A 72,089-nucleotide genomic window follows, 5' to 3' on the forward strand; every position below is an offset into this window, starting at 1 on the left:
AGACGAGCTGTGACGTCACTCATGAATTCTGAGTTAGTCAACCGCCCTGTCTGCTGACCCTCGGACAATACCTTTAAATCATCGTCCGGCGGGGGGTGCACACATGACAAGACAACAGCCGGAACAACTCCCGAGCTCCCAGACTGCCCCTCCTGCGTACCCCCACCTGTTCGGGTGAGATATTTTTTTAACATGTTTATATGACATAACCGCTTCTTTCTGCGCCTCTCGGGCGTACATATCACATAATTGGTGTCTGATATTTTTTTCTCCACTCTATAGGGCCCCGAAAACCGGGCAGAGAGCGCTGACCCAGGCGTGGGCAGCAACACCAGTACCTCATCGCCAGCCTCGAACCGCCGCGCCACCGCCTTCCTGTCAAACCTCACCTTCATCTCCCCCTGGGCAGAGGCAAGGGCCACCCTAGCCAACGAGGACGCACCGTGGAGCCGCTCCTTACAGCGGGAGACAAAATCACACAAGTTCGACGTGGGAACGGAAACAGACAACATTTTCTCCTTGAGCATCTTCAATGGCCCACGGACACTGCGACCAAACACCAGCTCGGCAGGACTAAACCCAAGCGACTCCTGCTTAGCGTCCCTAATGGCAAACAGCACGAATGGCACTCCCTCGTCCCAGCCACAACCTGTATCAATACAGTATTTTTTTAGCATCGCCTTTAGCGTCTGGTGCCAGCGCTCTAGCGCCCCCTGCGATTCAGGATGATATGCACTTGAAACTGTGTGACTGATACCCAAAGCCTGTAATGACTGATTAAATGTTTTAGCCATGAAATTGGTGCCTTGATCGCTTTGTACAGTTTTTGGCAGCCCGAAAGTAGCAAAAAATCTGTTTAATGCTTTAGTAATTACAGGGGCTGTAATCGTCCTCAAAGGTATGGCCTCAGGAAAACGGGTGGCAAGACACATAATAGTTAACATATACTGGTTTCCCGACTTTGTTCTAGGTAAAGGGCCCACACAGTCTATGATCACATGCTCAAAAGGTTCCCCAATTGCTGGAACAGGGTGTAGAGGAGCTGGAGGAACCCCCTGATTTGGTTTCCCCACTATTTGATATGTACTGCATGTACCACAAAAGTCTACCACATCTACTCAACTTGCAAGATGACTCCTCACTTAATGGCAACACATCGGCCAGGATAAAAGACTGCGAAGCACCCGTATCACAAAGGATTTTCACCTTCCGTTGATCACAGACTTCACCCGACACTGACACAAAACCAGAAAAAATAAAAGGTTCAAAACAACCGTCTGGTTTCTCCTGCTCCTCTGGGCATGATACAGGGCCAATCAACCCCACCCCCTTCGGTTTCTGAGCTGGTCCCCTAGCATCTTGCAGATTTTGATATGCATAACAGTCCGACACCAAATGACCCTTCTTTTTACAATAATCACACACAGGGACCCTCCTAGACGGCGGTGTGCGAGGTCGAAATGATCGCTCGTCGCCTCCTACATACACATCATTTCGCACAGAAACACGATTTCTGTGGATCATTGCCAACTCGTCACACAACACCGCAGCTTCCTGGAGGGTAGAAACCTTTCGCTCCTCCAACTGTATTATCATGTGTTCGGGCACAAATTTTTTTAATTGTTCCATGAGGATTAACTCGCTCAAAGCCTCGAGTCCATCCACCTTACACGCTTCACACCAACGATTGAACACCATCCGTTGTTCATGGGAAAATGCGACATGTGTTTGCGAGGGGGCTTTACTTAGTCCCCTAAACCGCTGCCTATAAGCCTCCGGCACCAGTTCATACACGCGCAAGACAGCACCCTTCACTTTCTCATATACCATGCTGTCCTCCTTTGATAAAAACTGGCATGCGTCTTGAGCCCTACCCGTGAGCCTATATTGCACTAATAGTGCCCACTGATCCTCCGGCCAATTCGCAGCCCCCGCTACCCGCTCAAAATTCAAAAAAAATTTCTCCACCTCAGATTCTCGAAAAACAGGAACCATAGCAATATGTTGCCCAACATTAAAACTGCCATGGCCATCTTCAGATGAGGGTGAAGAAGAGCCAACACTCCCCAGCTCCATCCTCTTCAGTGTAATCTGGAGCTCTCTATCTCTCTCCTTCTCTTCCCTGTTTCTCTCAGCTGCTCTCTCCTCTCTGTCAGCTGCTCTGTCCTCCCTCTCTCGTACAGCTTCCCTGTCTCTCTCAGCTGCTCTGTCCTGTCTATCTCTCTCAGCTGCTTTGTCCTCTCTGTCAGCTCTGTCCCGTCTATCTCTCTCAGCTGCTCTGTCCTCTCTGTCAGCTGCTCTGTCCTCCCTGTCTCTGTCCTCTCTGCGCAACAGCGCTCTCTCCTCCATCTGGAGACGGGCCAAACGCAGACTAGAGCGCGCATGGCCAGAAGACGTGGAGTCTTTATCCGAATCGCCCGCGGCCTCACTTTCAGCTCCGGCCGTACTACCATCCTTCCTAATAGCACCACCATCCATGTTAAGATCACGTAAGGGAGAGTTAACCCATTCGCCAGTGTGTGCAACCTCCTGATCACTATTCACTACTCCCTGAGCCGGGCTAAACACCTGTTGCTCCACCAACCCGCTATAACAGCTGCCTTCATATCCGCCTTGGATTGGGAATTTTGTACAGCAATAGCATAATGCCTAGCAATAAGGCCTAATTCCGCCTTAGTGCAACCTTCCACTTGACCCTCTGTCGGATCCGCTATAAAGGCTTCAAAAACAAATGCCGACACAGCCATATTATGTTTTTATGTGTGTGTGAGAAAGAAAAAAAATATATATACATATATATCACGTCCTCACTTAATTAACCATGACCGTGCACAATAATAATAGACACATTCTGCTTTCATACCTCTTAACCAAAACAATCCAACTGACCACATCTACTAAATTAAAATAATAACAAATGGTCCTAACCACTCAACTAGGAGTCACCTGTGTCACTCTAGCCTATCCCAGATAAACTACTCCACTAGATGGATGAAAGGCTACAAATATCTTCAGTCGCTTACCGATTTCATTGCGCACTCTACCGGAATCACGACTCGTGCCCCCCACCCTCTAGCCAAGCAGGCGACCCCCCCATTACCTATGTGGCAGAAAAATAGAATGGTTAAGAGCATCACAACAATAATGACTTACATCAATCAACTGTGCACGGACAATGGACCCCTACCAATACCAATTTAGAAAACGCTATCTTATTACACCTGACATGCTTCAATCGACAAGTCACCCCGTTATTTTACCAACAAGGAACCATACAATTGCGCAAACTTAACGAGCCCCCATGTCATGTACAGAGGTCTATTGACCATACAAGATAGTAATCTGGGCAGGTGTTACATGAGCAAAAAACAACCCCCTCAGTAGAAAAATGCTTCTCAAACAGTCCCGGGTAGGCAGATAGTAAACAGAGACGTTTTCAAATGGTAAATCAGGGTTTTATTATATAGTGGGGGTTTCAACCCACGGCCCTTTTCCCAAGGGAAAAGGGGATGTCATCGGTGGGGATTTCAACCCACACACACAAAGGGGAAAAAGGGATGGGAGGACAGACAAGACATACATATGAGAACTCAACAAACACTTAGTAGTCACAATACTACCTTAGGCCCATCTCTGGCCACCACAGCTGTGGAGTCTAACCCACACTCCATGCAAACAAGACAGCACCGTGCCACACAGTATTGTGCTCAGGCCATAGGTAAGCTAGACAGCAGCCTCCCCACTGTACCACAAGGCAGGTCACTCCAGCCACGAGACTCTCGTGTGTGTGTCATCTTTCCGCTTATATTCACTCATCCAACTAACTGCCCACAGGTGTACTCAAGCAGGTGCAATCAGCTCAATCAGGAGGATGAGTGGTCTCTGGGAAAAAGAAGAAACAGCATTAGAAGATGACACATTACACCACCAATAACAACATAGCCCACTCAGGATACCAATCTGATGTTCATATGGCCTCCTAATACAGTAACAATGATAATGTCCAACCCACATACATCACACCTCCCGCTCCCTCCATAAACTGCAAATGGTCCAAAATTTTGCCGCCCGCCTCCTCACTAACATCCGGTCCCGCGAACACATCACTCCTGTCCTCCACTCCCTCCACTGGCTCCCGATCAAACACTGCATACACTTTAAAACACTACTCCTCACCTTCAAAGCCCTCCACAGCCTGGCCCCCCCCTACCTGACTGATCTCCTTCTTCCCTACCGCCCCACCCGTTCCCTCCGGTCCTCCTCCACTGCCTCCCTCACTGTCCCGACATCCAAGCTTAAAAACTTTGGAGATCGGGCCTTCTCTCGTACTGCACCCCGACTCTGGAACTCCCTCCCCCAGTCCATCAGAGACTCCCCTACACTCTCCACCTTCAAAGCTCGCCTCAAAACCCACCTGTTCTCCCTTGCCTTCAACCCCCCCCACCCATACCCCCCCCCCTCCAACCTGATTGATGTCTGTCTCCAGTCTTTTTTGTGCTATCATGCTGTCTTCCCTGTTCCCCCTATGGTCTCATGTTCCTTTTGTTTTGGTTTCTTTGTTGTTTCTTTGTTTTTGTTTCTTTGCTTTTGTTTCTTTGTTTGTACTCTTGCTCCCGACTATTGTCAGCGACTTCGGGCTATTGAGAAGCGCTATATAAATTAAATGAATTATTATTATTATTATTATTATTATTATTATTATTATTATTATTATTATTATTATTATTATTATTATTATTATTATTATTATTATTATTATTATTATTATTATACCGTGCGCCTCCTGCTGGCACTCAATGTGTTAAGCTTTCTCTGCATATTTTAACACCGCCAATAAAGTAGCCTACTGGTCCATTGTCTCGAAATGGATTTGGTAGCTGTCATTTTTGCGCGTGTGTCTTCGACACCTGAGACTGAAAATACTCAGCCCCTCCCCTACGACACAACTGTAGTTCTTTAGACAGCAAGGTAGATTATACAACCGGACAAGTTAACAATAATTAACACATTTACAAGTTGTATTAAATTTAGCAAAAAAGGAAACCGATAGAGAACATTTAAAAGCACTAGAAATTTCGAATATCCGGCGGCTGGGTGGCGCAGCGGACAAGGCGCTTGTCACCAGCGAGGGAAGGATCTAAGAGAGGTAGTGTGACTTTCCATACATTACACTCTCTCAGTGAGAGTCTGCGCTGCCAGGTGAAAAGAAGTGGTGGGCTGTCGGAGGAAGCATGTGATAGTCTCCGCCCTCTCAGACCGAGGGTAGGGGGTAGTGTGCGCAACGACCAGGAAGGAGATTGGGAATTGGCATAACAACTAACATTGGTGTAATATTCATGAATGAATGAATGAATGAATGAATGAATGAATGAATGAATGAATGAATGAATGAAAACTTTATTTAACAGATTGCAGAATGGGTACAATACAGTACGGCTCAATACACACAATTGTTAAGGGGATGCAGACCTGAGAAAGACGTTTGTCTTGTTTCCATCAGGGTCCCCCATTTTCAATTCATATAGACATTTATGACATACACAACATACATGACATTTATGGCATAGGGACATATAGGTATTTAGTACTGATACCTTTGTGACGGTATTCAAATATACAGTACTGTTACCCCTAGATCCTGACAGAGTATATACATATGATGGGGAGGGGACTGTACATTAGGAGAGGTTGGGTGGGTGAGAGAGAAATATACATATGGCGGGGAGGGAATATATACATGCGGTGGGGAGGAGACTGTCTATTAGGAGGTGGTGGGGGTTTTGGGCATTTACGGTGGCCAGTTTCGAATTGCAGCCTCCCGTAGGTGCTCTTTAAGAGCGGTTTTGAATGTGGGTAGGGATTCACATTCCTTTACAGCTTTGGGTAGGGCGTTCCACATTGATAATTGCGAAACGTGTTTAGTCCCTTGTTTGAGCCGAATCTGGGTTTAACATGATTTGTTGAGCTTCCTCTGGTGTAGTGGTTGTGGTATTCACTGACCTTTGGGAAGTATTTTGACATGTACATGGGTACCTTAGTTGTATAGTGTATCTTGTAGACCAGGCCCATTGCAAGTTGCTGTACTCTGTCGTCTACTCTAAGCCATCCTAGGTTGTCAAAGTGGGCAGGGGTGAGGTGGGTTCTGGGGGTAAGGTCAAGTAGTAGTCTGACCAGTTTGTTTTGTGATGTTTGTAATCTTGTTTTAAGCGCCTTTGAGGTGCTTTGGTACCATGAGGTGCACGCATAGTTGTTGTGAAGGGCCAGATTAAACCGAATATATATATTTATTTATATATATATATTTAATTGTATTTGTATATTCTCTAATATTCCCTGATATCCCTTGTATATTCCTTGTACAATATGCATTGAATATCCATTCTAGCCTACTGAACATCCCATAATAGTCTCCATTCTACTATTGGTCGAGACCTTGGTGCCAGGCTGCCATACCCCTCAGACCCAGTTCAAACGTACCGCTCCACATGTACGAACAAGTCCTAGTTCCGCGTAGGAATCTGGCTACCGCACCACTAATGGGACTATTTGTTCATAGTGCGTATATATACTGCGCTACTAAAGTAGGACTTCCTTTTCAGTCCAGTTTCTTACCCTCCAATAGAGTCACAGACGTAAAGCCTCCCCGCGACGCCACGTGTGGGAGTAAGGCCAAGTTCGCCTACCATCGGTATTGAGACATCGTGTATATTAATATTTGAATAGTCATATTTGGCACTATATCGTCGAGTTGGACGTAGTCTATTAAGCTAATAATAGTCTGTTAATATATAGTGCTTTGTGCGGTGAGAATACTACCGTAGTCAGTACCCCATCGTTTCGGGCAGAGAACTGGCTGCTTGCCCGGGGTGGTTGACCCCACGTGAAGCTGCACCCGAGGAGCCCCAGAGCCGACGAGCGAGTGGACCTGTATACCGGATTATTCTACCGACGACAGCCCGCCTTCCCAGGCACGGATTATGCTTTGTATACATTGATTATTCCATGGATAAAGACCCCCGACACTGCCGTGTGTTGGAACCCCCCCCCCTGGAGAGGACGCAAGGTGAGGAGACGCTCTGCAAGACGAGGTCGCTTCACGTCTCTCCTCCGTGGACCGGATGACGCCGGCCCACAAAGAGTCCACCTGCTTTCATCTGTGGTCCAAGGATCGCCGGCGCATTGAACGGCACTACAGTGGGTTCACCTGGGATACCCTTGGCCGGATGAGGCAGCCGGATTCTACCCCCCCCCCTTCCTACTCCTGTCGGCTTACAAGCGACCGGATTAACCCCCTCTAGTGTATCCAGTATATAATCATTAAAGTATCATTGCTGTTATTCCTTAAACTATTCCAGGTCGTATATGTACCACCTGCGCCTTCAGAGATTGGACATTCTCTATTGATATACCGACGAATACTCTTGCCATAAAAGTGCATACTAATTCCATTCATAAATGTGATTGATTTGATTAAGTGCTTGCTCTACACACCATCGCTGTGTAGAAATAAAGACCTATTTCTAATTCGTACATTTGTGTTGGATCCGTTTCATCTACGTGACAGTGTTCATCATAATATATTTATGCCGTGTACTGGGTGGCCGAATATTAAGTACAAAGGTAGTGGTAGTAAGTATCATATCTAGTAATACAGTCAGGGAATTGTACCCCTCAGTTACAATTGGTCCTTCGAGCCGGATGGTAATTAGTGTAATATTAATATAGTGTTATTAATATTGAAATGGCCTATGATGAACACTCCACGAAACGATCCTCCTAACCAACGCCCGCAGCGCGAACGACGGCTCCCTCAGTACTTAGAGGCTTACGCTGTCAGTCAACAACCTAGTCTTCTACTAACAGTAAACGCGGTAAAACTAGAAAGTAAAAGTATGTCTAACCCCAACGCCCAGACTACCCCGACCATAGAGGCCCCTACGGGCTCTAATGTAACTGACCAAGTTCACGGTGGGGACCAGTGGGAACCAGACATGACTTCACACCCCGCCAGTACTGAAGAAGTAGTCCCCGATGAGTCCCGGGAGGAATACAACGCTACCGAGAGAGAACTCGGCACGGAAGAAGACGGGGAGAGCACCGTGGAGATAGAGCTCCAAGGCTCCGCAAGGAGTACCCCGAGGGAAGGCTCCCCTATACAACCGCCTTCTCCCAGCGAGGCAGAGAGGACCCTACAGCAGGCCTTCCTCATCAGCCTGAACGCCGCTGCTGAACGCGACCGACTGCAGATCCAGCAGCGAAGCGAACACGAGCAGATACGTCTAGAAATAAGACGCATTCAGATGGAAGAGAATGTGGCCCGAGAACGAGCCGGTGCTCAACGGGGCGCAGCGCGCGACAGACAGCAGTCGCAACTAATAGAACAGCTGATCAGACGGACAACACCCTCTCCCTCCGCCAGAGGCTCCAGGAACTCGTCTAGACACACCTCCAGGGCGGCATCCCCTAGCCGAGTAAACAACCCTGAACTTGACCAACAGACGAGGTCTATACCCCCCACAGACCACCTCCCCCCACCGGTCCAAGCGAGACCTAGCAACCGGGAAGGAGCAGCATATCCTGTGGAGAGGCTAAACCAGAGACTACAAGCACTGGATGACCTAACTGAAGACGAAGAGGAAGAGGAGGAGAACCACGCCCGAAGACAGCACAGTACTCTACCGGACCAGGAGGTCCGGTACAGCCCAGGCTATACTCCCGCGGAGCTGCGCTACAGACCCCCGACTCTATACACGGGTGAGCACGACGCACGACCCGCACCGAGGAACAGCACCTGGACAAGCGGGCCATGGTACACTGCCGGTACCAGCCCATACCAAGGAGCGGGAGGAGACTCGCCTAGGAGGCCTCTCCCCCAACGCTCGCCGATGTATCCACAGTCAGCGTCATACATTGGCACGCCTATGGTACCCGACTTCACCCAAGAGAACCGGGCCCAGTATACAGAACTCTGCATGTGTCTGGAGACCATGTTGGTGGATGTATTGGATGAACGCCACAAATACGCCATCCTACTGAAGCACTTAAAGGTACCCCGCGCACATAATATAGCGCTCGCCTACGCGACTTCCACCACCCCATACACAGCAGCGCTGGTAGCATTGGACCAGAGGTATGGGCGCATATGGGATTACGTGATCCAGGAGATCCGACACATCGACCGCTTACCCCCAGCAATAGACAATCGAGCACTGGACGACCTGTCCATCAGAGTGCAGTCCCTGGTAGGGATGTTGGGAGCGCAAAGAGAGAAGGGGAGGCATGAACTTTACGCCAACTCAAATGTGGAAAGGATTCTGGAGAAGCTGCCGCCCGCTCGTCAGGAGCGCTTTAGGCGGCAGAGGGACCACAGAGACCCGAATGGCCCCGAACCGAACCTCCTCGATCTAGCAGACTTCCTGGCGAGAGAAGTCAGCAGCCTACGGCTAGATACATTCGGACGGAGCACCCCTGGCTCCAGAGAAGGAACCAGACGACTAAATGATGGAAGAAGATCGGTGACTGTGATGCACCAATCGGAGTCAGTACCGAGCAGCAGGAGCCACAGTACCCCCTCCAGAACGGAGAAGTGGAAGATAGTGTGCCCCTACTGTGAGAAAGAACACTGGCTAGCGCAATGTGACTCCTTCCCCAAGCTGAACGCGGAGGAAGCAGGTCAATGGATAAAGTCCAACAAGCGCTGTTTTCGCTGTGCGCGCTCACACATGGCAGCCGAATGCCGCTTAAAGAAAAGGTGCACCAAGTGCGATGGAGCCCATCTGGACATACTTCACGACAGTAACAGACGGCGCCCTTCACCCGCACCATCCAGCCGCAAAGCGAGCGTCATGTACATCGATCCCGCCAGCAGCAGTGGAGCCCGAGTACTCCTAAAAGTAGTGCGTGTGACACTAAGCTACCAGAATAAAGTCCTGGACACTTACGCCGTCCTCGATGACGGGTCAGAGAAGACCCTGCTGCTCGCCTCCGCTGCGGCCCAGCTAGGGCTGCGGGGAAGCGAAACCCAAATGACAATTCGGACAATAAGACGAGATTTGAAGACGATAAAGGGCGAGAATGCCTCATTCTCTATCGCAGCAAGCGGCCAGCCTGAGCGACGGTACCAGATTACAGACGCTTTCACCAGCCAAGAAATAGGACTGTCGCGGTACACATACCCCGTCGCCAAGCTGATGGAGAAATATGTACATCTGCGCAAGTTACCAATCCCGCTCATAGACAATGCTATGCCGACCCTGTTGATAGGCTCCGACCATGCAGACCTCATTGTCCCGATAGACCGGGTTCATACCGGACCCCGAGGCTGTCCTGCAGCAGTCGAGACCCGTTTGGGATGGACTCTCCAAGGCCCGCTCGCCAAATCTCTCAACCGAAGTACAGCCACTAGATGTCTCCACTCCCGAGTCACAGAGGGAGAAACCGCACTCCTGCAACACGTAGAGCGGCTATGGACCTTGGAACAAATGCCCTTTAAGAACGGAAAGAAAGACATTCGCTCTAAAGATGACATTTACGCCATTCACCTCCTCGAGACAGGGACCACGAGAGTCCCGGTCAACGGCGTGGTGAGATACGCCACGCCACTCCTGCGGCGAGAAGGAATGCCTACTTTCCACGCCAAGACAGACGCCACAGAACGGTACCTGCTGAACACGGAGCGGCGCTTAGCCAAGAACCCCGCCCAAGAGAGTGTATACCGCGCTGAGATTGAGAAGCTCATCACAGCGGGACACGTCACAAAGATGGACATTAAAGAGGCTGACCAGACCACTGAATCGTGGTACGTGCCCCACCACAAGGTCCATCACAACGGTAAAGACCGCATATTTAACTGCAGCTACCAGATCGGATCCCAAAATCTGAATAAAGAGTTACTGCCCGGTCCCACACTCGGCCCCTCCCTACTCGGCGTTCTACTCCGCTTCCGCCAGGAAAAGGTGGCCATCAGCGGGGACATTAAAGGAATGTTCCTGCAGGTGAGATTAGTAGAGGCGGACAAGCCCCTGTTACGGTTCCTATGGAGAGAGAAGCCAGGAGATGAGCACCCAGCCATCTACCAATGGGAAGTCCTCCCCTTCGGAACGACGTGCAGCCCCTGCTGTGCTACATTTGCACTACAGAAACATGTAGCAGAGGACCCAGCAGCGGACGAAGAGGTCCGACACAGCGTAAAGAACAGCTTCTACGTAGACAACTGTCTACAAAGCCTTTCAACCCAAGAAGAAGCCGAGGCTCTCCTGATTAAACTCCGCGCCTCATTGATCAAAGGCGGCTTTGATCTCAGGCAGTGGGCCAGCAGCGATCCGCAAGTACTGCGCAGCCTCTCCTCCGAGGACAAGGCAGCCAGCAGCGAGACCTGGATGGCTACAATCCCGGGAGAAGCCCAGGAGATGACCCTGGGATTGGTGTGGCGATTCAAAACAGATTCGCTTCACTACAGACACAAGCCCCTGACTACGGAGCAGGGAAGGCCGGCGGCGGCGCCGACCACCAGACGGAGTGTGTACACAACACTCGCCCGACAATATGACCCGCTAGGATGTATTCTACCGTACACCACCAGGGCAAAAATGATTGTACGAGCATTGTGGGACAAGGACCAGGGCTGGGACGACCCCATTCCCGCACACCTTGCATCCACCTGGAGAGAGTGGGAGATGGAGCTCCACTCACTCCCAGGCGTTAATATGCGCCGAAGCTACATCCCACCCACGGTGAGGCCAGAGACATGTAAAATGGACTTACACGTCTTCAGTGACGCCTCAGAGGTCGCATACGGATCAGTAGCCTACTTGCGGGCCCAAGAAAGGGGGGGAGAGATCTACACAGCATTTGTCCTCGCCCGCTCGAGAATAGCCTCACGCAAGCAACAATCTATCCCACGTCTAGAGCTCTGCGCAGCCCTAGCCGGAGCGCACCTAGCCACGCTCATCCAACGTGAGCTCACCATACCGGTGTCTAGAACAATCCTGTGGTCAGATTCCACGACGGTACTCGCCTGGATCAAATCGGACTCATGCAAGTACAAAGTCTTCGTGGGAGTCAGAGTCACCGAGATTCAAGACTTAACCGAAGAGTTAACCGGAGAAACAGAGTGGCGCTACGTTGATACAAAACAGAACCCAGCTGACGTCATCACCCGGGGGATGCCCCTGGATGACCTCACCCGTCGCAATGTCTACAGTGACGGCCCCGCATTCCTAAGACTACCGGAAGGACAGTGGCCCATGCCGATCCCGAGGGAAGCAAGTCCAGAGGAGGTGGAAAATAAGAAGTCTGTGTTCTGTGGATTGAGCACCGTAGCCTCCACCGACCCTAACATAGACGATTGCACGTCCATAGAGAGTGCACAACGAAGAACATTCCTGCGGTACCACCCGGAGTGCAAGTCCCCCGCTGATATGTCAGCAGCTAACTACGAGGAAGCAGAATTGCTTCTACTGCAGCGAGCCCAGAGAGACTCGTTCCCCGATGAATTGGCCTGTCTACAGGGAGGAAAGCCCGTCCCATCCGACAGCAGATTAATTCATCTGGCCCCCGAGAGCGACGCTCATACCCTCATCAGAGTGGGTGGTCGCCTACGCAGAGCCCCCAATCTACCGGATGACATTAAATACCCGATAGTACTTAACTCGAAGCCCCTCGGATATGTCTCCAGTGATGTGGCGGATATCGACCCAGTTACCCCCAACACACTCCTGATGGGGCGGCTAGATCCTGCATTACCACAGACAATGTACCGGCCTGAAGAAGCGAACGGCCGACGAATGTGGAGGTACAGCCAAGTATTAGCCGACAAGTTTTGGAACAGTTTCCTACTGCACTACCTACCGTCTCTACAGACCCGCCAGAAGTGGGTAAAGGAGAGAGACAATTTGACAGAAGGAACAGTCGTCATGATTATTGATCAATCACTGCCCAGAGCTATGTGGCCGGCCGGCCGCGTAAGCAAAGTGATCACCGGTGCCGACGGCAAGGTCCGAGCAGCTGAAGTGCTCGTCCAGGGTCGCACTTACACCCGTCCCGTGGCGAGGCTCATAGAACTGCCTCGACTCCCAGACACAATCGATGATGACCATGACCCTACAACCCTATGACTTTGTGAAGTTGACTGACCCCTACAGCAAACCCTTATGTGTAAATAGACAACGCGATTAATCTGTCTCTGTTTAACTGATTAGGTCTGGGACCTATTCAGGGGGTGGCTGTTGTGAAGGGCCAGATTAAACCGAATATATATATTTATTTATATATATATATTTAATTGTATTTGTATATTCTCTAATATTCCCTGATATCCCTTGTATATTCCTTGTACAATATGCATTGAATATCCATTCTAGCCTACTGAACATCCCATAATAGTCTCCATTCTACTATTGGTCGAGACCTTGGTGCCAGGCTGCCATACCCCTCAGACCCAGTTCAAACGTACCGCTCCACATGTACGAACAAGTCCTAGTTCCGCATAGGAATCTGGCTACCGCACCACTAATGGGACTATTTGTTCATAGTGCGTATATATACTGCGCTACTAAAGTAGGACTTCCTTTTCAGTCCAGTTTCTTACCCTCCAATAGAGTCACAGACGTAAAGCCTCCCCGCGACGCCACGTGTGGGAGTAAGGCCAAGTTCGCCTACCATCGGTATTGAGACATCGTGTATATTAATATTTGAATAGTCATATTTGGCACTATATCGTCGAGTTGGACGTAGTCTATTAAGCTAATAATAGTCTGTTAATATATAGTGCTTCGTGCGGTGAGAATACTACCGTAGTCAGTACCCCATCGTTTCGGGCAGAGAACTGGCTGCTTGCCCGGGGTGGTTGACCCCACGTGAAGCTGCACCCGAGGAGCCCCAGAGCCGACGAGCGAGTGGACCTGTATACCGGATTATTCTACCGACGACAGCCCGCCTTCCCAGGCACGGATTATGCTTTGTATACATTGATTATTCCATGGATAAAGACCCCCGACACTGCCGTGTGTTGGAACCCCCCCCCCCTGGAGAGGACGCAAGGTGAGGAGACGCTCTGCAAGACGAGGTCGCTTCACGTCTCTCCTCCGTGGACCGGATGACGCCGGCCCACAAAGAGTCCACCTGCTTTCATCTGTGGTCCAAGGATCGCCGGCGCATTGAACGGCACTACAGTGGGTTCAACTGGGATACCCTTGGCCGGATGAGGCAGCCGGATTCTACCCCCCCCCCTTCCTACTCCTGTCGGCTTACAAGCGACCGGATTAACCCCCTCTAGTGTATCCAGTATATAATCATTAAAGTATCATTGCTGTTATTCCTTAAACTATTCCAGGTCGTATATGTACCACCTGCGCCTTCAGAGATTGGACATTCTCTATTGATATACCGACGAATACTCTTGCCATAAAAGTGCATACTAATTCCATTCATAAATGTGATTGATTTGATTAAGTGCTTGCTCTACACACCATCGCTGTGTAGAAATAAAGACCTATTTCTAATTCGTACATTTGTGTTGGATCCGTTTCATCTACGTGACAGTGTTCATCATAATATATTTATGCCGTGTACTGGGTGGCCGAATATTAAGTACAAAGGTAGTGGTAGTAAGTATCATATCTAGTAATACAGTCAGGGAATTGTACCCCTCAGTTACAATAGTCGTAGTACCCTTGAATGAGTGCTCCTGCCAGAGTCTTCAGGGTATTCTTGTTTACCAGAGAGGAGATCCGGTACAAGAATCTAGTTCGTTGGTTGACTTTTTGTATTACATTGGATGCCATTTTGTCACAGGAAAGATTTGCCTCTAGGATGGAACCCAGGTAGGTCATGCCTTGAATATGTCATTTACGACAGGCGCGCTAGGCGCACCTTTCTGTTTAAGTACCTGCACACGGGGTCCTGATGGCCAGTCGGCTGTTAGCCTAGGATAGAGTCACACTCATGTTGCTGACGTTGCTATAAAGAAGCTAACATACTCTCCTTGTCCCGAATGATTATTTATCTAAAGCATAAATACGACATGGTGTCAGAGTAGAGGATTCAACATGGACTTCAACGGAGTTCCATCGCCACGGATGAATTGGGACTCTCTGGACTTGCCGGGAGAATGGAAGAAGTTCAGACAGCACGCGGAGTTAATGTTTTCGGGCCCGTTAAAAAAGAAAGGAGATGATGAAAAATGTAGCTACCTGTTACTGTGGAGTGGAGAAAAAGGGAGAGACATTTTCAACACATGGACTCTCAGTACAGAGCAAGCAAAGGTATTGAAAAGCTACTATGACAATTTCGAAGCATACGTAGTTCCAAAAAGGAACACGATTTTCGCTAGGTACAAATTCCATGAAAAAACCCAGCAACCTAGCGAGTCGTTTGAACAATTTGTCACTGCATTGAAACTGCTTGTGAAGGACTGTGCATATGTGAACAATGATGAGATGGTTAGAGACCGTATAGTGTTTGGCATACACTCAGCAAAAGTAAGAGAGAAACTTTTAAATGTCGGATCAGAGTTGTCGTTAGACAAAGCAATAGATGTAGCTAGAGCTCACGAGCTGGTACAATCTCAGATAAAAAGTTTTACTGGCGCCACGAGCAGCGCACATGAGCAGCTTGTGCATGAGGTGCACAGACATGAGCAGAAGAATGCCGCTCAGAGGTATCGCCCCAGAACAGAGTGGACAGAGAGAGCTCACAGAGCAAGTGACACAGACACAGGAAGAAACTGTGGATACTGTGGGAACAGAGCACACAAAGAAGGAGAGAACTGTTCGGCAAGAGGAAAACAATGCACGAAATGCGGAAAATGGAACCACTTTGCTAAAGTTTGCAGGGCAGATAGCTTCCAGAAAAAGTCAGTGCACGAGGTGAGCATGCGCCCTGAGTCAGGCGAAGAGTCAGACGAACTGTATGTAGACACCGTAACAGACAGACGGTTTGATGAAACAGAACAAGCTTTTGCAGACATACAAATAGGCAAACAGGGCACAGAGCTTAAATTTAAACTAGACACAGGTGCACAGGTAAATGTAATTCCCTTGAGAGAGTATCACAGCTTGCAAGATAAATGCAAAATCCAGCCTACTTCATGCAGACTGACAGGATATGGTGGAGAGAAGCTCGCAGTAAAGGGCACATGCACGTTGAATTGTAAATACAAAGAGTGTGACATGTTATTGGACTTTTACATTGTAGACACTCAGGCACCCCCAGTTCTAGGCTTACAAGCATGCCTGAATATGGACCTTATTAAACTAGTGTTGTCAGTCACTGCATACACAGACAAACAAACCATCATGGAAGAATACCACGATGTATTTAAAGGAATTGGACTGTTCCCGGGAGAGTGTCACATCCATATAGACCCAGATGCCATGCCAGTGGTCTGCCCACTGAGAAGGACACCGATCGCCCTGCGTAGCCACCTGAAAAAGGAGCTACAACATATGGAAGACACACAGATCATCACCAGAGTCATTGAACCAACGGAGTGGATCAGTGCACTAGTCATCGTTGAGAAACCACGCACAGGCAAGCTCAGAATATGCTTGGACCCAAGGGAGCTAAACAAGGCTATCAAGCGCCCGCATTACCCTTTGCCGACACTAGAGGACATCACACCCAGACTGTGTGCAGGTGCACGTTATTTCAGCGTACTGGATGCAAGATCAGGATACTGGTCCATCAAGCTCTCTCAAGAATCATCAAAGCTGACGACGTTCAACACACCATTTGGACGGTACAGGTTCCTACGCTTACCGTTTGGACTGAATTCCAACGGAAAATCGACGAGACATACAAGGGTTTAAATGGAGTAGCAGCTATAGTAGATGACATCCTCGTCTATGGCGCGACCAGAGAGGAGCACGACAAGAATCTCCATGCAATGCTAGAGAGATCACGGGAGAGAGGCGTCCGGCTCAATGCAGACAAATGCACCATCGGAGCTACCGAAGTGAGTTACTTTGGGCACGTTCTTTCAGCTGACGGCGTGAAGCCGGACTCAGGCAAGATAGCTGCCATCAAGGAGATGGAGGCGCCAAAGAGCCGTGCAGAGCTGGAGACCGTGCTAGGTATGGTCGACTACCTGGCCAAGTTCGCCCCGAGCCTCTCCGAGATCAACGCACCCATGAGACAGCTGCTGAAACAATCGAATGAGTTCCTGTGGGACGCACAGCACAACGCTGCATTCCAGAAAAATTAAAGACATACTCACCAGTGAACCGGGGCCAGTTCTCATCTATTTTGACCCTGAAAAGGAGCTCAGCTTACAGGTAGATGCATCGAAGTATGGGCTGGGTGCTGTGCTGATTCAGGAAGGAAGGCCCATTAGCTACGCATCCAGATCACTCACAGACAGCGAGGTCAACTACGCACAAATCGAGAAGGAGATGTACGCAGTCCTTTATGGATTCAAACGTTTCCATCAATATGCCTACGATCGCCATGTTATGGTGCAATCTGACCACAAGCCCCTTGAGTTGATCATGAAGAAGCCTATCGCTGCAGCCCCACCAAGGCTACAGAGAATGATACTACAGCTACACAAGTACAACTTCACAATCGTGCATCGCCCTGGGAAGGATATCCCAGTTGCCGACACGCTATCCAGGAAATCACTCGCCTCTCACGACGACAGACTCAGTGAAGGGATGGACCTTCAGGTACACATGGTGTACAACAGCCTACCTGTACATGACGACAGACTACAGGAGATCAGAGAAACAACAGACAATGACACACAGCTCAAGCTGCTTAGCCAGGCTATCAGGGAGGGATGGCCTGAGGAAAGAAAACAATGCCCCCAGAACATCACTGAATACTGGAACCACGAGATGAACTATCCAAAACGAATGGAATCATCTTCAAAGGGGAGAAAATAGTCATCCCTACCATCCTCAGAGGAGAGATGCTGATCAAGATCCATGCAGGCCACATGGGCATTGAAAAATGCAAACTGAGAGCACGAGACATCATGTTCTGGCCTGGAATGGGTAAGCATATAGAGCAAATCGTGGAAAAGTGCTCAATATGTCAGGAGCGCTGCCCATCAAACACCAAGGAGCCCATGATGCCTCATCGCATCCCAGACCGTCCCTGGCAGGTTCTAGGGACAGACCTCTTCAACTGGAACAACCAGGACTACATTGTGACCGTCGACTACTACAGCAGGTTCTTCGAACTAGACAGACTCCACAGCACCACATCGCTGCTGTAGTCCACGAGCTAAAGGCAGCCTGTGCCAGGCATGGTGTCCCGGAGACCATTGTCTCAGACAATGGACCACAATATAAGTAAGGAGTTCGAGGCATTCGCCAAGTCGTGGGAGTTTACACACGTCACGTCAAGCCCACATTATCCTCAGAGCAACGGACTAGCGGAGAGAACCGTAAAGACAGCAAAATCACTCATGGACAAGGCTAAAGCAGACGGAAGAGACCCCTACCTAAGTCTCCTTGAATATCGTAACACCCCAGTCGACAACTTCAAATCGCCGGCACAGCTGTTGATGAGCCGCAGGATGCGCTCAACCCTCCCAAGCACCAACCAACAGCTGCAGCCAGGGGTAGTCAGCCCCAAAGATGGACATGACAAGCGAGTGCAGAGACAACAGCACCAAAAGAGATACTATGACAAGTCAGCTAGACCACTGCCCCCACTACACAGTGGAGAGTCTGTCAGACTCCAAGAGTATGGACGCTGGAGGCCAGCAGTAGTCATCCAGCCAGCCGACACTGCGCGTTCATACCACGTTCGCACCCAAGATGGACACGAGTACCGCCGTAACCGCAAGCACCTAAGGGACACAAAAGAAGAACACTTTCTGGCAAGCGACGGTCTGCCAAGCACAGAAGGCATCGATCAATCACCCGATACCAACACCCCTGAACTGTCAAATGACTCAGAAGCTAACTCAGCTTCATACTACACCAGGTCAGGCCGAGCAGTAAAGCCTCGGGACATACTAGACCTGTGAATGTACAGGGTGTAGGCGGATCGCTGCCCTATTGAAAAAAAAAGAGAGAAATGTAACTTGAATACTAATGTTTACCCTGTTGAATATTGAAAAAAAAAGAGAAACTAATGTCTACTGAAATGGATGACTTACGAATGTCTACTGAAATGGCTGACTTACTTACCTTGTTTACCTTGTCGAATATGTTCCAATATTTAAGCAGATTGTTCTGTGAATAAGATTTGCATACGGTAAGAACTGTGAGACAGAGTATACTTTAAGCTTTGATTACATACCTTATTCACTTGTTGAAATGTTCAAATGTTCAAGCAGGCTGTTCCATAAGTTTCAAGTTCAAGTTTATTTAATAGTTGTCATACAGAAGTACAGAATACTTTTATACAAAATGCTTCTTACTGTTACGCTCCAGAGACTGTGCAAGACAAGATAAGTATGAAATAAAATAACATAGTATAGCATGTAAATTAGAAGTAAAAAATGAGGTCACAGTGTTCAGTATAGATTATGTACAATGTTCGATGCAGAATAGACGTAACTGAGTTACCATATAATATACAATATACTATGCAGTGTACTAATATACAATACTATATAGTGCAAGGCAGAAATGGGATGAGGTGCAATTTAGGTACAATTTACAGTAGGTGTACGAGTTGTAGTGCAAATCCTTTATCAATAAATATAAAGTGTGTTTGTGTGATCTAAAGTGTGGAGAGTGGGTGCTGCAGTGTGTTGTTTGTTTAAGTGAGTATGTGCGTGTGGGTGTGTGTGCTGTGTGCATTTGATGGTTGTTGCATAGTGTTTATTATTCGTTTAGCAGCCTGATGGCCTGGGGATAGAAGCTTCTTCTGAGTCTTTCTGTGCTCGCCTTAAGACTCCGGTATCGCTTGCCTGACCGCAGCAGTTCAAAGAGACGTTGTTCGGGTGGCTGGAGTCCTTGATGATTCTCTTAGCCTTCCCCCTGCACCGCTTGTTGTAAATGTTCTGGAGGGTGGGAAGCCCCCCTCCAATTGTGCGTTCGGCTGAACGTGTCACTCTTTGTAGTCTGCTACGGTCTTGTGCAGTGCTATTCCCAAACCAGGAGGTGATGTTGCCAGTCAGGATGCTCTCTATTGTACATGAGTAGAAGTTCCTAAGGATCTTCTGACTGACTTGGAACTTCCTTAGGCGCCTGAGGAAGTAGAGGCGTTGTCGTGCCTTCTTCACAACACTGTCAATGTGTGTGGTCCATGTCAAGTCCTCGGATATGTGGGCTCCGAGGTACTTGAAACTGTTCACTCTCTCAACCGGTGCCCCGTCGATGCTGAGGGGGCTGTAGTCCTTGACCCCCGACCTCCTGAAGTCCACAATCATCTCTTTTGTTTTGCTGACGTTCAGGGAGAGGCAGTTCTCCTGACACCACTGTGACAGATTCTCTACCTCTTCCAGGTAGGCCCTCTCGTCGTTGGCAGAGATCAGGCCCACCACTACTGTGTCATCAGCAAATTTGATGATTGTGTTGTTGTTCTGCTGTGCCACGCAGTCATGTGTGTACAGGGAGTAGAGGTGGGGGCTCAGAACACAGCCCTGGGGGGCCCCTATGTTGAGCGTGATGGATGAGGAGGTGCAGTTGCCTGCTCTTACCACCTGGGGTCTGCCCATCAGGAAGTCCAAGACCCACTGGCAGAGGTCATAGTTCAAGCCCAGGTCCCTGAGCTTGGCTATGAGTTTGGAGGGGACTATGGTATTGAATGCTGAGCTGTAGTCGATGAACAGCATTCTCACATAGTTCCCCTGCCTCTTGTCCAGGTGTGATGCTGCTGTGTGCAGCACATGGGCTATGGCGTCCTCCGTGGACCTGTTGGGGCGATATGCAAATTGCAGGGGGTCCAGGTTGATGGGGAGGGAGGAACAGATGTAGCCCTTCACTAGCTTCTCAAAGCACTTCATGGCTATGGAGGTGAGGGCTACAGGGCGGTAGTCGTTGAGGCAAGCGGGCGTAGATTTTTTGGGTACAGGGATGATGGTGGACTTCTTCAGACAGGTGGGGATGATAATAAGAGTGCACACGGTACGAACTGTAATACCTTTGATACAAGAGTATATTTTTAATTAATCTAACATATTAATGCTTACCTGTTTACATTGCCTGGCCCTGACATAGTGTTAACACACATGGTTAATGTTTACAAAGAATGTCTTACAGAGTAATGCATAATATTTTCTTTACTTTCAGTCTCTGTTAATAACTCATAAAGTTTTCTTTAAAAGAAGGAGGATGTAATATTCATGCCTTGAATATGTCATTTACAACAGGCGCGCTAGGGGCACCTTTCTGTTTAAGTACCTGCACACGGGGTCCTGATGGCCAGTTGGCTGCTAGCCTAGGATAGAGTCACACTCATGTTGCTGACGTTGCAATAAAGAAGCTAACATACTCTCCATGTCCCAAATGATTATTTATCTAAAGCATAAATACGACAATTGGGAGGCGAGAAAAACGGAAAAAGAAGGGGGGAGAAGATATTTCGAATATCAAATTTTTGACCTATTTATTTATACGGGTTTGGAGACCTCAGAGGGTATAGGTATAGCAACGACAATAGGTTCACTATGACATGTCCATGTTGCAAACAGGTGCCATAGAGCTCAGAGGCTCAGAGCAGCGAACCTGTGTAGTATGGACATCTTGTGTTCAAAAGGTATAACTTTATCTATTTCATTGGACAATGATGGACATTCATTCCAATACAATACTTTGGCTTTGTAGTTTGCAAGAGTTGTGCTGCAGATAGACAGACAGACACATAGATAGACAGATACACACAAAGACAGATGGGACCGATTACATGATCTCCCCGTTCCACCTGATGGAGATAATAAAGCTCAGTCTGCGAATGATAAACAGCCGCTCCCAAAACAGTCTCCATCTGCATTAGAGCCTCCTGGTGGTGTGGGGTTGAGGGGAAGTAACCATGACTGTCTGACTGATTCAATTAAGTTTTATAACAAGCTACAGTAGTAGTCGGTGTGACAACTCAATTACTTGGTTTCTGGTCTTGAATAAAATATTTAATTTTCATTTCTTGAGAGGTTGTTGGATTGTCATTTTCACTTGATAAGAAAATGTATGTCTAGTTGAAAAAAGACTTTGGCCACCTCAGAACTAATTACATGATTGGTTTTCAATGAGAAGACACCAAGAGATCAACTTAAAGCATAATGAAAGTGCTATACTGTAATGAGATTCACTCCAAAACGGTATTGATCTTGATCTGCCTTCAAGTTGCATTCCATTCTTTTCTCCCAAGCAATATGTAATTTACCAGCAGGTAGTGTGAGGTCACAGGAGGTGAACCCGATCAAACAGAGAGAATGGAGGGGGTGGGGAAATCTAATGAATAGCAAACGCGTTTTCTTTTTGCAATGGGTTTGCAATTAGAGATGTCCAGCATCGCTGCGAAAGAACCCACTCCCATGGAAAACCACTCAGTGCTGCGAGCTAGTCGGAGGCAAAGAGGGGAAGATAGACAGAGGAGAGGAGAAATGGGTAGAATGAAAAGAGAAATGGCGAGAGCAGGATAAAGTGGAGAGGGGGAGAAGGGAAAGAAGAAGGCTTGGGGAGAGCCAGAGGGAGGTAGAGCAGGCATGGAGGGAAAGGGGAGGAGGGGAGGGAAACCTAAAATAGAATATAATAGAATATCTTTATTTATCAAGCACATTATACATATTCCCAAAGTTCCTCTGCATTTAACACATCCGTTAGGAACTAGTTAGGAGCAGTGGGCAGCCATGGTCCGGCGCCCGGGGATCAACTCCAGCCACAACATGCTAGCATGCATGTCATTATGGCGTGGAAAGAAACTTGAGTACCTGGAGGAAACCCACGCAAATGTGGGGAGAACATGCAAAGGCCTTCCACCCGGGGTTCGAACCCAGGACCTTCTAGTCGCGAGGCAACAGTGCGGAGAGGACAGGAAAAGAGACTCCAAGTTTCAAGTTCAAGTTTCTTTATTAGTTGTCATACAGAAATACAGAATACTTTTATATGAAATGCTTTTTTCTCCTCCTGGCAGATTGATTTGTTTACTAGGCTTTTGGGTTCTCACAGAGTGGAAACTTACGGAAAGTTTTCCTCTCCCGGTTTCCTGGAGTCTGTCTAAAACTATTGAGGCTCTGTCTGAAATACACCAGCCCCCTCAGCCTGCTGCAGTACATTGCTCTGTGCTGACAGTGTGTTTCTCTGCCATACTAAATGGAATGATGTTGCCTAATTGATAACCTGCAATGATCTGTGACAGTACCACTCTGCCAGTAAAGTCATAGCTTGAGGGAATATTCCTTAATTCGGCTCACTCCCCCTAAGCGAAAGTCAACTAGTCTACTATTCATCAGTCTGATAACTACAGCTTAATACATGGAGGGGACCGCACTTGCTCCAAGCTAAATCCTTGTAGGGGCGAATTGGAATACCTTTGATAAATTGCTACATTAAATGTGAATTTGTGTGTATGAGCCATATAATAGAACTGTTCGGTACGGTTTAGGGTATTTAATGTGAAACCCCAGAGAATGACAAGGAAGGCAGGTAGTGAATTGCTGGAGTGAGAGAAGACAGGCAGGTGACGTGTGTCCTTGCGGTCCCAGGATAGTGCAAGCTGGTGAGGTCCCTAGGTGGGGGTGCAGGCCGGAGGTGTGAGATCCTACACACAGGAGAACAAGGGTAAATATGACGCAGAGTACTGAGCACACAGATATCACAAGGAGTAACAAAATAATTGTGTATCAGGTAACTAGAGGTCCAGAGAAGGGTCCTACTACCAAGGTAGGTGAAAACAACACTCGGACCAGGAGTGGCAGGGGTACAGGCCTCTTATCCTGGCTCTGTGATGATGTGATGGTTCACAGGTGTGTAGGGCGGCCCAGGTAGGCAGGCTGATGTTGAAGTGGGAACATGGAGAGACCCATAATGGTAGTAGGGACCTGCTGACAGACAGGGGAGAGAAAGGCCCTGGCTATGGCTGTAACAGTGTTTGTATTTCTGTGCTGTTAGATTGAGGTCTACATGGCAGCGAGACTAAATCATTAATTGACAGATGTGTGGAGAATGATCACTGGAAACCAAACAGAGAGCTAAATAGATGCACAAATTGAACAGCAGTGGTTCTGAACTGGTTTTACATTGGAACAGAAATGTCCTATATTGGAACAATGAATGTGATAGGAGAGATGAGAGGGTGCTGTCTAATCGCCTGAGGTAGGGGCTCTAGTGAGAGGGCAATTAACAATGGTGAGAAAGGACAACCTTGATGATGTGAATGTGAGATTGGAAATTGAGAGTAGGTGTTATTCCCTGTAACAATCACAGCAACGGGTTTACAGTAAAGCTTGTGTCAATCTGATGCATTTAGAGTCAAAGCCAAACTGATCAGGAACCATTCATAACTATTCTCACTCTAGCTGATCAAATGCTTTTTTGAGCTATAGAGAATCTTATAAAAATCTTGATCTGAAAAATGTTGATCTGATAGTAATGGTGATCAGATGGCTGTAAGTCAACACACGGAGGTGACTGGGTCTAGCCTAATTTAAATAGTAATTATTTCTTGTTCTATGAATTTGAAATTCTGCTCTCAAAAAGCTCAAGAAGGAATTTAGGTCCACCCTGACTGAATCCATTGCTTCCCTTCGAGAAGTTTTATTTTTCTAGTTCCAAATAATGTTGTTTGAGGTTGGGGTGGGAAGATAAAGATATAGAGGTGTTTAACTTTCCAATACAATCCATAATTGCACCAAAGCATGCGGTCATGTCAAGTCAAGTCAAATTTATTTGTATATCCCAAAATCACAACAAGTTCTGTCATCAACAGAACCAGCATTCTCAGACAAGAAATGTAATTCAGATCTAAAATATTCACATTATTTTATACATAATGTTTTGGGAGTGTAGTGATTTGGCACCCTTTTGGAGTCAGGTCCTGAGTTGTGTTGGGAACTGTAGTTCACCCAGCTATGCTCTTAAATGTACACAATGGCTAAACACCTTCGTTGATGTGATCGTTATAGAGCTCTTGGTGGCTAGAATGCATGCCACAAGTGAGAGAACTGGGCTGGTGACACAATGGGCTGGTGCCTATGATAAGGTAAAGGAGCCCATTTGTAGTTTCCTCACTCTCCTTTGAGAAAATAAAAACAGCCTTAAAGCTCATTGACCACCAGTTGAGAAACATTGTGTATTTCCACACACACACACACACACACACACACACACACACACACACACACACACACACACACACACACACACACACACACACACACACACACACACACACACACACACACACACACACACACACACACACACAGCCTCAATATTTGTAGCGACCATGTCAGCTTCTCAATAGTCTGTAATTGAGGGAGTGTTGGCTGGCAATGGATCAATGCGATTAGCTTAGAAGAGGACAGTTGAATGCGCTAATGAGGCTGAATGGAACATCGATCTGCTGCTGGAAGCAAAATTACACTCACGTTTATGGAGAACTGTGCCCAGGAAACCAGCCACATACATCCTCATTATACAACCATCCAAAATGTCGCCGTCAATTGTACCTTATCACATGGCTATCCAATTGTCTGGTTCAAGACCCAAAATAGTGGCTGAGTATTGTAAGTACTCATATTCATAGAGACATTATAGAATAATAGCTTTTTCTCTTCCTTGGAATTTGCATTCTGAGGGCAAGGAGTCTTTCCATGGTTTGTACCTGGTTTCAAGGCCTCTTGACTTCCCTGTTTCCTCTCAAGTCTCCTCCATTGTAAAGCCAGTATCGACGGTCTGCTAAAAAAATTTGCATGTAAATAAAGCAGTGTTGTAGTACTCAAGTCCGAGTCCTAGACTGATTTTCAGGACTCGTGACTCGGACGTGGACTTGCATTCGGACTCAGAAGGTGCAGACGAGGACGCGGACTTGTTAATTGATAAATACACAAGTTATTTATGAAACTTAAAATAAATGTAATAGGCCCTAATCATTTGGCATAAGATATTGATGGCTAGTGCATTTGTTTGCATATGTGTCACAAAGTAAATAAACTGACCACTGTGTCATTTATGTTTAATGTAGACCTTTTTTTATTTGTATGTCAGCTCTTTGACTGCCAGAGTGGAGTGGACTCAGCCTTGATGACTTGGACTCAGACTAGGGTAATGGGGACTCGACTCAGACTATTCTTTGGTGACTTGGACTTGGACTCGGACTTGAACACTGGGGACTCGAGACTCGACTCGGACTTGAGATTTAGTGACTCGACTACAACACTGCAATAAAGATAAGTGAAATGTTTGGTCTGTTGCTAGCTACAATTACAGTTGACTTCTTGTCAGTGTGTCGTCGTTTGATAATGTCAAAACATGACAGAGAAGAGCAGTTTTACGCAGTTTACATTTAGTCATTTAGCTGTTTAGTTTAGCAAACAACACTCCTTTTATCTGGAAGCTCCAAATAATAAATTTACTAGACATATTTTTCCAATTATGATGAGGAGTAAAGAATAGCTAATAAAGAGCTAATTCATTTATCGGCTGAAATTAAGAGCATAAAGTTTGTGTTTGTTATTGTTGAAACCGTTTAGCCTAATTGATAAACTGACAATTTACATAACCGCACAGAGTAGCCCTTGGGCCTTTTGTTGGTTTTTAATTAATAATTTACAACTAAGAAGCATTTTTACAGCTGCAACAGGCCTTCTCACTCAGCATCTTTCACTAGCGAAACCCTCCTCACCTGTCACAATGGAGGTCTGGTACCGTGTGTTGAAACTGATTGCATAGAAGTCTTGTGCAAGATTCTATGGAAAGGGAGGTAATTAAGTAAATTAACTATATACCTATAGATGGTTTTACTGGAATTCTGGTGCTAGGTAACAGTTTGGACCCAAGTGTGTTTCCTGTCAGTTATTGCATTAGCAAATATTGCAACAGTAAATACTCTTGGATTCATTTAGAATGTTTATGTTGTCTGTAAGTTGAATTACAAACGATCTGCAGGAAATTACAATTTTATTTGCCAAAGGTGCACTATTGAGAAGGCAGAGTGTTCATAACACTGTGATTCTACTTTATTGCCAAGCTGTGAAATCCCTCATGTTACTGAGAGAGAGAAAAAAACCTTGCCCTGCCAGTGTTAACATAATTATGTTTTTTCATGTGGTAATAATCCTCTGTTTATAGATGGTTTCACTGGATTTTCTACAGACAGGACAATTGCATTATTTATGAGGCTTCAGACAATTTATCTCTGATCAATTTATCAACTGATCTCTGACATAAATTATATGCTGAAAGTCTTTAGTGTCAATGAGTAGTGAGGGGAACCATTATAGTATAAAGTAAATAAAGTAGGACTATGATCAAGTCACTGAAAACCCTGAAAGCAACACAGGAAAAACTGTATACAGAATACATACCTATTCCTTATACACACACAGTCATATCCCATGTGCATGGAAAGCACATCATATGACATGTAATATAATGATAGATAGCAACTATATATTAGGGATGGGACCGAATATTCGAAAATTCGAATAGTCGTTTCTGTTATTAAGATCGATTTCATTTTTTTACAATCGAATATTTGTTTTGTAAAAAAAATATATATATATATAAATATATATATTTCTTTTTATAAAATGCTTTTATTTTTTTTATTGAAGCAAACATTCTTATTTAATTCCTTTATATATTTAGAGGCAGCCTAATTTTCATAGCCTAATTGATCAAAAAGATGCACATGCTACTGTTTCTGTTTGTTTATTAAAGCAGGTTGATAGGCCAATGCAATGCTGTTATTATAGGCTACGATGGTGAATGGTCATTTTGATTTATGGTCATTTTGATTTATTGCCGGTCAGCTGATAAAAATAATAATAAAAAATGTATATAAATTCTTTTTTTAATATACATTTTTGGGGGTAGGGGGGGGGGGGGGGGCAAGGCGAATATTAGAATATTCGATATTATGAAACACAAATTTTCGAATAGGGAAAGTACCATCCCTACTATATATTTTTATATCACCAACCTATGCTCTAGGAGCCAATATGATCACACAGAGTCTACCTTTACCCCACCCCAAGGGTCCCTATAAAGTATACATATTACACAGTCACTCCATGTTTCCTATAACCACACACTTGACATCATCGCTGAGCTGTCAGGGACTCATAAAACACCATATTGCCAAAGGGCCATAAGAAATACATAAAGCAGAACGACGCCGCTGTAGAGCTACATACAGTCTGGACAAGCCAGAGACATTATTCCACTTTTAAGAGGCTCCCATGAGTGCTGTCCGTGGTGCTGAAGAAGTGTGCAGGTTCTGGTTAGTAGTGTAACTTAATGGACGCCCCCCAGTGAATGGCTGGCTATATTACTGGGTGATTTGATTGGAAGGGGAATTAGAGAAATGGGGGAGGGGGGCTGAGATGGAAAAACAGGAGGATTAAGTCGAGAAGTTTTGCTCCTGCCTCATTTAATGTGTGTGTGTGTGTGTGTGTCTCTGGGGTTTAGCCGTAAAGAGAAACGTAGTGAGACAGATGTACAGTAAGTATGATGAACAGTCAGCATAGGCTCCCTGGTCCTTCCTATTGTTGCTTTCATGGGCAAAATATCTATTACCTTCACATACACATACGGTGTGTGCAATACGGTAATGTGATTTCTTATTTCCTCTCTGAATCAGGAACATCTAGATTGCCATTAAGTCAGAGATGGTGGTTCCATCTCTATGCGTGTGTATGAGCACACACCTCTGACATTTTATTTAATTTTCTATCAAGCAGCCCCTCTATGCAATCTCATTGGTGTTGGTGTGGGTTTCTGAGTAAATGCATGTGTGCACCTGTGCATACACTTTGTATACATACATACTAGGGGTGTGCAGAGATGTCATTATTATTTGTTCAACCAACAAAATGCACTGTAAGAAAGAAATCGGTAAAAAAACAGTAAATGTCTGGCAGCTTGGCAGCCAGAGATTTACTGTAAAATTACATTGAAATACCCGAATTAAAATAAAGTGGAAAAGCAATAAATTTACAGATAATTCTGTTTATTATTTTTGCAGAGAACCATTGTTAATTGACAGGTTAGGTTCAGCAGTGAAACACTGTTATTTTACAGGTTTTTTCCTACATTATTATGATCAAACACCTTCAATAAAGTGACAGAACTTAAAGTTCAGCAGTGAAACACTGTTATTTCACAAGTTTTCCCTACATTTACGATGAAACACCTTCAATTAAGTGACATAACTTAAGTTCTGTATCATTAGGGGATGCGCTCGGCATCACTCATGCACTCCCTCGCGTACGCGCATGCACACTGAATAAATTCCACAAATGTACCTTTAATACCAGTATTCATCTGACCACACCCCTCGTTAGCTTACCTTCATAAGCAGGTGTGTGGTCACCTGCTCTCCTCCTTCTCGCTTTCACCACAAGGAAGTGCCACGGTAGTACCCCACTTGACGTGTTGTTAGTTGAAAAGAGTTGTGACGAGTTTACATTGTGCTTAGTTTTTTCTTCTCTCATAAATATTCGATAGAAAAAGCTAAGTCATAATGTCTTCTTCGGAGAGTAGACCTACTCTTCACCTGCGGTTCTCCATTCCCGCCTCCGTCGTGCGTTTTGGTGCTGGGCTGCTGCCACTTTCGTGGTTGCCGACCCAGCCCAGGAGGCAGCCGATGGGTAGTTTGCCTCGCCGAGGAGCCGAGGAGTCGGTGCCGTCGCTCCGGCGATGGCCTGATCTCGACTCTGGTTCCTCTGGTTCCAGGGAATCGTCCGTTGGTGAACGGGCGGTTGTTTTGGAGCCAGAGGATTTGCGACGCAAACTTTTCGCATCTGCCCGTTCATGTTGCAAGATGGTGGCATGCAGGCGCGAACGGCCTGGGTTTGGGGACTTGCTGGAGACCAGCGAGGATGCGTCTGGCTCTGGATTTCCGATGGAAACTGAGGACTTCATGGAAGAGTCGGACGGATTCTTGTTTGAAGGTCCTGTGGAGGCGAGTATCCCTCCTATCCAGGAAACACCGGAGGGGGGAGAAATGGCTCCTTGGGACGCCTTGTTTGAAGATGTCGAGGAACCACCTTGGCCTCATCAGCAGGATGCCCTACTATCGGCCACATCAGACTGTGGCTCCTTAACCAGTCGCAGCCTGCTGCATGTGAGGGATGCGGGTTCGGTGGAGGAAGGTCAGCAGGGGGAACTGCGGGCTTTGTTTCCCGAGCTCATGGCGGTAGCCGCTGCTGCAAACGGCGTGCCGCTGCCGCTGCCATTGCCTGCTCCTGTCCCTGACGATCTCATAGGTCATCTCTGGCAGCGTCGCCCGGTGAGAGGGGTGGATGTTGTCTACCCATTTTTCCCTTCAATGGGGGCTTATGTTCGTCAGGGTCAGGCGGTGTCTCACATCATGGGACTTACCCCCACCTACGTACCAGTTACGCGGGTGTCAGGGTTAGTCAAAGGTATGAGGGAGGGCGTGCCTCGGCTTGATAGTCCGATGGCCGCTCTCCTCTGTCCGGATGTGGTGTGGGAACCATTATGCAAGCCGGTCCTCCATGGAAGATCGGCTAGGCGATTGGCATATTGGGGTGACCAGTCATTTATCGCTGGTACACAATCGCTGGCTGCGGCTTCTAACATCGCCCACCTAGCTAGATTTGTATCGGGGATTATGACGGGCGGCATGGATCTGACCGAGGTAAAATGCGATCAGATCACCCAGGCGGCAGGAGCTGTCCTGCACCTTACCCAGGAAAGTGCGCGCCCTGGCCACCCTGAGCCAGCGCCACCTTCTCCGATGCTGGTCTGTTCGGGAAGGCCCTGCGGTTGATGACCTCAACGTGCAGAGAGATGGCAGAGGAGAGATCCATTCTTCAACCCCATTTTCCGCCTCCCGTCCTTGCCGGTGGAGTCAGAAGGCTTCCACGACGTCGAGCTGCCTCCGTCGTCCCTACCACTGCCTCTACCGCCGCTGCTGGCCCCTCCAAGAAGGCCAGGAGAAGAGACGGCGCTTCTGCTACCGCCGGCCCATCCACGACCGGAGGAGACGGTAGGGAACGTCGAGACCAGCAGACAGTTACCTACCGTCCCTCCGGGGCTCATCGGGGTGGCAAGACTCGAGCGGCGCGAGGTGGCAGACGCCGCTGAGAGTGACTTTTTCCCTCTGTGTCCCCTCTCCTCTACACCCTCCCCGGCCCTTATGATTATGTTTTTGTGCCAATATACAATAAAAAGTTCCCCGATATAAGGGGGACTATGTTTTGGCCAAACAAACTGTGTGTTTCTTCAACAAATCATATGATGGGGTTGCGTAAATATGAATCTGCACTATTACGTTGAGAGATGAGTCAGGGTTATCCTGCCGACTCCTATTACAAACAGGAGCCGTGTGCAGGGTTTCCCCCGTCATAGCGATGTTGCTATGGCGACGCCTTCCATGAGTTACAGAGTGTTAAGGTGTCGAGTTACAGCGTAGGGCTTACGGGTCTGCTATGCTCGATTTATGTGTAAACTTGAGTCAGTTGGTCACGTGACTCACAGTTGGCATGTCTTTTTCATGACTATGACTCATGTGGGAAGGTTTCTGGGAAGGTCCGGTCTTTACTCTTTGACAAAAGGAGTGACTGGATGTAAAAACATGTAAATGTTTTTTTACTCCCAGCTGTGCAGTTGGGTTCATACGGGTGATGCTTCTTCTTTATTGTTATAAAGAGTTGGATGAATCTATATGAATTGGAAATGGGGGATCCTGATGGAAACAAGACTAACGTCTTTCTCAGGTCTACATCCCCTTAACATTTGTGTGTATTGAGCCGTACTGTATTGTACCCATTCTGCAATCTGTTGGATAAAGTTTTCATTCATTCATTCATTCATGGAGTTGGTTGCATCCCGCCCCTCTTGTCGTTCCCCTGGGCGTCTTGGGGATTCAATAAGATGGTCTAAATAGCCTATTATTGATGTGGATATGCCCAACGCACACATAGTGCTAGCTCAGGATGTTCTGCTGGACATTTGGTAACTGACTGGCGCGCCTTGGTTGCTTGGGGTTAAAACAGCGTTTTTATAAAGCAATTGGGATGGGGGTTTTCCTCTTCCGACGACCTGTGTGGTTGTCGATGGATTCTCGTTCATATCAGGGGATGATAACGGAATGGATCTGAACATACGTAGAAGGGTCTCACGCCCTGGGGGTGGGCCACCGGGCGCGGTTCGCACCGAACGTCTGGGTGGCGCCTTCTTTTCATGTTTAAGATCAACACGCATATCTGCCCCTTCTCCTGGAGTTGGCATGTCGGCGTGGTTAGGGCACGGGACTGGTTCTGGTCACGCTGGTCCGGATCAGTTAAACCCGTTGTCCGCCGGGGATGCAGATCTGCTGTTCTGGTACCCTGAGGGACTTGGGCTTTTTTCAGGGGGAAAAATGCTAGGTCGGTCCGGGTGTCACAGGGTTAAGCACTATGGAACCCTTGTTGGGTGCATTGTATTCTACACTGTCGTAATGGCTTACGGCCGTGCCAACCTGTACAGTGTACACGCTCGATCTCGTCGGATCTCGGCCGCCACGCAGGTTGGTCTTGGTTAGTACTTGGTTGGGTGACCTCCTGGGAATACCAAGTACGGGGTGTTGGGGCTGGTTTTCCATTCTTGCGCTCTTCTCTTACGCATGGCGAAGAGGGGCTTGTTGGGGTGGTCTTGACCTCCTCGGGGGACCCTGTGCTCCCCGTATCACCGGGCCCGGTCCGAAGTAATGTTTTCGTTGACCCGTAGGCCCGGGATAACCCTGTTGTAAACTGGAACACGGGTACTGCGGTAGTGCCGCAGGTATGTTTTGGAGTTTTTTCCTGGGGGGTTATGGGACCAACCACTGCATAGGGTAACGACTAGGTGGTTGGTTCTTTGGTGTGTTGGAGCAGTGTCAACTCCCGGGTTGACCGGTTGAGGGTGCCCCTGCACGTTCATGACGTCTGCCAATCGTGTCAGCCTTCTCTGCCTCAACCCCTCTGGGTGGGGGTTTTTAAATGGAGGCTTGGTCATGCAACAACGCCAGCATGCGCCCCTTCCGCCGGTGCGGCTGTGTTCAGCTGTCCCCTCTGGCGCCTGTCTCGTCCGCAGTCTCCAGGCTCAGGTTAACAGCCTGTTGCCTGGTTTTCCCCGGTGCGCTGCCTGCTTCCGTTGGTTAACCTTTTTGTGTGCTTACGGCCGTGCTGACTGCCTGTTCTGCAGGGTCAGTGTGCCAGGCGGTGTACTATTGGGGGGACAGGGCCCGCTCGGCTGAGGGGTCTTTGTCCGAATACGCTGGCGATGTGGGGGGCGGGGTCACTAAGTGACCACCTGGTGGGGTCTTGATGCTGGCATCATGGACTTCTCCGGGCCCCCGTTCCAGGGGGTCCAGTCCCTTTGGTAGGTCTGGGCCTTTCTTCGCGCTCCGCTGCTACGGCCTTGCCACGGGGTTGGGTTTGCCCTTGACCCCGTGTTTCTGGGGGCAGTAACGAGGTTGTTCCCTCCGTTCGTTCCCGGGTGGCATGCGGGTTGTGCGTGTGTGTAGTCGTGGGGTCAGGCCACGGCTGCTCACCCTGTGCGTTGAATTGTGCCTCTTCGCACAGTCGGGTCCATCGGTCGGGTCCATCGCCCTCCCGGGAAACCTCTAATAGGGGGGGTGCCCTCCATTAGGGGGGGTCGGGGGGGCTCGGCCCTCCCTGTTCTGATGGTTGTGGGGGGCCTTCAGCGGGGTGTATTTGTCGGCCGGTGGCTCCGCTCGGCCTCCCTATGTGCATGAGTGATGCCGAGCGGATCCCCTAATGATACAGAACGTTAGGTTATGACTATAACCAAGTTCTGTTAATTAGGGGTGACGCTCGGCATCCGACGCCGCTGCAGCCCTTGTCCTCACCTTGTGGTGAAAGCTTGGGAAGGAGGAGAGCAGGTGACCACACACCTGCTTATGAAGGTAAGCTAACGAGGGGTGTGGTCAGATGAATACTGGTATTAAAGGTACATTTGTGGAATCTATTCAGTGCGCGTGCACGTACGCGAGGGAGTGCATGAGTGATGCCGAGCGTCACCCCTAATTAACAGAACTTGGTTATAGTCATAACCTAACGTTCAGCAGTGAAACACTGTTATTTTACAGGTTTTCCCATAATTATTACAATCAAACTCCTTCAATTAAGTGACATAACTCAATGTTCAGCAGTGAAACACTGTTATTTCACAGGTTTTTCCTAAATTATTACGATCAAACTCCTTCAATAAAGTGACAGAACTCAAAGTTCAGCAGTGAAACACTGTTGTTTCACAGGTTTTTCCTAAATTATTACAATCAAACTCCTTCAATTAAGTGACAGAACTCAAAGTTCAGCAGTGAAACACTGTTATTTCACAGGTTTTTCCTAAATTATTACAATCAAACTCCTTCAATAAAGTGACAGAACTTAAAGTTCAGCAGTGAAACACTGTTATTTCACAGGTTCTTCCTAAATTATTACGATCAAACTCCTTCAATAAAGTGACAGAACTTAAAGTTCAGCAGTGAAACACTGTTATTTTACAGGTCTTCCCATAATTATTACAATCAAACTCCTTCAATTAAGTGACATAACTCAAAGTTCAGCAGTGAAACACTGTTATTTGGCCGGTTTTTCCAAAATTATTACAATCAAACTCCTTCAATAAAGTGACAGAACTTAGTTCAGCAGTGAAACACTGTTATTTTACAGGTTTTTCCTAAATTGTTACAATCAAACTCCTTCAATAAAGTGACAGAACTTAAAGTTCAGCAGTGAAACACTGTTATTCCACAAGTTTTTCCAAAATTATTACGATGAAACACAGTGAAACACTGTTATTTGGCCGGTTTTTCCTAAATTATTACAATCAAACTCCTTCAATAAAGTGACAGAACTTGAAACACTGTTATTTTACAGGTTTTTCCTAACTTATTACAATCAAACCCCTTCAATAAAGTTATGCCACTAAAAACTCAGCAGAGAAACACTGTTATTTTACAGATTTCTCCTAAATGATTATCAAACATATTTAATAAAGTGGCACCACTAAAAGTTAAGCAGACAAACACTTTTATTGTACAGATTGTTAGAAACAAAAAGCTTCAAGTGTTAACAAGTGTTTATTTTGGAAGCAAGTGTGCTGTATAAAACAGATTAAAATTATTTCAAACTTTAGCTTGCAGTGTATGTTCAAATGTAATGTTTAAATACAGTATGTAAAGTTAAAAACCTATAGAAGTACAATCTAAACACACTATTTATTGATCAATATGCATGGCAGCTGCCACCATTGGTGTGTGAATGTGTGTGAATAGGTGAATGAGAGGCCATACGCGCTTTGGATAAAAGCGCTATTGCTATATATAAGTGCAGTCCATTGAACATAACATAATGGCCAAGTAGTAAATTAAACTTTATGTCCACAATTCTGAACTATCCCTTCAATGTCATCAGATGATTTCAACTTTTAAAAGCGGAGAAAGCAACATATTGTGCTGTTGAACCGAGGGGGTTGTGGTCAGGTCTACAGTTTTTTAGCTTTACCATTTCAGTTTTATATTGTTTTCCACAATATTCTACCGACCCCTGGGGGCTCCATAATATGTGTGAACATTATACTGTTTAATTAAGAATCCCAACTATACAGTGTATTACTAAGTCAAATGGCTTGGTTTCAAAACCAAATTCTCAACAATACTAAACGACATGGCCCCCCTAAGAACCACCAGGGTAAAAAATCGCGCTGAGCCGTGGATGCACTCCGAAATACTGGCCGCTATGAAAACCAGAGACAAAAAATGCTCTGAGTTTCGTAAAAGTCAGTCAAAGCTTACTAAAAGCACTAGCAGTGAACTCCAAGCCCACGTGACTGAACTCAAACTAGAAAGAAACAGACTAAGAAACGACGTAAACTCCATGATCAAAACTGCAAAAAAGAATTTCATCAATGACAAAACTGAGGAAAACAAAAACAAACCACGTGAACTTTGGAAATTACTCAATAATCAACTAGGATGCAGTAAAAAACTTAAAACCAGATTCTCAAACATAAACATAAAAACGGACAACACGCTCATCACAGACAAGCTGGATGTAGCCAATTACTTAAACATTTTCTTCACAAACATAGCCACAACACTGGTAAACAAACTACCCTCCCACTCAGGGCTTTATGGGGTAGAACACATAGTAGCTTACTACAAAAACCTAGGGGTCCGCAAGGACGACTTCAAGCTGGAAATGGTAACAACAGATGAGGTACTCAATAAACTGAGCGCCCTCCAACCTAACAAGGCCACTGGCCACGACAACATCCCTTCCAAATTCCTCAGAGACTCAGCAGCCGCCATCACCCCAATCATCACACACATAATAAACCTCTCCATAAAACAGGGACACGTCCCCAAGGACTTCAAAATTGCGAGGGTGACCCCTCTGCACAAAAAGGGCAGCAAATTAGACCCAGGCAACTACCGCCCTGTTTCTATTCTCACCTCCATCTCGAAAGTCATGGAAAAAATAGTCTACGAACAGGTCGAAAAGTACCTAGCGGAAAAAAATCTAATCTACGAATTCCAATCTGGCTTCAGAACATCCCACTCCACTGACACATGCCTTCTCTATTTGAATGACCACATCAAACAAGAGGTGGACGCAGGCAAATACTGCGGCATGGTCATGCTGGACCTACAAAAGGCCTTTGACACGGTCAATCACTCCATTCTGATTGACAAGCTAAAAGCAATTTGTTTTGATAGTCTATCAGTGAGCTGGATGCAATCCTACCTTGAGGGGAGGGAACAGATGGTGGAGGTAAACGGTACCCTATCCCCCCCCCCTCACAGTGAGCTGTGGTGTTCCACAAGGAAGCATACTAGGACCGCTACTGTTCCTAATTTATGCAAATGACATGTCGTCAGCTTGTGACTGCAACTTGTTCCTGTTTGCGGACGACTCAGCCCTGCTGGTCTCTGACAAGAACAAGTTACAGGTTGAAAAAACCCTCAGCTCGGAACTAGGCAGAATCTGCATATGGCTCGCTGATAACAAACTATCATTACACATGGGCAAAACAGAGTCCATTCTCTTCGGTTCAAATAACAAACTCAGCAAGACCGACGGCTTCTCAGTTACAGTGGGTGACAATATTGTCACAAGGAAAGATGAAATTACCTACCTGGGTTCCATCCTAGAGGCTAATCTCTCCTGTGACAAAATGGCATCCAATGTAATAAAAAAAGTCAACCAACGAACACGATTCTTGTACCGGATCTCCTCTGGTAAACAAGAATACCCTGAAGACTCTGGCAGGAGCACTCATTCAGGGGTACTACGACTATGCTTGCACCTCATGGTACCAAAGCACCTCAAAGGCGCTAAAAACAAAATTACAAACATCTCAAAACAAACTGGTCAGACTACTGCTTGACCTTACTCCTAGAACCCACCTCACCCCTGCCCACTTTGACAACCTAGGATGGCTTAGAGTAGACGACAGAGTACAGCAACTTGCAATGGGCCTGGTCTACAAGATACACTACACGACCAAGGTACCCATGTACATGTCAAAATACTTCCCAAAGGTCAGTGAATACCACGATCACAACACCAGAGGGAGCTCCACAAATCATGTTAAACCCAGATTCGGCTCAAATAAGGGACTAAACACGTTTCGCAATTATGCCACATCAATGTGGAACGCCCTACCCAAAGCTGTAAAGGAATGTGGATCACTACCCACTTTCAAAACCTCTCTCAAGGGACACCTACGGGAGACTGCAATTCAACACTGGCCCCTGTAAATATCCTAACCCAACCCCCTCCAATGTACAGTCATTTACCTAGTATGGTTTTGTCAATAGTCCAATGTACAATTTTGTTTGTTTGTACAGTGTCCCCCCCCCCCCCTCAATGTACAGTTTTGCTTGTATATACAGTGTGCCCCCCCCCCCCCCCCCAACCACCTCCAATGTAGATTACCCAGTATGGTTGTCAATATCCCAGTGTACCCAACCCCCCCCACCCAACCTCCTCCAATGTAGTTTCTACGTCAAATGTATATACTCCCTTTTCCTGACTCCTTCTGTATCACAAACAGTACTGTATTTGCAAATCTGGTATGTCATAAATGTATAGATGTAGCAGTACTGACTATCTGTATGTCATGTATGTCATATATGTCCTGATGAATTGAAAATGGGGGACCCTGATGTAAACAAGACGAAAGTCTTTCTCTGGTCTGCATCCCCTTAACAATTGTGTGTATTGAGCTGTACTGTATTGTACCCATTCTGCAATCTGTTAATAAAGTTTTCAATCAATCAATCAATCAAACATACCACACCACAAAAGGTCAATGCATCGGTGGCACAAGTGAAGAGCAGATAAGGAACAATCCTCCAGATTGGCAGTAATCAGCTGGATCCTTGGTGCATGGTGCATCTGGGAAAATGAAGAAAAAGGACACTATGATTCACTGGAAAGTCCTTGAAAAGTAGGATTTAATGGGTTACCATTCCTCAAACTTTATTCAATAGTCTGTACCGACATTTGCCACTATTACACATTTTGGAAATGTGAACAGAGTACCGTCAGCTTTGAGAGTGCTAGTTGCATGTTTGTTTAGCAATAAAAACATGCACCTAATGCACGTCCTGTCAGATAAAATTGAATCACCAAAAGAAGGAAGACGTGGATTCACAACACCGGATACCAAGCCACCGGGGCTGTGAAACATTTTGAGCGAGTAGCCAATCTCGGTATCGATCGTCACGTGACACTTTTAGGGGCAAACATACCTTTTCCCATAGACATACATGGGTAAAGAAACGGCTGGGGAAATCACTCAGGCGTTGCACAAAGTCCAAAACTACTCTTAACCCTTGTGTCTGAAAACTAAAGCGTTACTCAATTGTCCTCTTCAAAAACGCAATACAAATATTATACTATGTTGAAGGTGATAGTGGTGTATTTTTTAGACCCTCTTGCTTTGCTGCTGGGAGGGGGGCTCCTTCATCTCCTCTCACTACCGCAGGTGAGACACCACTAGGTTGCTCGTGGTAAACAGGGCTTCTACCACTAGTGGGACGGAACCATGGACTAAACTCCTCTGATGCTGCTGCCACTTTCACTTTTGAGGTTAGCTCACAGGAAATTCAATTGAATAGCCTATATTAATATAAATTATATTAATAATGATTTGAAGATGTTTACACTTTTTTTTACAACCCTACTGTTCTCCCGAGAATTAAATAAAGGTTTGATGATGATGACATGTGCTCGAAGAGAGATATAGATAGAGTGGGTGTGTTTGTACATGCAAGTTATACTCACATCAGCTTAAGGGAGATGCCATCCATGTCAATTCAGCATAGGATGATTCAATGGCCTTGTGGTCAGCAGGGTCCCCCCCTCTGGCTGCTGGCCTCTGGTAGAGGTGTAGATCACCAGTGGCATCCCTCTGAGAACACAATTAGACTTTAGACGGTTGCTTGCAAGCACGATGAGCCTCATTTTCTAATCTATCCGATCTCATTACAAAATACTTGCCTCCTAGATCACTAAATGCGGGGCTCCTATCGATCCCTAGGGTAAAATGCATGCATGGGCTGAGCTCCCAAAGCGCCATGTGACTTGCAATACCAAGCTTGGCCTCTAAGCCCTTGTTGCTTTAACACTGGACCATCTGTCACAAAAATTACAGGGGATCTGGGGGAGATAGTGTGAACCTCTGCATGCGTTACGTTCCCCCAGTGAAACTCCTCGCTGTCAGGTGAAAAGAAGCGGCTGGCGACTCCACATGTACTGTACCCTCCCCAGGCCGACAGTTGGGCAACGCGTGCAACGACCAGGAAGGGAATTGGCATAGCAACTAAATTGCGATGGGTGAGAAATACAGGAAGCCCAAAAATAAATGGAATTAAAAAAGAAATTACCATTGTATATAATTAGAAATAATCTTCTCTAAAGTGTTATTCAGTGGACTTCTCCTTTAAAAAGGAACACACCAACTTTGTGGGAAATTTGCTTATTTGCCATCTACCCTGGAGTTAGACAAGCAGATTGATCAGTTAGCCTCATAGCATAATTGCCTAAGTAATTTTTTGGCCAAATTGATATTTCTGCCTAACTCTACTCTCCTCACTGCTGCACCACCCTGGCTCAGTGGCTGTGTCCTCAGCCAATCAGGACCTTGATAAAAAAAATGGGCTGTTTAAGGAATTCCAGGCCTTGACTTTTTTATTAAATTTTTTTATCAAGCATTTTAAGCACTTCAAGGACCTTGTGCGAACCCTGGATATATACTCTGAACAATTTTTTGCCGAACCGCTGCTGCCTGACCGCAGTGATTTCATCACCTCAAAAGCCCTGTTTAAAAAAAAATAAAGCGTATTTCGTGACTGTTGGGAACTAGGCTACACTGACACACCTACTTCCAGTGAATGACGCTAAGCTAGGCTAACGGCGCGGTTGTTCCCTAAGCCTAATGCATGTACAGAGAAGAAAAGGGTATGTATCTGCTTGTCCAACTCTAGGTAGATGGCAAATAAGCTAATTTCCCAAAAAGTTAGCGTGTTCCTTTAAGCCTCCAAAGAGACCTTTGCTGGAGTGGTCACAGCTAAAAATGTCAACGCATACTGTACACTTTTAATTACTACACTCTCCTGGAACAGGGCAGGCCAATGGAACTCAGACCAGGGGCCTCTTCTCCACAATCTGCATTCGCCTGTAGGATAATGTTTTTTCCATTTTCACTTCAATGACGACTTCATTGTCATGCTTTTTCCTATAAGATCACTCATGTTTGGAAAAAGACACATTCTTGGAAAAAGACACATTCTTGATTACTTACCATCATAGTAGGAGGCTGCAAAAGCTGTTTACTGTGTTCTTTGGACTGCCTGAAAAGGAGAAGAGAACATTGAACAAATTAGAAGAGCTTCTTGTTACAGCATTGAGTGTTTAGTCTATACCGAGAGCGCTAGCTCAATTCAACATTAGTTTACCGTAATATACAGACAAGAGAGCTAAAAGTACTATTAATATGCTTATCATTTAACAGCAAGCGCAAAGTCAGTCAATTGTCAACGCATACTGTACACTTTTACTTACTACACTCTCCTGGAACAGGGCAGGCCAGTTGAACTCTCAGACCAGGGCCCTCATTCATCAACGTGGCGTAGAAGATGTTCTATTTCCACACGTAAGCACAGAATGTAGAATCAGTGCACGCACAGAAAAATCGGGATTCACCACACGTGCGTACGCAGGTTCTACGCACACCTGTCATGATGAATCTCACCTTGGCCCTGCGCCGAGGCTCGTGCACACTTTCACGTATTTGCATACCAAAACCGCCCCGATCAACCAAATATGGTCAGGCCCTCCCCTTCAAATACCATGAGGAAATCCCTGTGCGTGGAATGTTGGAGAATGGCCAAGCGCACAAAAAAAAGGAATTACACAGACACTGAGGTGGAAGTCCTCGTAACAGAGGTGGATGCCAGGGCGGGGGTACTTTTTGGGTCCCTCAGCCTTGGCATCACCACCAAGAGGAAGACTGCTGCGTGGGAGGCAGTCACCGACGCCGTCAATTCTATCTCCCCGCAGCAGCGAACCATAGCGGAGACCAGAAAGAAATGGTTCGACGTTTAACTGATGGCCAAGAAGCGCCTGGCCGATCATAGGCGGAATGCCAGTGCGACTGGCGGGGGGCAGGTATGTCGTATGTCAATCATATATGATATATCTGTTATGATGAATTGAAAATGGGGGACCCTGATGTAAACAAGACGAAAGTATTTATCTGGTCTGCATCCCCTTAACAATTGTGTGTATTGAGCCGTACTGCATTGTACCCATTCTGCAACCTGTTAATACAGTCTTTCAATCAATTCAATTCAGAGTCAGAGTGAGCTGTCCCCGCTGGACATGAGGATAGCGAGCATCATCGGGGACGAGTCGGTGGTTGGCATTGAACGCACCACCGACACCGACACCTACGATGTGGCTGGGCCATCCAGCCAACAGGTGGAAGGTAATAATATAATATACACTTCATTTGTATAGCACCTTTCATACAGGAATTGTCACATCAGTAAAGAAGACTGGCATAGAAATAACTTTGTCGTCAACGATTTTATTGAGGAACATGACAAGAATCTCTTAATTTATTTGAAACAATATTCAACCGTATGGTTCCGAACCTTGCTAGCAAATAAATAAAATGTTATTAAATTGCCTATTCATTCCACAGGCAACTCGGCTGAGTTGACCATCAATCCCGATCCCGTCGACACCCAGGAGGAGCAGGAGGCGTCCTGCAGCCGACCCCCTTCGGCGCGCAGGGGGCAGAGGGCCCACCCGGACCCGGTCGTCCTTACGGGGGCCGTCCTCAACAATCAGGAGACCACCATCACCCTCCTGAGCGACATGAGGGACGAGCAGAGGCTCACACGCCAGACTCTGACCCAGCTGGTCGCGGTCCTGACTGGCATCGGCGACAGTCTGTCGGGCATCGGCCACAGTCTGTCGGGCATCGGCGACAGTCTGTCGGGCATCGGCGACAGTCTCCTGAAACTCACCGACAACAAGGATGAATAAAGACCGTAACCACTTTTGGCGTTGGTGTCATTATTATAATCAAATAATCATTAGCTGGATGAATGCCTTTTCTCGTTCCGTTCTTTTGAAGTTTGATTGATACCCTGCATGCACGGTAAACTGAGTGTCATCTGGTCACTTTTAAACTGTCAGCTACTTCTATTCAACTATAACTGTACAATGCAATTCAAAAATGGTTCCAATTCATTAATCAGCTCAATTCGATTTCAAACGACAGTCTTTTCTTTTTATGTACAGGTTACTAATGATTACTTAATTAATATGAATTGACACAAATCGCAGTTCTTACAGTGCATGGGGTAGACTCACTCAAAACTGCTCTATGATCCTAGCTCTTGTCTGCATTCCAGTGGCGTTTGGAGGTGGCTGTTCCACGTCTGGCATGGGGTCGTCAGGTAGTTCTGGGTTTAGCAGCGGGATGCCATGCCTGATGGCCATGTTATGGAGCACACTGCAGGCCACGATGATGTTGCAAACCTTTTCAGGCCGGTACTGCAGTGTGCCCCCCGTGCCAGACAGGCAGAGCCACCGACCCTTCAGGAGACCAATTGCACGCTCCACGGTGACTCTTGTGCGTGCGTGCGCCCGGTTATAGGTGCCCTCCTGTTGGGTGGTGGGGTTGGTCAGCGGCGTCATCAGCCATGGCTTCAGTGGATAGCCACGATCCCCTGCATTAAAAGAGATATAATTTAATTACAGATACCAGTAATAACATTACAATTTGATTAAATATAGGCCTAAATGTGCAACACTCACCAATAAGCCACCCGTCTTCAACAACCCCAGCCTGGAGACAAATGCCCACAGAGCTGTTCTGCACCACAAACGAGTCGTGGGTTCCTCCTGGCCACCGGGCAACAACATTTAGGAGTGCCAAACGGGCATCGCAGATCACTTGGACATTTACCGAGTGGAACCCCTTCCTGTTAACGTAATTGAATTCATTTTGTGATGGTGTTTTGATGGCTATGTGTGTGCAGTCTATTGCTCCAATTATGTTGGGGAAACCGGCGATGGCGTGGAAAGCCCTCTTGACCTCGACCTGCTGTGCGTGTGTGTATGGGAATTTGATGTAGTCGGGGATTAGGGACATGATGGCATCCAACACTGTGGGCATGATCCTGCTGAGTGAGGGTTGGGAGATGCCCGAGCGATCTGCGATCTCCCGCTGGAACGTCCCGGTGGCCAAGAATCCCAGGGTGGAGAGGACTTGGATGTGGACGGGGATGGCATGTGTGCGCCTTGTTCGGCGCTCCAATACGGGTCCCAGATTCTGGCACAGGTCGAGCAGGATTGCCCTGGGGAAGCGGAATCTGCTCATGAGCCACTCTGGGCTCTCGGCAAACAGGTCTGCCCTGTCCCTGAAGACGCGCTCCCTGTGGAGCGCACCATGGCCCATTGCCAAATCGTGCAACAATGCAAGGACTGCGTTATCCATGCTGAATACGTTCTGAAATCCATGTTCCAAATGTAATTTATAGGGTTTGCCGACGATTACACTCATGTCGCCAATTTAATTACGGGTCATACAGAACACCTGGGTATATTGAAACTCTTGATTGATTTTCTTTCAATCTGCGCTCCAATTGGGTCGTTGTTGGTCAGGGACGATTCTAGCCACGCATGGCTTCAGTGGATAACCGTGATCACCTGCATTTAAGTGATATTTTGATGACAGATATAATAACATTACAATTTAATTAAATGAGATTAGGCCTGAGTCATGCGTTCCTTATCAGCCAACAACGTATCGGCCAAATGCAACGTTAACCATCCTGCATCCTACATTCAGAAATTGATGCTGTTTAGGGTTTGACAATAATGACACTACTATCGCTATTTCACAATGAACTATAATGGATTACGGGGGTCATACAGAACACGCGCCAGTGTCTTTATTTCCGCCTTGAAACTAATGCAGAACTGAGGAGCGCTTATGCGTAGTAACGATATTCTACCACTGGGCGTCAGCTAAGTGTGCTCCGAGCTGTGCATACACGTAAGCACGGAGTCAAGTTCAAGTTGAAATTGATGAATCCCACTCTTTGCTTAGAAATGGTCGTACGCACAGGTTAAGCACAAATCTGTGCGTAAGTCGGGTTGATGAATGAGGGCCCAGGTCTCTCCTCCACAATCTGCATTCGCCTGTAGGATAATGTTTTTTCCATTTTCACTTCAATGACGACTTCATTGTCATGCTTTTTCCTATAAGATCACTCATGTTTGGAAAAAGACACATTCTTGATTACTTACCATCATAGTAGGAGGCTGCAAAAGCTGTTTACTGTGTTCTTTGGACTGCCTGAAAAGGAGAGAACATTGAACAAATTAGAAGAGCTTCTTGTTCCAGCATTGAGTGTTTAGTCCAGGGGTTAGCAACCTTTACTATCAAAAGAGCCACTTTTCCCCCCTCCCACAAAATAAAATGCTCAGGGAGCCGCACAACCTATTTACCCTTAAAATGAAGATAACACAGTGTATAACGTTTTATATATCCCCCACATACCCCACATTTAGCATAAAACATCTGACAATTGCCCAAAGTCATTTGCGATTTATTATACTTTATACTTATAGGCTATAGCACACAGTTTGTTGCATAATTTTGACTTTTTATTGCTGTTTTTACCCGTTATAACAAAGGAAAACCTCAAACTCTTATGAAGAGGAGACAAAATACTGGCTGTGTAGACCTATTTTTTAAATAAAACACAGAGGAGGAGACAAAACACTGGTGTCTATAGACCGACTTTGAAATAAAACGCTGAACTATTCAGGTATATTTGAGTCCTTCCCTTATTTGTGGAACATTTATAAAATAAAAAGTAGTCCACTTTGAAAAAAGACTACCATGTGTAGACCTACTTTGAAATAAAACACAGAAAAGGAGAAAAAACACTGGCATCTCACAGTGTTTAGAGGGTCTATCACAGTGTTTAGAGGGTCTATCACTTGTAATAGGGTTTGTAATCACTCGTTTAGCATTTCAAATATTTAAATATTTAAATAAATAAAACTTACATCAACTCCGAGCAGCAGTTTCTCCATAGGCTCCTTGAAGTACACCATAAGGAGTCTTCTCTGAAGCCTCTGGATCATATCTGGCCAGAACTTCCCTGATCTCCGGGTTGTCCAGTTTCTGGCAGAACTGCAGGATGGTCCGTCCTCTCTGACCCAGGGCATCTTGGATCTTTTGAAGGGCATCAGTGTCTGTCAGGAGGCCAAAGTGGGAGAAAAGCCCCGTCTGAGCGAAGAGAAAAGGCCATTCCTCTTTGAGCTCCACCATCGTTGGTGCAGGCATTTTGTTCAAGAACCGCCGCAGGATGACGTAGGTCCTCTCCATCAGAAGTTCTGCTCTCTGCCCCACCCATCCCTTCCTCTGTGTACAGACATACAAATACATGTAATGAGTACCCAAGTAACAACAATTAAATTTGATGTCACCACCTCTAGGAAATTGAGTGGCAAACCTTTAATTTCATGCTCTCTCATCATTACTCATTCTGAATATTAAGGTGGCCTTTTTGCTTAATGTGGGATGTTTATTCATGTATCAATTCACCAAAAGTAAAGTAGATTGCATGCCTGAGTAGATGTTCCGCAGATCCCTTTTCAAAGCCCCCAAGGCTTCCTCTATCTCCCCGTCCGGTATGTCTGCTGGGCCCCACCGCACACACCTAGGGATAGGAAGGAATCATAGGTTAACTCAATACTATTGGGGGAAATTATATTTTACAAAATCTATACATAATTTAAACATTCAATCCAAATAACCTAAGTTAGTCTAGCATGGCAGTGCCCCTGTAACCCCTAATTGCTCCCAATGGAGTGAGAATGGAGAGGACACTGGCGCTGTTTTGCCACCCCTACACATACCCGTATTGGTTGACAGGACCTCTCGTCCGTCTGGACTCTCCTGTCACTCCAGTGTGTCGTCTTCCCTCTCTGCGGCATCTAGCCTTCTTTAAATACAAGGAGACTAACACTAAACAGCAAAAAAAAATGATGATGCTGTTAAATGATAAGTTCACAATTTGACTGTAGACCCCTCTACCATGAACCTGAAACACAGAACCAATAATTTCACTCATCACTGCAGTGTTGAGCTTACTTCTGTTCATCACCTATGGGACATAAGATCTCTCCATGTGCAAGCTGTGTAAGGATGATGAACCTTCAACCTATTAAAGAAAAGAAAAAAAAATTTAGAATCAGTGAAACAAATGTGACCACTGTGTTTCTGTCCTGTGTAAATAACGGACACAGGAGTCGAGATGGATGCAGCACTTACTGAGCTGTGAATGGGACACACAACCAGCAGTTTAACCTGTTCCACCCGAGTGTTGCATAACATTTGCGTTTTTAATATCAAACGTATTCAAGTATTAACATCACCAACATGTCACAAAAGCATGTAGAATGTATATTATCATCAATACGTTAGTTTAGCAATAGGTTAAAAGTGCCATTAGATAGATTTAACTTTTCGATTTGCTGAAGTATATTCTGAGAGGGCGACCATTTTGAAAATTTTGAACCGTGGGAATTTTTCTGAACTACACTTCCTGGAAGATTATAATGGGATTCAAGGTTCAGAGTTCTGTATAAATTATTTCAATAACTGTTATTATTCGGGATAATAAGCCACAAAAGGTAACGTTTTTGACAAATTTTAAAACGTAGTTAGTTTCTCTTCCCTATTGTTAACATGTAGGAACAATTAGATCTGAAATTAGTTTCAAAACGGTTGCAATGTGGGGAAAATTAAAAAGTACAGTAGATTACAGTAGATTTCATTATCTGTTCTCATGCATGCCTGGTGATACTAAATCCAAATTGAACTTGGGCATTTGAAAGATAATATATGTATATATATTAGAGCTGGGCCGTTAACGGCGTTAACGTGCTGCGTTAACGCTATAATAGTATCGCACGATAATATAATTAACGCATTAATCTAAAAAAAAAAAAGAAAAAAAAAAAAATCTACCTTTATTTACCCAGGGTAGGTTCGCTGAGCACAGATGTTCTTTTCCATTCACACCTGGGAGCTGCCCAGTACAACCACAGTTGACACCATTGGCCACTGAGCAACTCCACTGGAGCAGTTGATTCAAGCCATGTCACATAGTTCAAGTTTGAAATGATTCTTTCTGTTTTGCTCCTGAAAGTGTGCTAGATACTGTACTGTACTGGTAATATTATGTATTTCTGAATAAAACAACTTATTAAACACAAGTACATCTTATTGAACATTATTTTGATATTTCATTACCAATTATTATAGCAAAACAGCTTTTTCAAACAGTCTGTAATGCATTTTGGAAACGGGAGATGGGCTCATGGTGTAATCGGCCACCTGGCCTGAGAAACATAAGGAGGAAAGAAAAAGTAAGGACTTACTTCTGGTCATTATTTGGGTAGAACACACATATTTTGAATGCCTTCGGCAGGTTTTTTTTTTTTTTTTTGAGCCATTTTAATCTAGATTAATCTAGATTAAATCCAGGATTGCAGATAGATTAATCTAGATTAAAAGAATTAATCTATGCCCACCTCTAATATATATATAAATGTGCGAATTGGCTATAATAAGGTAATTTATAAGCATCATATTCTATAATAATATTTCAAATTGCATTGGTCCGGATGAGAGAATTCAGTACTGTATCTACAGAACCTTCGGTTTAATCATCTTCCCTTTATTAATTTCCTTAGATTTCTTTTTACACATGATCTCAAGAGGGGACTGAAACGAGATCAGTGGCCGTTTTTAATGTTTGGTCATTATTAGCATGGTGTTATTCACTGTCAAAGATGCAAAGAAAAATCATAATTCATATTCTCCTTTGTTTCATCACAATTTAAGCAAGCCTAGTAATAGACACAATATTTCTGACACTGTGAATACATTCCCTGAGGTCCATAGATGTCCCTAGATACCAAGAATATGCAAATGGTCCTTTTGATTTTGATTACAGTATTTTATTGTGAAATAATAATTAAATTATGTGAAATCAAAGGATAGTGTATGAATGTCACTGTAATATAACACTCATAACAGAATTAGTTATCAATAACCTACCTGTATAAAGGTTAAACGTTATTGCAAATATTTTTTTCCCTCATAAATATACCACTATATACATTAATTTCTTATATTAGTTTTAAAATTACCATTTAACAGTGCTCTGAAAATGCTCTGACAACATCATTCACTGTTTTAAGCACGAACACATAAGGGAGGTAGGGAGAGAGACAGGAGGGAGAGACAGGCCCTGCATGCCTGCACCCTCCACAAATCATGTTAAACCCAGATTCGGCTCAAACAAGGGACTAAACACGTTTCGCAATTATGCCACATCAATGTGGAACGCCCTACCCAAAGCTGTAAAGGAATGTGAATCACTACCCACTTTCAAAAACACTCTCAAAGAACACCTAAGGGAGACTGCAATTCGAAACTGGCCCCTGTAAATGTCCTAACCCAACCCCAGTCTGGCTGGAGACGGAGCTACAAGCTAACATGGAAGCTAACACGATGAATAATTATGCAAGTTAGCATTCGGATCAGGCTAGTAGGAACAATACAGAATGCTAACGATGCTAACATGCAAATCAACACGCAGGCTGGACTCGATGCAATACAGAATATTCAGAGGAACATGGAGGCTAATTCAAAAGAAATAAAAACGTTAGACAACAGCTAGGCTGGAGACGAAGCTACAAGCTAACATGGAAGCTAACACGATGAATATGCAAGTTAGCATCAGGCTAGAAGCAATACAGAATGCTAACGATGCTAACAGAATGCTAACAACATGCAGACAGGACACGATGCAATACAGAATATTCAGAGGCTAATTCAAAGCATATAAGCCTTCTGACAACATTTTGAAACGTTACTCATAACATAATACTCATACAACATAATATCAACATTATGGCAGTACTACTCACTTGTTGCAACAGACACACGAGGCAGAACGCAGGAAGAAGCCACACAGGTGCAGTGCAGTCTGGGAGACGGAGCACAGGTGCAATGCATTCTGGGTGAACAAGTCTGAACTCACTTTTGATTGATTGATTGAAAACTTTATTAACAGATTGCAGAATGGGTACAGTACAGTACAGCTCAATACATACAATTGTTAAGGGGATGCAGACCAGAGAAAGACTTTCGTCTTGTTTACATCAGGGTCCCCCATTTTCAATTCATCATAACATATATGACATACACGACATACAGATACACAGTACTGCTACATCTATACATTTATGACATACCAGATTTACAAATACAGTACTGTATTTACAAAAAAAAGAAAAAAAATAGAGTACATTTGACGAATAAACTGTACATTGGGGGAGGTGGGTGGGGGGTTGGGTATAGGTGGGGTGGGAGGGGACTATTTTATTGTGAAATAATAATTTAATTATGTGAAATATTCATAATGCTACTGTGAGATTACAACATCTGATGTGATATTACAGAGGCTAGCTGGAGTGGCTAGCAGCTGGTGTGGCTAGCTGGTGTTGCTAGATAGATAGATAGATACTTTATTAATCCCCTAAATTCAGGGTATCTCGCAGCTCATACATAGAAACTGTACATTGAAGGAGGTTGGATAGGTGGAGTGGGGGGGGGACTGTACATTGTAGGTGGTTGGGTGGGTGGGGTGGGGGGGTTGGGTAGGAGGGGTGGGTGGGGGACACTTTACAACTGTACATAAATATTACAGTGACAGTCCAGTTGATTTAATGGATGGAGGGGGGGGGGGGGGGGGGGGCGTTGACTTGCAATGGATGGAATAGTGTATAGTGCAGCAATGCAAGTCCGGTTCACAGTTATTGTTGTAATGGAGGAGTGGGAGTTTATGTCACGGGGTTGGGGACAGGCGGTGCGAGGGTGTGGGTGTGTGTGTGTGTGTGTTCTGTATGTGAATGAGTTCCAAGGCCTCGGCAGAACGGCACATCAAATCAGCCATTTCCCCCTCTGATAAGCATCTTCCCAGATCTCCTAGTTGCTCCCTACTGCTTCCAGTCCTTGTGCTAAGCTAGTTCCCTGGGGGGCTCCAGTGTTGCAGATCAGCACGTCGGAGTGGCACCCCTGCAGTTTGACAGACTGTGGTCTGCCAGTGAGGTAGTTGAAGATCCAGGCCACCAAGTCGTCCTCCACCCCCATCACTGACAGCTTCTCAGCTAGTAGTGGAGGCTGAATAGTGTTGAAGGCACTAGAAAAATCAAATAATGTTACCCTCACTGAGCTGCCCGGCTTCTCCAGATGTAGATAGGCCTTGTGGACCATGTAGATTATGGCATCCTCCACACCGATGTTCTGCTGATATGCAAACTGCAGCTTGTGCTAAGCTATAGGCTAGCTGGTATGCAAACTGCAGCTTGTGCTAAGCTAGGCTAGCTGGTCCCTACTGCTTCCAGCCCTTGTGCTAAGCTAGGCTAGCTGCTCCCGGGAGCATGTCTATGTTCCCCGGGTCCTATGTTCCCCGGGTTCTATGTTCCCCGCTTTGATTGATTGATTGATTGAACATTTTAGACCACCAGCCCTGATTCCAAACTCTAACCGTAACCAGTTCGAAAGAGGGCCTAAGCTTAACCAGTTCGAAACAAGGCGGACATTAATTATTAATAAAATAATAAAAATTTATAAAAATGTCAATCTATTAATCAATCAAGCGGGGAACATAGGACCCGGGGAACATAGGACCCGGGGAACATAGGGATGATCCCCTGCTCCCTACTGCTTCCAGTCCTTGTGCTAAGCTAGGCTAGCTGCTTCCAGTCCTTGTGCTAAGCTAGGCTAGTTGCTCCCTACTGCGTCCAGTCCTTGTGCTAAGCTAGGTAGGCTAGCTGGTCCCTACTGCTTACATCCCTTGTGCTAAACTATAGGCTAGCTGCTCCCTACTGCTTCCAGACCTTGTGCTAAGCTAGGTAGGCTAGCTGGTCCCTACTGCTTCCAGCCCTTGTGCTAATCTAGGCTAGCTGCTCCCTACTGCTTCCAGCCCTTGTGCTAAGCTAGGCTAGCTGCTCCCTACTGCTTCCAGTCCTTGTGCTAAGCTAGGCTAGTTGCTCCCTACTGCTTCCAGTCCTTGTGCTAAGCTAGGCTAGCTGGTCGCTACTGCTTCCAGCCCTTGTGCTAAGCTAGGCTAGCTGCTCCCTACTGCTTCCAGTCCTTGTGCTAAGCTAGGTAGGCTAGCTGGTCCCTACTGCTTCCAGCCCTTGTGCTAAGCTAGGCTAGCTGCTCCTTACTGCTTCCAGCCCTTGTGCTAAGCTAGGCTAGCTGCTCCCTACTGCTTCCAGTCCTTGTGCTAAGCTAGGCTAGCTGGTCCCTACTGGTTCCAGCCCTTGTGCTAAGCTAGGCTAGCTGCTCCCTACTGCTTCCAGCCCTTGTGCTAAGCTAGGCTAGCTGCTCCCTACTGCTTCCAGTCCTTGTGCTAAGCTAGGTAGGCTAGCTGGTCCCTACTGCTTCCAGCCCTTGTGCTAAGCTATAGGCTAGCTGCTCCCTACTGCTTCCAGTCCTTGTGCTAAGCTAGGTAGGCTAGCTGGTCCCTACTGCTTCCAGCCCTTGTGCTAAGCTAGGTAGGCTAGCTGGTCCCTACTGAATTGAATTGAAAACCTTTATTTATCCCCGAGGGGAGATTAAGATGTCATTTACAGCATAAGCAGCGTAACAGCAATTTAAAAACAGCAATTAAAAAACAGTTTATACATAACATACATGTGTTAAAAACAAGATGGACAAGTACACAGGGATAGAAATAGCTAAAATAGGACTAAAAAGATCTAAAAAGTGGTGAAAAAGAAACAAGTCCAATCATGAATGTGTTGTTAAATAATTAAATTAATTTGTTACAGTCCACAACCCAGCTTGTCCAGTTCACAGCAGTTGGCCCGTCCTGGCCCTGCTTGGTTGTGGAGCCTGATTGCCACCGGCACAAAGGACTGCCCAAAGCGCTTTGTGGTATGTCGGGGGGGATGAGTCTGTGGCTAAACGTGGACCGCTTTGGGGTCAGCTCATCATAGAGGGGGTGGCAGGGGTTCTCAAGGATAGCATGCAGCTTCCTCCTCGTCCTCCCCTCTGCCACCACCTGCAGACGGTCCAGGTCCGCTCCCACCACAGAGCTTGCTTTTTTTTTACCAGTTTGTTTATTTTGTCTGTGTTGGTGTTGCCCCCCCAGCATACCACAGCGAAAAAGAGGGCACCCGCCACCACAGACTGGTAGAACATCTGCAGCAGTTTGCTGCAGACATTAAAAGACCTGAGCCCTCTCAGGAAGAACAGTCTGCTCTGTCCCTTCCTGTAGAGGGCCTCGGTGTTGTCCGTCCAGTCCAGTTTGTTGTTCATGAGAACACCCAGGAATTTGTAATTCTCCACCCTTTCCACCTCCTCCCCCTGGATGATGATGGGAGTTGAGGGCTTCCTCTTGCTCCGCCGATGGTCCACCACCATCTCATTCGTCTTGCTGATGTTGAGCTGTAGGTGGTTTTCAAGTTCAAGTTCAAGTTCTTTAATAGTTGTCATACAGAAGTACAGAATACTTTCATACAAAATGCTTCTTACTGTTACGCTCCAGAGACTGTGCTAGACAAGATAGTATCAAATAACATAATAACATAATATAGCATGAATTTAGAAGAAGAAAATGAGGTCACAGTTGTTCGGTATAGACATATGTACAATGTTCTGAGTTACCATATAATATACAATACACAACTATGCAGTGTACTAATGTACAGTACTATCTAGTGCAAAGCAGAAATGGGATGAGGTACAATTTTAGGTACAATTTACAGTAAGGTGTACGAGTTGTAGTGCAATCCTTCATCCATAAATATAAAGTGTGGGGAGTGGGTGCTACAGTGTGTTTGTTTAAAGTGGGTGTGTGCTATAAAGTGTGTGTAGTGGGTGCTACAGTGTGTTTGTTTAAGTGAGTGTGTGCGTGTGGATGTGTGTGCTATGTGTGTTTGGTGGTTGTTGTTGTGTAGTGTTCATTCATTGTTCGTTTAGCAGCCTGATGGCCTGGGGATAGAAGCTACTTCTGAGTCTTTCTGTGCTCGCCTTGAGACTCCTGTATCGCTTGCCTGACGGCAGCAGTTCAAAGAGGCAGTTGTTCGGGTGGCTCGAGTCCTTAATAATTCTCTTAGCCTTCCCCTTGCAACGCTTGTAGTAAATGTTCTGGAGGGTGGGGAGCCCCCCTCCAATTGTGCGTTCGGCTGAACGTGTCACTCTTTGTAGTCTGCTTTGGTCTTTTGCAGTGCTATTCCCAAACCAGGAGGTGATGTTGCCGGTCAAGATGCTCTCTATTGTACATGAGTAGAAGTTCTTAAGGATCTTCTGGCTGACTTGGAACTTCCTTAGGCGCCTGAGGAAGTAGAGGCGTTGTCGTGCCTTCTTCACCACACTGTTAATGTGTATGGTCCATTTCAAGTCCTCGGATATGTGGGCTCCGAGGTACTTGAAGCTGTTGACTCTCTCAACCGGTGCCCCGTCGATGCTGAGGGGGCTGTAGTCCTTGACCCCCGACCTCCTGAAGTCCACAATCATCTCCTTTGTTTTGCTGACGTTCAGGGAGAGGCTGTTGTGTTGCGTTGTGTTGCGCCACCTTGTGGTCGTTCATGTTGCCTGCCACTAGGCCGTCATTGTATGCTTTGGTGCGCTCTCTCAGAGCTTCACGGACGGATTTGTCTACCCAGGGTTTTTGATTTGGGTAAACTTTCATTTTGGTAGTGGGGATTGTTTCTTTCACCCTAGTACAGACATAGTCCAGCACTGTCTCCGTGTAGGCATTAATGTTATCTGTGTCGCGGAATACAATCCAGTCTGTGTTGTGAAACACTGACACTAGTGTATCCTCTGACGTCACATCCCATTTCTGCACCTCTCGCGAGACTACGGGAGTACTTTTAATTCTTTGTCTGTACTTTGGTGTAAGGAAAATGGATGCGTGATCTGACTTGCCAAAGCCACTATCAGAATGAGCCTTGTAGCCACCTTTAAATTGCGTGTAACAGTGATCTAGGATGTTACCGCCTCTGGTGTTGCAAGTCACATGCTGGTAGAAATCAGGCAATACCTTTCTCAGATTGGCGCTATTGAAATCTCCCAGTACTAAAATGGCGGCGTTAACGTTCGTCGCTTGTATATTGTTTACCTCGTCGTGTAGTCTGGAGAGCGCAGCGTTGTTGTTGGCTTGCGGTGGAATATACACTCCGACCAGGATGATCGCCGTTAACTCCCTCGGGAGGAAGAAAGGACGACACTTGATGGTTATATATTCCAGTTCTGGGGAGCAGTGATTGGATAATTCCTTCACATTCGTTGGATCACTCCAATTTTTGTTAAACATGAAGGCAATACCTCCACCACGTTGTTTACCGGACTCTGATTGTGTCCGATCCTTCCTATGGATAAAGAAATGATCCGCTGGTTGAATCGCGTGATCTGGAACCTCCGGTGTTAGCCATGTTTCGGTGAAGCAAAGGACATTGCAGTCCCTAACGTCTCTTTGATATTGAATCCTTGCTCGGATGTCATCCAGTTTATTGTCTATTGATTGTACATTGGCTAGCAATATACTGGGAAGTGGTGTACGGTGTCGTCTGGATCTCAGCCTGTTTCGGATCCCAGCCCTTTTTCCTCGTCTTCGCGGCGGCTTTTGGTGGTCTTGTCCATGGCCGGCATAACAAAGGATCTCGGTGGGCCATTTCTGCTGTTCAGCGATCCGATCCAGAGAGCAATCCAAACGGTAAGTTTTTCTTAATCCAATGTCAATGATTGACTGACGGTCATACACATATAATGCACCAACAGTTGGTGCAAATAAAACTCCTAATACTATAAAAATTAACAAAATAAAGCACAGTCTCGTCGGAGCGATCAGAGAGGCAGCCATCAGAGCAGCGCCAGGATCATCCCTGAGGCTGTTTTCCTTGCTCCACTCTGTGAAGCTCTCCACCACAGCTCTGTACTCCTCCTCGTTGTCGTTGGTGATGTATCCAACGATGGAGGAGTCATCAGAAAACTTTTGGAGATGGCAGTTCCCGGAGCTGAAGCGGAAGTCTGAGGTGTACAGGGTGAATAAAAATGGTGCCAATACAGTTCCCTGGGGGGCTCCAGTGTTGCAGATCAGCAAGTCGGAGTGGCACCCCTGCAGTTTGACAGACTGTGGTCTGCCAGTGAGGTAGTTGAAGATCCAGGCCACCAAGTCGTCCTCCACCCCCATCACTGACAGCTTCTCAGCTAGTAGTGGAGGCTGAATAGTGTTGAAGGCACTAGAAAAGTCAAAGAATGTTACCCTCACTGAGCTGCCCGGCTTCTCCAGATGTAGATAGGCCTTGTGGACCATGTAGATTATGGCATCCTCCACATCGATGTTCTGCTGATATGCAAACTGCAGCTTGTGCTAAGCGAGGCTAGCTGGTATGCAAACTGCAGCTTGTGCTAAGCTAGGCTAGCTGGTCCCTACTGCTTCCAGCCCTTGTGCTAAGCTAGGCTAGCTGCTCCCTACTGCTTCCAGTCCTTGTGCTAAGCTAGACTAGCTGCTTTCTACTGCTTCCAGTCCTTGTGCTAAGCTAGGCTAGTTGCTACCTACTGCTTCCAGTCCTTATGCTAAGCTAGGTAGGCTAGCTGGTCCCTACTGCTTCCAGCCCTTGTGCTAAGCTATAGGCTAGCTGCTCCCTACTGCTTCCAGTCATTGTGCTAAGCTAGGTAGGCTAGCTGGTCCCTACTGCTTCCAGCCCTTGTGCTAAGCTATAGGCTAGCTGCTCCCTACTGCTTCCAGTCCTTGTGCTAAGCTATAGGCTAGCTGGTCCCTACTGCTTCCAGCCCTTGTGCTAAGCTAGGCTAGCTGGTCCTTACTGCTTCCAGCCCTTGTGCTAAGCTAGGCTAGCTGCTTCCTACTGCTTCCAGTCCTTGTGCTAAGCTAGGTAGGCTAGCTGGTCCCTACTGCTTCCTGCCCTTGTGCTAAGCTAGGCTAGCTGCTCCCTACTGCTTCCAGTCCTTGTGCTAAGCTATAGGCTAGCTGCTCCCTACTGCTTCCAGTCATTGTGCTAAGCTATAGGCTAGCTGCTCCCTACTGCTTCCAGTCCTTGTGCTAAGCTAGGTAGGCTAGCTGGTCCCTACTGCTTCCAGCCCTTGTGCTAAGCTAGGCTAGCTGCTCCCTACTGCTTCCAGTCCTTGTGCTAAGCTAGGCTAGTTGCTCCCTACTGCTTCCAGTCCTTGTGCTAAGCTAGGCTAGCTGGTCCCTACTGCTTCCAGCCCTTGTGCTAAGCTAGGCTAGCTGCTCCTACTGAGTCCCTCCCAACCTTTGACGGGCATTCCCCCTGACTTTGATTCCAGTCATACGCTATGCTGCCTTGAAAACGTCTCACTTAGTGCTCTCTCTAAACTGGTTGGCGCGGCTAAACCTTCAACCTGTCTGTTTGACCCTCTCCCAGCAACTCTCATCAAAAAACTCTTCCCAACTCTAGGCCCTGCCCTACTCAATATCTTCAACACCTCTTTGTCTACTGGCGTGGTGCCCCTGGCCTTTAAATCAGCCGTCATTAAACCATTACTTAAAAAACCGAACCTCGACCCTCTAATCTTGAAAAATTACAGACCTATCTCCAATCTCCCATTCCTATCCAAAGTATTAGAACGGATCGTCGCAACGCAACTTACTGACCATTTATCAAACAATAATCTTAATGAATCATTTCAATCTGGCTTTAGAGCCTTACACTCCACCGAAACGGCGGTTACCAAAGTCACAAATGACTTACTGCTCTCTCTTGACTCAAACCTCACCTCTGTGCTCTTATTGCTTGATCTCAGTGCAGCCTTTGACACTATCGATCACTCGATTCTTCTAGGTCGGCTTGAGAACCATGTTGGCATTCGGGGTCTCGCACTAGCTTGGTTTAAATCCTATTTAACTGATAGAACACACTGCGTGGTCTATAATGATTTAACATCTGAGACCCTCCCAGTGCAATGTGGTGTCCCACAAGGCTCTGTCCTGGGCCCTTTGCTATTTTCGATTTACATGCTACCCCTCGGCGATATCATACGCAAATTTGGCATAAACTTTCATTTTTACGCTGATGACACCCAATTATATATACCTATTAAGCCAAATGATTCCTCCCAACTACAAAACCTTGAGGCCTGCTTGCTTGCCGTCAAAAAATGGATGTCGCAAAACTTTCTACTCCTTAATGCAGATAAAACTGAGATGTTAATTGTTGGCCCCCCAAACCACAGAGGCCTGTTTCAGGACATCTCCCTCAACTTTGATACCTGTCATGTATCCCAGAGCTCCACCATAAAAAACCTCTGAGTCATTTTTGATTCCTCCCTCTCATTTAATGCACATATAAAAAATGTCACCAAAATTGCATTCTTCCATCTTCGTAATATCGCAAAAATACGCCCCATTTTAACTCTGGCTGATGCTGAAACCCTGATTCATGCTTTTGTCTCATCACGTCTGGACTACTGTAATGCACTTTTTTCAGGCTTACCTAATTCAAGCATCAAAAATCTTCAACTCGTGCAAAATGCGGCTGCACGGATACTAACTAGAACTAGAAAATTTGATCACATCACACCAGTTCTGTCCGCCCTACATTGGCTTCCTATCCAAGCCCGCTCTGACTTTAAAGTGCTACTCCTCACCTACAAAATTTTAAATGGGCTTGCACCGCTCTATCTATCTGATCTCATCTCCCGATACTCGCCCGCTCGTGCTCTGCGCTCACAAAATGCGGGGCTTCTATCGACCCCTAGGGTTAAAAAGAAATCCGCCGGCCACAGAGCCTTTGTCTACCGCGCTCCCTACCTGTGGAACAAATTACCTGCCGTCATCAGGGGCGCCTGCTCTGTCGAAGCTTTTAAATCCCTGCTTAAGACTCATCTTTTCTCTCTCTCCTTCAACCTACCTTGATCTCACCTGGTCGGGGACTGACCTTTAGATTAATCTGTGTAGTTTAGTTATGGTACAGGGTACTACATGGTACCACTGGGTAGTTTACTATAGGGTAGTTTAGTTAGGGTACAGGGTACTACATGGTACCACAGAGTACTACTTGGTACTGCATGGCATTACAGGGTACTACATGGCTTACATAGCTCTACATGGCACCACAGGGTACTACATGGCACTACAGGGTACTACAGGATACTACGGGGTACTACATGGCACTATGGGGTACTATAGGGTACTACATGGCACTACGGGGTACTACATGGCACTACAGGGTACTACATGTCTGCTCCTTTGCAGCACCACAAACATGGGAACTCTCTAACTCTTCCCCCCCCCCCTCTCCCCCCCCCCCCCCCCCCCCCTCCCTCCCCCTTCTCTCTGAGTACCCGTCTCCTGGCGCTGACCAAGGTGATGGATGCCTCGGGGTCCTGGCCAAGCTTGTAGTGACTGCTCTACATGCACCTCCGAGGCATTGGATCAGTTATTCACCGCCGTCTGTCCGTGGTCCTGTCAACTGATTAACAGACTGTTAACAGATTAACAGTCAACGCGGTTTCATTGCTGGGTTAAGTACTTCTATTCTATTCACATAATACGCTTACTTCATATATCTACTCCATTCACATATATGCCTACCACTTGTATCTATTGCTATGTCCGCCTACTACAATCTCATGAGCTGTCTAACGCCTGTCCCGTCTCCCTGTCTTCCTATGACTTGCTGTCCTGGAGTGTTGACCGGAGTGTTGGACGTCCCGTGACGAAGGCCGGGAGATTGCGACCCCCTCTGCGTGCCCCCCTGTCTTCGGAGGTCTCGTAGTGGTGACCGGAGTGCCGGATGTCCCGCGATGATGTCGGGAGTTCGCGACCCTCTCTGCGCCACCCCCCTTCCCCCTGTCTCCGGCTGTCCCTGAGCAACGACCGGAGTGTTGAATGTCCCGTGACTAAGACGGGGAGGACGTGACCCTCTTGCGCCGCCCCTGTGCCTCAAATAGATCCGCTATCAACTCTATCTTTAATCTTTCAAAATGTTCAGTTGCTATCGCTATTAGCTCTATCTTTAATTTTTCAAAATGTTCAGTTGCTATTGCATGCACTCATCTGTGTCTCACCACACACATGAGTGCATGCTTACCAACTGTCCGTCTGCAACACTACTATCACCGACATCTAAGAAGGGAGATCCCCCCTTGAACGGCCCTTCTAAGGTTTCTCTCCTCCACATTGCCTGTGGAGCTTTTTTTCCCTATTGTTAGGTTTTAGTGAGTTTTTCCTTACCTTCGCGTGGGGTATGTCTGGGAGTGCTTGCATTCTTTCATTTATTTGCATTCATCTAAAAAATGTTTGGACCCTATGGTGTTCTTGTTCTGTTCTTGACTTATTGTTATGTTGTCTTCTTGACTTGTTTAAAGAAGACCTGTACGGCCCATGGGGACATTAACGTGTGTTGTCGGGCCCTATAAATAAATTTGATTTGATTTGATTTGATTTACTGCTTCCAGTCCTTGTGCTAAGCTAGGTAGGCTAGCTGGTCCCTACTGCTTCCAGCCCTTGTGCTAAGCTATAGGCTAGCTGCTCCCTACTGCTTCCAGTCCTTTTGCTAAGCTAGGTAGGCTAGCTGGTCCCTACTGCTTCCAGCCCTTGTGCTAAGCTAGGCTAGCTGCTCCCTACGCTTCCAGTCCTTGTGCTAAGCTAGGCTAGTTGCTCCCTACTGCTTCCAGTCCTTGTGCTAAGCTAGGCTAGCTGGTCCCTACTGCTTCCAGCCCTTGTGCTAAGCTAGGCTAGCTGCTCCCTACTGCTTCCAGTCCTTGTGCTAAGCTAGGTAGGCTAGCTGGTCCCTACCTCTTCCAGCCCTTGTGCTAAGCTAAGCTAGCTGCTCCCTACTGCTTCCAGTCCTTGTGCTAAACTAGGCTATTTGCTCCCTACTGCTTCCAGTCCTTGTGCTAAGCTAGGCTAGCTGGACCCTACTGCTTCCAGCCCTTGTGCTAAGCTAGGCTAGCTGCTCCCTACTGCTTCCAGTCCTTGTGCTAAGCTAGGCTAGTTGCTCCCCACTGCTTCCAGTTCTTGTGCTAAGCTAGGCTAGCTGGTCCCTACTGCTTCCAGCCCTTGTGCTAAGCTAGGCTAGCTGCTCCCTACTGCTTCCAGTCCTTGTGCTAAGCTAGGTAGGCTAGCTGGTCCCTACCGCTTCAAGCCCTTGTGCTAAGCTAGGCTAGCTGCTCCCTACTGCTTCCAGTCCTTGTGCTAAACTAGGCTAGTTGCTCCCTACTGCTTCCAGTCCTTGTGCTAAGCTAGGCTAGCTGGTCCCTACTGCTTCCAGCCCTTGTGCTAAGCTAGGCTAGCTGGTCCCTACTGCTTCCAGCCCTTGTGCTAAGCTAGGCTAGCTGCTTCCTACTGCTTCCAGTCCTTGTGTTAAGCTAGGCTAGTTGCTCCCTACTGCTTCCAGTCCTTGTGCTAAGCTAGGTAGGCTAGCTGGTCCCTACTGCTTCCAGCCCTTGTGATAAGCTATAGGCTAGCTGCTCCCTACTGCTTCCAGTCCTTGTGCTAAGCTAGGTAGGCTAGCTGGTCCCTACTGCTTCCAGCCCTTGTGCTAAGCTAGGCTAGCTGCTCCCTACTGCTTCCATTCCTTGTGCTAAGATAGGCTAGTTGCTCCCTACTGCTTCCAGTCCTTGTGCTAAGCTAGGCTAGCTGGTCCCTACTGCTTCCAGTCCTTGTGCTAAGCTAGGCTAGCTGGTCCCTACTGCTTCCAGCCCTCATGCTAAGCTAGGCTAGCTGCTCCCTACTGCTTCCAGCCCTTGTGCTAAGCTAGGCTAGCTGCTCCCTACTGCTTCCAGTCCTTGTGCTAAGCTAGGCTGGCTAGCTGGTCCCTACTGCTTCCAGCCCTTGTGCTAAGCTAGGCTAGCTGCTCCCTACTGCTTCCAGTCCTTGTGCTAAGCTAGGCTAGTTGTTCCCTACTGCTTCCAGTCCTTATGCTAAGCTAGGCTAGCTGGTCCCTACTGCTTTCAGCCCTTGTGCTAAGCTAGGCTAGCTAATAATTTAGGAAAAAAATGTCAAATAACAGTGTTTCACTGCTGAACTTTAAGTGCTGTCACTTAATTGAAGGTGTTTCATCTTAAATGTAGGAAAAACCTGTGAAATAACAGTGTTTCACTGCTGAACTTTGAGTTCTGTCACTTAATTGAAGGGGTTTGATTGTAATAATAATGGGAAAACCTGTAAAATAACAGTGTTTCACTGCTGAACTTTGAGTTCTGTCACTTAATTGAAGGGGTTTGATTGTAATAATAATGGGAAAACCTGTAAAATAACAGTGTTTCACTGCTGAACTTTAAGTTCTGTCACTTTATTGAAGGAGTTTGATCGTAATAATTTAGGAAAAAACTGTCAAATAACAGTGTTTCACTGCTGAACTTTAAGTTCTGTCACTTAATTGAAGGTGTTTCATCTTAAATGTAGGAAAAACCTGTGAAATAACAGTGTTTCACTGCTGAACTTTGAGTTCTGTCACTTAATTGAGGGGGTTTGCTTGTAATAATAATGGGAAAACCTGTAAAATAACAGTGTTTCACTGCTGAACTTTAAGTGCTGTCACTTAATTGAAGGAGTTTGATTGTAATAATTATGGGAAAACCTGTAAAATAACAGTGTTTCACTGCTGAACTTTAAGTTCTGTCACTTAATTGAAGGTGTTTCATCGTAAATGTAGGAAAAACCTGTGAAATAACAGTGTTTTACTGCTGAACTTTGAGTTATGTCACTTAATTGAAGGAGTTTGATTGTAATAATTATGGGAAAACCTGTAAAATAACAGTGTTTCACTGCTGAACTTTAAGTTCTGTCACTTAATTGAAGGTGTTTCATCGTAAATGTAGGAGAAACCTGTGAAATAACAGTGTTTCACTGCTGAACTTTAAGTCCTGTCACTTTATTGAAGGTGTTTGATCATCATTTTTTTAAATACTGAAAGTAGCCTTATTTTCACATACAGTAAAATGATGAGTATCTTATGTGTTTTTACATACAATTCAATGTAATTTAACATTCAACACAATTAAGCAAATACATGTATTTAAACAGAATTACATGTAGAATAACTGAAGGTTTTTACTGTTTTTTAATTATATTATTTTCTTTTTTAACATTATTTAACATTACATTTAAAGTTTAACAGCAAAAAAACAGAAAGTTGCCTTATTTTCACATACAGTAAAATGATGTATATTATAGGTGTTTTACATGTAATTTAACATTCAAGACAATAAGCAATGGAATAATCCTGTAAAAAAAAGATAATTTCTTATTAAATCAATTTACAGATTACAACCTTTATTTAATGGTTAATATTTGATTTGATTTGATCCACTTTTTCTCCCATTTTCTATATTTTCTCCCATCCCAATTTCGTATCATCCAATTCAACCCTCCCCTGTCACGAACGCTGTTTCTTGCCTCCCACAAGCCGGCTGCAATGTGGACTAAGTCATACATAGCACAAGTCCCCTCCGGTACTTGAGGTAACAGCAGTCGCATCTTTTCACCTGCGCAGCTCGATCTCTCAGTGGCGAGGAGTAACGCGTGGGAGGCTCACGCTGCCCCCGACACTTCCTGATTCTACTGCGCAGGCGCACCAACCGACCTGTAGGAGTCGCTGTCCACAACGCCCGATCCCCACCCATCAGTTTCCCACCCCCTAATACGGCCAATGTGTATTAGTATGAACGACCAGCTAAACTGAAAGCAATGTGGAGCGCTGGGCTCGAACAGGCAAGCCCAGCGTCTCCGTCATTCGTGGCGAGCGCCTTGCCCACTACGCCACGTAGCCGCCCTGGCATTTACACTTAAAGTAGAAAAACAAAAGTAATCTGTAAAATAATACAGTGAAAGTCCCGTAAAATAAAATAAAAATTACAGTGTGTATCTGTATCTGTATTTGTATTCGGATAGAAGACCGGAAGTGTGCAATGTTTTTTTATCCCGGAAGTTATTTTTTTTATTGTACAATACAAGATGGGAACAGATTTAATCAGAAGTCATGTTAAATCCAGCAATCCAATTGTTGTACTTTCAAATATATATATTTCTACCTCCTCATACTGTACTTGTGCTCTTTCTCTCTCTTTCTCTTTATTAAGAAATTAAGTTGAACCCCCCCCCCCTTTAACTGAGGGACATTGAACTTGATATTGATTATATTGATATATTCAATTCAAGATATTTTTTCATCTCTTTTTACACAGCCTGTAGATGATTACAAGCCAAATAACCACGTTTAGCACTATAACATAGTTACATAAGGTAGTTGTCAATGCCTGATCATCAAACTGACATGACCAACATATCCACCATCAAAAGATACCTATAGTCATTCCTTTCTTTTCTTGATTTGAAGTCGTGGAAATATTTTAAATAATATTTGGAATGGTGTGTGTCTGGAAAACAAAAGGATCATGATGGATGTTTGTATTCAGTATCTTCCAGTGGAGGTTATTGCATGACAACTAGTGAGGCAGTACTTCACTAGTAATATACAAAAATATATATATATATATATATTATTAATATACATATATATATATTTTTATTCTTTATTATTATTATTTTATTTTTTATTATAAATGTTTGCCTCTGTGAAAAAAAACAATGCCAGTGAATTTTTTTTTCTTCAAAAATGTCCAAGTGACAGCTCTGAGCTCTCTGACCTGGCCTGATCCCATAACAGTAACACATAATGGCCAGCTGTCAATCAGTCACTGCAAAAAGATTGCACGGGTTGGGCTTAAGAATATAATTATCCAATCAAAATAGGGTATTTGAGTTTAAAAAAGGCGGGTAGTGAGGTTAGGCGCACTTGATTGATTGGCGTTCACGCCGTGCCACATTGTGTTGACAAACTTAAGATCCAATCAGAGATTGGCGCCAGCTAATGAGACGGCTAGGGCGGAAGCGTCAACACGACTCTTTGTACAGGAATCGGAGGTAGTATACAGAGTTTGGGGGAGGATTTGCGAAACATGTGTTTACCTGTGGCCAGGGAGAACCGGGAGTTGCATTGAAACCTACCAAGCAACCCCAGATAGACCCCCACGACCAAGGTTATCGGACTACCAGGTCAGATGGGCCGACTTAGTCTCGCTCTGAGTGGGCTGGCTGGGGAAGACGAATGGAGACCTTTTTCATCAGAAAATATAGAAGGATGGATTTAATTTACAAGTGATCAGATGGGAGGGACTGGGACACTATTTCCTCGTAAGAAGTAAGTCGTCAATGGGGAGTGCATTTTTTTTTATATTTAGTAGCTGTGTGAATATGAATGTAATGTCCTAACCCAACCCCCTCCAATGTACAGTAAATGACCTAACCCAAGAATACACGAGACCCTCTTCTAAGTATGGTTTCGTCGATATTCCAATGTACAGTTTTGCTTGTACAGTTGTACAGTTTCCCCCACCCCGCCTACCCATATAATGTCCTTTGTTGTGAGGGACTAGATTGGGAGACAGTAAGATATTGGTGAAAGAAAAATTGCATGTGGATATGTGTTTGAAACAGTGAGGGTGAGAAATGGTCTGATGATCTGGCTGTAAACAAATAGTTTTTGATTTGCCTTCTTGACTAAGCTATTGATGTGATGTTTGTAAGTGAGGCGTGTGTGTCAAGAGTTACTCCAAGGTATTTTACTAGTGCCTGTTGTCTTTAACTGTAGTGTCTGTCTGCTGTCTTCATAACCACACTGTGTGTCTGTACTTCTTTATTACATTTTGTTTTTATCTCTCCCGTCCTCCCCAATATTTTTAACTCACAGCCACCACTGACACACACATTGGGGGATGTTTAAAAAATATAATTTAACATATAATATAATATAATAATTTGTGCTTCACCAAAAAATTTGGTCAGCAGCCGCCACTGGTATCTTCGTTATCAGTAACTGTATTTGTATTTGTCAAAGCAGTACAACCCAGGCCAACTTTTTAACAGATAAAGATATCTATGAATCATACAGTATTCCTGGAATTGGCATAAGTGAATGCTGCAGTAACGTAGAAGTGTCATGGTCGGGGCTCGGGCCTTCCTCTGTCCCCATCCTGCCGCGCCCATATATGGGCAGCTTCCTGCTGCAGCGTTCCCACGCTGCCAGACGAACATCAATCAGCGCGGCTGTGAGGGATTCCCTCATCATCAGCCGCTATATCACCTGACGGATCCCGTCGTCCCTCGTCGCAGTGTTAAACGGCCTACCTAGGTACGACGCCTCAGTCCGAAGACCTGATAGACACTCTCGTATTATTATTCCCTGTTCTAACCTTCCTTCTCTTGTGCCCAAGGACCTCCGTTCCAGCGAGCCCGTCTGGACCCCTGGAGCTTGACGAAGGAGTTCCTGCTCTCACCCCCGACACAGCCGGTGTCTACCTTCTCCCGTGTGCACCTGTCCTAAAAGAACATTCTCCCGTACTGCACAAGGAGTGCACCTGTACTAACCCCAAGATCATTCATTCCTGTCTGTTGTACATTTCTGGATGTAATTTCTGTCTGCTTGGGGAGAACGATTAAAACACCCTAAACCGCTCCTCCTGTGTTTGCTATTGGGCTCCGCAAAAAAACCCTCCTCACAGAACACTGCGACCAGATGTCGGACCCAGCACCACAGGATGTCGCAGACCCAACACTCACAAATACTAGACGACACCATTGCCCAACTCGGCGCTCTCGCGCTTCGCTCCCAGGAACGAGACAGACAATTTGAGCGTTTTGATGCGTATGTCACTGCCCAGCTAGACGTCCCACCTGTTGTCTCCCCACCTGTTGTCTCCCCACCTGTTGTACCCCAGTACAGGGAGCCCCATGTACCCGCGCCAGAAAGTTATGACGCAAACGTCTCTAAGTGTCGTGCCTTTCTTTTCCAATGTTCATTAGTATTTGGGCAATAGCCACAAACCTTCCAGAGTGAAAGATCCAAAGTCTCCTACCTGTCTGGTTTGCTCACGGGTCCCGCGCTAGAATGGGCAACCGCCCTCCACTTCAGTAGTTCCCCCCTCTGCGATTCGTACTCCGCTTATGTCGGCGACATGCGAAAGGTTTTAGACCATCCCCCCGGTGGTTCGGATAGTACTGCCGCCTTGTTTGCAATCCGCCATCACAGCGTGAGCAAGTATGCAATTGAATTCCGTATCCTGGCAGCGGGTTCCGAGTGGAACGACACGCCGTTACGAGGGTCTTTCCGCCAAAGCCTCAGCGACGTCCTAAAAGATGAATTGGCGTCTAAGGAGAAACCAACTTCCCTTGACGAGTTGATTAACTTAGCCAGAGAATTGGACACACGCCTTCGCGAAACGCCGCCGTGAGAAAGCTAGTGCCGTCAGTAGTATGCCGCTGCAGAGCCGCAGACCCGGAGCGCGCCGTCAATAGTGTCCCGTGCAGAACCGCAGAGCCGAAGACTCTGACCCTATGGAACTCGACAGCTCTCGCCTCCCTCTCTGCGAACGCCGTCACAGACTCAGGACGGCGGCATGTTTGTACTGCGGGCAACTCGGTCACTCCATCGCTTCATGCTCGGTTCGCCCAAACGACGGGGCTCGACAGTGACGCTGGGCGCATGTACGAGCTTTAATTATGCTCCCAGCTCCGGCTCAAACATGCAATTTAGTGCCACGCTTTATCACAATGGTCAATCGCTTCCTCTGTCCTCGCAGGTCGACTCAGGCGCAGACGAAAACCTCATTGACGCTGGGGTAGTGTCCCGCTTCCACATTGCCACCGACGCCTTGCCAATTCCCCGCGATGCTCAAGGTCTAAATGGGCGGTTGCTCTCGCCAATAACCCGCCACACCACGCCTCTCCGCCTCCAACTCTCAGGGAATCATGGCGAGGTCATCCGTTTCTACGTCACTAATTCCCCCCATAATCCCATCGTTCTAGGCATGCCTTGGCTAAAGCTACACAACTCTGTAATAAACTGGCCAACGGGCTCAGTCACGAGCTGGAGTGCTCACTGCCACGCCTCTTGTCTACGGTCGGCTCGGTCGCCACTGGGAGTCGCTGGTTCTCCCGTTCCCAACGAACCTATTGACCTTTCGACTGTTCCTCCAATTTATCACGATTTAGAGGCTGTTTTTAGTAAACAACAGGCTCTCTCCCTGCCACCTCATCGCCAGTACGACTGTGCTATTGATCTGCTCCCGGCAGCTACGCTCCCCGCTAGTCGCCTGTTTAACCTCTCACGCCCAGAGAGGGAGTCTATGGAGAAATACGTCCACGAGTCCCTGGCCTCAGGCATTATTACCCCCTCCTCCTCTCCTGTCGGCGTGGGGTTATTTTTTGTGTCCAAGAAGGATGGCTCCCTTCGCCCCTGTATTAACTACCGGGGTCTCAACAACATCACGGTCAAGAACAAGTACCCCCTGCCATTGATTAACTCTGCTTTCGAACCCCTGCAAGGTGCCACCATTTTCTTGAAGCTGGACCTCAGAAATGCCTATCACCTTGTCCGCGTCCGGGAGGGAGACGAGTGGAAGACGGCCTTTAAGACCCTGCTCGGTCACTTCGAGTACAAGGTAATGCCTTTTGGGTTGACCAACGCCCCTGTTGTCTTCCAGGCCCTTGTCAATGACGTTCTCCGTGATGTCCTTAACCGCTCTGTCTTTGTTTATCTGGACGACATTCAGATTTTTTCCCGCTCTATGGAGGAGCACATCCAGCATGTCCGCCGGGTCCTCCAACGCCTACTGGAGAACAAGCTGTTTGTCAAGGCGGAGAAGTGTGAGTTCCACGTCTCCTCCATCGGGTTCCTCGGCTACATCATCGAGGGTGGCAAGATCCGGGCGGACCCCGAGAAGATCAAGGCGGTGTCCGACTGGCCCCATCCCACCAACGTCAAGCAGCTCCAACGCTTCCTGGGGTTTGCTAACTTCTACCGGCGTTTCATCAGGGACTACAGCCGGGTCGTTGCACCCCTCACCCAACTCACCTCGCCTTCCGTGCCCTTCGTCTGGTCTGACAGAGTGGACTCCGCCTTCGCCGAGCTGCGCCGGCGCTTCACCTCCGCGCCCATCCTCGTCCAGCCGGACGCGTCCCGCCAGTTCGTGGTGGAGGTTGACGCCTCAAGTACCGGAGTAGGGGCAGTCCTCTCCCAACGCTCCGCTCTCGACCAGAGACTGCATCCCTGCGCCTTCTTCTCTCGCCGCCTGACCCCAGCGGAGGTCAACTACGATATTGGGAACCTGGAGCTCCTGGCAGTCAAACTGGCCCTGGAGGAATGGAGGCACTGGCTGGAGGGCTCAGAGATCCCCTTCCTGGTCTGGACTGACCATAAGAACCATGCCTACATCCAGACGGCCAAGCGCCTGAACTCCCGCCAGGCACGCTGGGCACTGTTCTTCGCCAGGTTCAATTTCACCCTGACCTACAGGCCTGGCTCCAAGAATACCAAGCCAGACGCCTTCTCCCGGCAGTTTGTCCCCGAAGAGGGTCCCACGCACCCTGACACTATCCTCCCCTCCTCCTGCCACCTGGGAGATCCAGTCCGTCGTCCGGGAGGCCCAGCGCGTCCAGCCTGATCCAGGTAACGGCCCACCTAACCGGCTTTTTGTCCCCGACCTTGTCCGCTCCCAGGTGCTCCAGTGGGTCCACACCTCCCGGTTCGCCTGTCATCCTGGGATCAACCGTACCCTGTCCCTGCTGAGGCGGCACTTCTGGTGGGTCTCCATGAGGGAAGACACCCGCGTCTTCATCCTTGCATGTCTGTGCTCGTGGGAAGGCTTCCCACCAACCGCCCGCCGGGCTCCTCCGTCCGCTCCCTGTTCCTGGTCGGCCCTGGTCGCACGTCGCCCTGGACTTCATCACCGGTCTGCCTCTCTCACACGGTAACACAGTCATTCTCACTATCGTTGACTGTTTCTCGAAGGCTGTGCACTTTGTTGCTCTCCCCAAACTCCCCTCTGCTTCAGAAACCGCGGACCTAATGGTGCTCCACGTCTTCCGCCTCCACGGGATCCCGGTGGACATCGTCTCCGACAGGGGCCCGCAATTCATCTCCCAAGTCTGGAAGGCCTTCTGTCAGGCCCTGGGGGCCACGGTCAGTCTCTCCTCCGGATACCACCCGCAGACCAACGGCCAGTGGGAGCGGGCCAACCAGGACCTGGGGTCCGCCATCCGCTGCGTGACGACCCGGGACCTCTCCGGCTGGAGTGTTTTCCTGCCATGGGTGGAGTACGCCCACAACTCGCTGTCCTCCGCGGCCACAGGTCAGTCCCCCTTCGAGTCCTCTCTGGGCTACCAACCCCTGCTGTTCCCTGCACAGGAGGAAGAGATCGCGGTTCCATCGGTGCAGGACCACCTTCGCCGCTGCAGGAGGATATGGGAGGACACGAGGGCTGCGCTGCTCCGCTCCGCTAAGCAGAACCGTCGCTTCGCCGACCGCCACCGGACCCCGGCTCCCGACTATCAACCAGGTCAGATGGTTTGGCTCTCATCTCGGGACCTACCGCTCAAGTCTTTGTCCCACAAACTCACCCCCCGTTTTGTTGGTTCCTATAAGATTCTGTCCATTATCAACCCCTCAGTTGTCAAACTCCAGCTTCCCTCCATCATGCGCATTCACCCCTCGTTTCATGTTTCCCAATTGAAGCCGGTGGCCTCCAGTCCCCTGTCTCCTCCAGTCCCCTGTCTCCTCCAGCTCCGGAGCCTCCCCCTCCGCTGGTCATCGACGACCACCCGGCCTACATCGTCCGGCAGCTGCTGGTCGTGCGTCGCCGCGGCCGCGGCTTCCAATACCTCGTGGACTGGGAGGGCTACGGCCCAGAGGAGCGCAGCTGGGTCTCCGGCGGGTTGATCCTGGATCCTGACCTCGTCCGGGACTTCCATCGGGATAACCGTGACAGGCCTGGAGGGTCGCCAGGAGGCCCCCTTAGAGGGGGGGTCCTGTCATGGTCGGGGCTCGGGCCTTCCTCTGTCCCCATCCTGCCACGCCCATATATGGGCAGCTTCCTGCTGCAGCGTTCCCACGCTGCCAGACGAGCATCAATCAGCGCGGCTGTGAGGGATTCCCTCATCAGCAGCCGCTATATCACCTGACGGATCCCGTCGTCCCTCGTTGCAATGTTAAACTGCCTACCTAGGTACGACGCCTCATAATAATAATAATAATAATAATGGATTCAATTTGTACCGCGCTCTACATTCGTGAGAATCTCAGAGTGCTACAGGAGATATAGACAAAAGTTAAATGAATAAAACAATTTAAAATTAATAAAAACATTTAAAAGACTAACAACCAGTGAAATGGAAGAACCTAAGAGTAAAATAAAATAAAAAGAATAGTAAAATGAATAGAAGTAAAAATAAAAGTAAAAGAAAATTCAGGCAAAAGCCTTGTTAAAAAGAAATGTTTTTAGGCCCCTTTTAAAAACCTCGACGGATTGTGGTGCTCTCAGGTGGATGGGGAGAGCATTCCAAAGTCTGGGTGCGGCAGAGCAGAAGGCGCGATCGCCCATGGAGTGCAGCTTAGTCCTGGGGGCTTTGAGGAGGTAGGCTGTGCCGGAGCGGAGGGAACGTGAGGAGGACTGGGGGGTGAGGAGTTCCTTGAGATAGGCAGGGGCACCACCGTGTACGCACTGGTGAGTGAGGAGGGACACCTTGTACTCAATTCTGTGTTCCACGGGGAGCCAGTGAAGGGATCTGAGGGTAGGGGTGATGTGATCATATTTGCGCACCCTCATCAGGATCCTAGCAGCGACATTCTGGATGGTTTGCAGTTTTTTTATGCTTTTACTAGGGATCCCGGTGAGGAGTGCATTGCAATAGTCCAGCCTGGAGGAAACAAAAGCGTGGACGAGTTTCTCGGAATCTGCCAGGGTGAGTGAGGGGCGGAGTTTAGTGATGTTTCGGAGGTGAAAGAAAGAGGTCTTGCAGAGGTGTTTGATGTGTGTATCATATGTGAGGTGGGGGTCCATTTTCACGCCCAAGTTGGTGACAAGGGTGGAAAGGGGAATGTCCTGACCGGAGAAGGAGATGGTGATGGTGGTTGACCGGACCTGGTGTGGGGTACCGATCAGCATGGCTTGTGTTTTGGAACTGTTGACCTGGAGAAACCTGTGGTTCATCCACGCCTTAGTCTCCTCCAGGCAAGCGGTCAGTGTGGGGGGTGATGAAGTTGATGATGGTGTGATCCGGATATATAACTGGGTGTCATCAGCGTAGCAGTGGAACGACACACCGTGCCGGCCGATGATGCGGCCGAGGGGGAGCATGTACAGGGTGAACAGCAATATCCGCAGGTGACAGGGTGGTTGGAGGATGTTGCGCCTCCGAGGGAGACACACTCAGTCCGACCAGCCAAGAGGGAATAAGCCAAGGGCTAGGTCGCGGAGTCCGACATTTGAGTGGAGACAGTCCAGTAGAATGGGATGATCCACCGTGTCGAAGGCTGCCGATAGGTCGAGAAGGACCAGAAT

General features: G+C 46.9%; 2 protein-coding genes across 2 annotated transcripts; one reads left to right on the top strand and one right to left on the bottom strand.

Moving 5' to 3' along the window:
* Window positions 1–41,912: 41,912 nt before the first annotated feature.
* On the top strand, window positions 41,913–42,637 carry LOC311231650 (uncharacterized protein; the record flags this gene model as incomplete). The annotated part of the gene is made up of 2 exons (XM_084318278.1): window positions 41,913–42,071; window positions 42,291–42,637. Exons 1-2 carry the CDS (start codon window positions 41,966–41,968, stop codon window positions 42,635–42,637), a joined length of 453 nt encoding a protein of 150 aa, XP_084174404.1. The 5' UTR covers window positions 41,913–41,965.
* A 330-nt stretch (window positions 42,638–42,967) lies between these two features.
* On the bottom strand, window positions 42,968–44,057 carry LOC311231651 (putative nuclease HARBI1; the record flags this gene model as incomplete). The annotated part of the gene is made up of 3 exons (XM_084318279.1): window positions 42,968–43,326; window positions 43,415–43,501; window positions 43,667–44,057. 3 exons carry the CDS (start codon window positions 44,055–44,057, stop codon window positions 42,968–42,970), a joined length of 837 nt encoding a protein of 278 aa, XP_084174405.1.
* Between the last annotated feature and the right edge of the window lie 28,032 nt (window positions 44,058–72,089).

This window comes from Notolepis coatsorum, assembly GCF_963971535.1.
Source record: "Notolepis coatsorum genome assembly, chromosome: 7".
Lineage (NCBI taxonomy): Eukaryota > Metazoa > Chordata > Actinopteri > Aulopiformes > Paralepididae > Notolepis > Notolepis coatsorum.